The sequence below is a fragment of the Jatropha curcas genome, chromosome 7, assembly GCF_041381405.1.
Source record: "Jatropha curcas cultivar XTBG-Jc1 chromosome 7, XTBG_Jcur_1.0, whole genome shotgun sequence".
Lineage (NCBI taxonomy): Eukaryota > Viridiplantae > Streptophyta > Magnoliopsida > Malpighiales > Euphorbiaceae > Jatropha > Jatropha curcas.
The window spans coordinates 14,385,136-14,456,378 of NC_143157.1; the positions used below are offsets into that span (position 1 = coordinate 14,385,136).

General features: G+C 32.2%; 2 protein-coding genes across 2 annotated transcripts; both read right to left on the minus strand.

Annotated features, from left to right (window-relative positions):
* Positions 1 to 9,464: 9,464 nt before the first annotated feature.
* Positions 9,465 to 10,342, minus strand: LOC105638562 (uncharacterized). Its single transcript, XM_012222385.1, has 2 exons — positions 9,993 to 10,342; positions 9,465 to 9,690 (listed from the first exon to the last, which is right to left on the minus strand). Exons 1-2 carry the CDS (start codon positions 10,340 to 10,342, stop codon positions 9,465 to 9,467), a joined length of 576 nt encoding a protein of 191 aa, XP_012077775.1.
* Positions 10,343 to 34,110: 23,768 nt separating this feature from the next.
* Positions 34,111 to 36,163, minus strand: LOC105638550 (linamarin synthase 2). The gene is made up of 2 exons (XM_089723655.1): positions 35,640 to 36,163; positions 34,111 to 35,275 (listed from the first exon to the last, which is right to left on the minus strand). The coding sequence occupies exons 1-2, from the start codon at positions 36,145 to 36,147 to the stop codon at positions 34,347 to 34,349; spliced, it is 1,437 nt and encodes a 478-aa protein (XP_089579781.1). The 5' UTR covers positions 36,148 to 36,163; the 3' UTR covers positions 34,111 to 34,346.
* Positions 36,164 to 71,243: the final 35,080 nt, after the last annotated feature.

Sequence of the window (71,243 nt, forward strand, 5' to 3'; positions counted from 1 at the left end):
TAATTAAAACATTTTAATTTGTTGATTTATTTGCACGATTGAGAACCTTTTTCTCTATTGCATAAAAAAAACGAATTTCAAATGAATTTCTTCTCTTCTGTTCAAACTTCTAAGTCTGGATAGCAAGTAGCGCTGATCGGCAGGTCTCTTTGATTATGTCGACGGACAGCCAAAGCGTCCTCCCTGTTACCGCAAACCATCCCTAATCCTTTTGGGGGTGGCCCATGAGTATGCGTACTGTTGGACCCACGCGAAACTCTTTGTTTCACATGTGGTTAGGTATATCATTACTCAAGGTTCAAGGGTCCCTTAATAAGCCAATTCTCTATTTGTGTCATAGCCTATAGAACCTATCCTTTAGGGCTGTATGCACCCAATGATGCGAACCATATCATTAAGACGAATTATGACGTGATGTTGTGCGCATTCGTGACATATCATCACATTAAAAAGAACATAAAATATTCTTTTTAGTCATGCACAATTGGACAAAGGAGTCGATCTACCTCACATTCAGCTACCCTGATACACAATACTACCCATTGTACCTTAATCCAGTTACCCTTATCCTTACAGGTACCCACTGTTCGAGTGCCTATCCAAGTTCCAGTCACACCTACAGTGCTACCACCAACCTCACCAGCTTCACCAACCTCACCAGCTACACCAGCTTCACCTACAACTCCAACAACCCCACCTGCATCAATGGCATCAATCTCTGACATCCAAAATCTCATGGAACAACTGGAAGCCAAAATGGAGGCTAGAATGAATGAGGCATTAGCTGCCCAGAGAACTGCCCTAATAGCTGAACTAGGTAGTGGTAATGGAAATGGGGCTTCCGCTGGGGGAAGTGATCCTCCTACCTCCAATCAGGGACCTGCTGTTGGACCGACGTCCTCAAACCCTGCCCTTAACCTGGATGACATGCCCTCCAGAATTGCTTTTGAACTGGAAGCTCAAAAAATGAAAGAAAAGCTGGAATTATTGGAAAGGTCTATTACTGCCCTTAAGACACACAAGGAAGTGGTGGACATGGACTCCTTATCCTTGTTCCCCGAAGCAAGACTACCAACAAAGTTCAAAATGCCCAACATGGACAAGTTTGACGGAACCACTTGTCCCAAAACGCACCTGAAAATGTATGTGGGTGCCCTAAACCCGTTCGGACTGAACAGCGAGCTCCTTGCTCAGTTGTTTCAACAATCACTCACCGGTGCTGCTTTGAGGTGGTTTGTCAGCCTGGATCGGTCTAAAATGAAGACCTGGGAAGACATGTGCAATGCGTTTAACACGCAGTACCACTATAATATAGAAGTGGATGTTACTCGGAGAGAACTGGAAACCACCAAACAAAAGAACAACGAACCCTTTTCCTCGTTCCTTACGAGGTGGAGGGCCAAGGCCGCCCAAATGATCAATCGGCCTTCAGAACAAGAACAGGTAGACATAATCATAAAAAATCTGCTGCCTATCTACCAACAACAACTACAAACTCAGTACCTACCAACGTTTCAGTCGCTCATTGCTACTGCAACTAAGGTAGAGGATTTAATCCAAATGGGTCAACTGAAAGAAGACTCGGGTACCTCAAAGTATAAGAAGCCTAGCCAAGCTGGCAAAGTTCACGAAGTGGCAAGTATCACCCTCACGAATCCTTTACGTGTGGGGAATATGAGAAATGGCAGCCAGTCGAGGAGGACTTACACTGATCTCGGGATGCCAATCCTTTTTGTATTCCGAGAGGCTGTCAAGGCAAATTACATTAAGCCTTTGGAAGCAAGGCCACCACCCAACCCATTGCCGAGGAACTATAGGGCTGATGAATACTGTGAGTACCATCAGGGTAACGGGCACAAGACTGAAGCATGTTGGACGCTTAAGAACCACATCCAAGACCTGGTGGATAACGGTTCAATCATTCCAAGGAATAAGCCAAACATTAGCACTAATCCCTTACCAAATCACGGGATAAATGCTATTGTTTCTGACCAGGAATTGATCGATCCTTTCGAGCTATTCCTAGAAATGAATGAAATCTGTGTCCTGGATCTGAATGACCTAACTGAAGAGGTCGATGCTATGACCAGGAGAAGAGGGAGAAAGACACAGATGCGGCCATACTTTTTGACTTTGAATGGTCACTTCTGCAAACCGGGAGAAACAATTCCTTATCGTGGCTTCCAAGAACCATTTTACTGCCCGACTGTTAAGAAGATGTTGCCTGGGTTAGAAATATTTTCTCATGTCTGGGGCAACAAGCCCGAAACAATAACTGAACTGGAAGTGGAAGACTTCATGTAGCCCAGTCTCTTTGACGAGGTTGCGGTCATTACAGGAAATGATGGGAACCAAGACCTACTGAGCCTGATCAAGCCATACAAAGGGCCTCTCACCAACTGGTACGCCGAGAAGGAGCACGCTGCTGATAAACCCCCTCCCGAGTCAAACCTAGAGTCAAAGTCTGTAATCAAGTCCTGTACTGAGTCTGAGTCTGACCCTAAGTCTGAAACCGAGTTAGAGTTCAGTTCCAGTTCTGAGTCGTCTGTGTCGGATTTAGAAAATCTAGACTTCAAATTTGATGTAATTTTTTAGGACGATTCCGTCCTAATCAATAAGAGCTTGCAAATTATTGGCTACCCCGCGTATCTATCTTTCCAAGCATTCCCAAGCAAAAATAATGAAATAAAAAATGAAAAAGAAAAAATAATAATTGGCAAAGAAGAAAATGAACATACATACATTGCATTTAACTGTGTGAACAGGGAACAAGTCATTGAATGCTTGAAAAAGTTTACTAATTGCTTCATGTGGAAGGCAAGTGACATCACGGGAATTGACCCGGCAATAGCGGTGCACAAGATTCCAGTATACCCTGAGGCTAAACCGGTAAAACAGAAGCTAAGAAGGCTGAAAACAGAATTGTCCTTGAAAATCAAGGAGGAAGTAGCCAAGCAACTAGAGAATAAGTTCATAGAACCCATTGCCTACCCGACGGTTAGCAAATATTGTGCCGGTGCCGAAGAAAGATGGCAAAGTCAGAATGTGTGTGGATTACCGGGATTTGAATAAAGCATGTCCGAAGGACGACTTTCCCCTGCAGCATATTGACTTGTTGGTGGACCGAATGGCTGGACACGAGATGGTCTCCTTGACCGATCTTGCTGTCGGATACAATCAAATAATGATGCATTTGCCAGACAAAGAGAAAACGGCATTCATCACGGAGTGGGGAACCTACTGCTATAGGGTTATGCCTTTTGGGCTCAAAAATGCCGGGGCAACCTATCAAAGAATGGCAACAACCATCTTCCATGACATGATTCACAAAGAAGTAGAAGTGTATGTGGACGATATGGTTGTTAAATTAAAAACAGCTGAAGAACATACAACAGCACTTGAGAAGTTCTTCCTTAGACTTCGAAAGTACAATTTAAAGCTCAACCCGGCAAAATGTCTGTTTGGAGCTACATCCGAAGTATTTCTGGGGCATATGGTCAGTCGGAAGGGCATAGAGATTGACCCTTCAAAAGCCAAAGCCATTTTGGAAATGCCAGCACCGAAGACGGAAAAAGAAGTTCGGGGTTTCTTGGGAAGACTACAGTACATCAGCCGGTTCATCAATCAATTGGCCAATACTTGTGGTCCGATTTTCAAATTACTTAGGAAAGGAGTAGCCATCAAATGGAATGAGGATTGTCAGAAAGCTTTCGACCAAGTCAAGCAATATCTGTTATCCCCGCCAGTTTTACAGCCACCAAGGCTAGGAAAGCCAGATCAGCGAAGCAGATTGGGCTAAGAATTATCATTTGCAACTCTTGGGTATGGATGAAAAACGATTGCAAGCGATCCACCAAACTCAAGTTTACCAGAGAAGAATGGCACGGCATTTTAATAAGAAGGTCAAAGACCGAAAATTGGAAGAAGGTTGTTTGGTCTTGAAGGAAATTAGACAACCAGTCATAGACCCACGTGGGAAGTTCCATCCTCATTGGGATGGGCCCTACATTCTAAAGAAAATACTGTCCGGCAGAGCCGTCATTTTGACTGATTTAGATGGTTTGGAGTTCACGAATCCATGTAATTTAGATCAGGTAAAAAGATATTATGTGTAATTGTAATCATTGCATGATGTAAAAAAGAGCTACATTAGACCTGATTCTCCTCCAAAAAAAAAAAGAAATTATGTATCGGAGATATGTGGGCAACCCTCTTTGGGCGCGGTCTAAACATTAATGAGAAAATCATTTCATAATTCATTCTTCTTTGCCAAAAAAAAAAGAAAAAGAAAAGAAAAAAAAAAGGAGAAAAACCCGCTAAGTCGAAAACCCGAAAGGGCGGCTTAGGCAAAAGTCGGGGCCCGCTAAGTTGAAAACCCGAAAAGGGCGGCTTAGGCAAAAATGGGTAACTCGCTAAGTTGAAAACCCAAAAGGGCAGCTTAGGCAAAAATTAGAGCTTGAATAAATAAACTTGGAAAATGCTTGGAAAGCTTAAAAGTCGAATGACATTCCCAATTAAAGCAATAAAGTCAAACAGTCCGAAGTCAAGCAGAAAGCAAAAGAGTCCAAGAAAAATAAATAAATAATGAAGTCTAAGTCCAAGTCCAAAAAAAAAAAAAAAAAAAAAAAAAAACGAAACATACATCCAAAGCCAAAGAACAAAATCCAAAATCCAAAGTCAAAGTCCCAAATAAAAAGTCAAAAAAGTCAAAATAGTCAAAATAAGGGAAAAAAACAACAAAAGTCCAAAAGCCTATAAGAGTCTAGGTGTCCCATCGCTTCCGTAGGGCAACATCCTCCGAGTCATTCCTAGCTGCTGAACTCTCTCCAACCTCGCCTGTCCGGGGAGCCAACACAATCTCCTCATCAGTCCCAACCTCATTATCAGCATCAGCCTGAGCCCAACCTTCAAGTACACTCAGCAGTGCGTTCCTCCTTGGCCTTTCAACCGGCCAGACAACGGCAATGAACCAGGTCCGATACTCAGGAGAAGTCTGAACACCGACAGGATTAGGTAAAGGCCTAACCATGTGATGGTCTCTAACCTAAGCCCTAAGGACGGCTCGGGTAACACCCGGAGTGATGGCTGAATCAGCTGAAGTGCCATCTACAATTGGGACAGTCTGGTCTATCCCCATCTGCCTCAAAATGCGCGAAGCGCAGTACCAAATACAGTGTGTAAGGCCTAAAAGGTAAACCCGAGTATGGCGGGAGCTAACCTGGATAAAGCGGGTGATGCCATACCAGGAAATGAACCACAGTACCTCGTTTGGACCCAACTCAATCAGCCATGAGGCCCATGCATCAGTAGACGGGTGTGTGATCAATATCCTCCTTGTACGGTCCTGGGCGGGGCTATAGGGCAAGAGAGTAGGAGCAGCAACCACTTGGAGGTGGTCCTTTAACCAAACCTGAGTAATGGATCCTTTCTATTACAAAGGAATGAACCAAAAGAAAGAAGAAAAAAATAAGAAAAAGGAAAAGGGGAAATACCTGGAGAATAGTCGGAGAGACCGTCCAGTCATCGAAGCCTAAAGCAGCTCTGTCAAGGCTCCTGATAGTCTCTGCCAGCACAATGCCGCCGATGCAACCCATATCCTCCATCTGTCGAATCATGGGGCAGAGTCGCAAATCCCCAAAGCCTGGGTCCTTGTTGAATAAGAAACCAGCTAATAAGCAGAAAACCAAGGCCCGCATTCTCAGCCTCATACAGTCTGGGTCGTCTGATTGAACCTCTGAAAATTCATCAATCAGGGGCATCAGAATTGCTTTTTGGTCACCAACAATCATGGCCCTAGCTTGTGGCTGGTTGAACTGAAACAGGCTTTCAAACGACCGAACATACCCAATTTTGACCTCATGCTTGACTAAAGGGGCATTGGGATCGCACCCTATAATAGCGCAGATTTCCTCAAAAAGAGGGCACATCTCCTCCATCATGGCCCCGAACCAAAAAACGTGGGCCTCCGGGTCCTAAAGTCTGATGCAGGTCCGCAGAAAATCCCAGTCAATTACCACTCTCCTAAGGGTAACAATAGGAGAAAGACCGTACCTCCCTAAGTTGATCTTTTCGACTATGGAGGGACTCTTAGTCCAGCTGTGCATGCTGTGGTTATAAAAAGGGTTCATCTTTGAAAAAAAAAATCGGAAAAAATGAGAAAAGAAATCAAGGAAAAAGTCGGAAATTGAAAATTAAAAGGAGAAATTCTGTTCTTTCTTAATTGAAGTGAATAAACATGCATACATATAAGTTGTTTAGTACTAACCAAATGCAGGTACAAATAAAGTACAGTACAGAAAATACAGGCAAAGAAAAGTACAGACAACAACAGAAAAGCCTAGCAACCATGGCATCAGCGACGGGGCCTCCTCCTCCTCTGATCATCAAAGGCCCAGAAGTGCACATTTTGGCCCCTGAGGCCCAAAAATTGCCAATTTGGCCCCAAAGGCCCAAAAAATCCCCAATTTGGCCACAAAGGCCCAAAAATTCACATTTTGGCCCCTAAGGCCCAAAAATTCCCAATTTGGCCACAGAGGCCCAGAAATTCTCAATTCGGCCCTTAAGGCCCAAAAATTCTCGATTCGGCCCCAAAGGCCCAAAAGTTCACATCTTGGCCCCTAAGGCCTAAAAGTTCACATCTTGGCTCCTAAGGCCCAAAAATTCCCAATTTGGCCCCAAAAGCCCAAAAATTCCCAATTAGGCCACAAAGGCCCAAAAGTACACATTTTGGCCCCTAAGGCCCAAAAATTTCCAATTTGGCCCCAAAGTCCCAAAAATCCCCAATTTGGCCACAAATGCCCAAAAATTCACATTTTGGCCCCTGAGGCCCAGAAATTCCCAATTTGGCCACAGAGGCCCAGAAATTCTCAATTTGACCCCTGAGGCCCAAAAATTCTAAATTCGGCCCCAAAGGCCCAAAAATCCCCAATTTGGCCACAAAGGCCCAGAAGTTCACATTTTGGCCCCAAAGGCCCAAAAATTCTCAATTTGGCCCTAAAGGCCCAAAATGTCCAATTTGGCCACAAAGGCCCAAAAGTTCACATCTTGGCCCCTAAGGCCCAAAAATTCCCATTTTGGCCCCTAAGGCCCAAAAGTTCACATTTTGGCCCCTAAGGCCCAAAAATTCCCAATTTGGCCCCAAAGGCCCAAAAATGCCCAATTTGGCCACAAAGGCCCAAAAGTTCACATTTTGGCCCCTAAGGCCCAAAAACAACAATCGAAGAAAATGAAAAAAATCAAGGAAATAGCCAAAAGGCGGGTCTTCTGGACGCGTCCGATTTTTGCCTTCAAAATTTATTTTTCAGACAACCACCGACTCCCACAAATCATTTTTATGGTTGCCGGTGGGGGGCAACTGTGAATACTCAAATTTTGAGGCTCAAAAAAGCATGTTTCCCCGGGCTGCAAACAGTCCGGCCGGACCGGAGGACGTTTGGAAAGTTCACCGAAAGTATGCCAATATGCTACTTGAAACGTCCGAAAAATTACGAGGGTCGCAGAACTGGTCCCGGAATATTTTTTGGAGGTACGGAACTCCCGAAAAAGCTTTTGGAACGAAAGGCTAGCAAGTTCGCTGGCCACGGCGGCGGCGGCGGCCCTCCAGGGTGGCTATAGCAGCTGGAAACGGCGGCGCCCTCCAGCCCAGGTTTTCCCTATAAATACTGCCCCGGTTCGCCATTTTTACACACTCAGGCTGTGTTGACGGACGCTCTCTTCTCCCCTACGCTCCTTGTAGTTCTTTTACTGCTTTTCTGCATTTAGTGTAGGCTTTTATTACTCTGCTGTTGTGATACTTGGTCATTTAATTGAATTAATTCTAATTAATATTCCCCAAACGAGGAGCTTAATTTGAAATTTTCAAGCTGAAGCTAAGAAGCGGCCGACGACTGACTCAGGTAAATAAACGAAACCCTGCCTATTTAATTTCGGCATTTTGTGCATATTCTCTTCTACTCCAATTCTGAATTAAACTGCTGCATAAATGCATTCACATCATCAATTTGGCAAATAAACTCCCTCAATTAAATATGATTAAGCTTAAATGCCCGGTTAATTAATAATCGGGGTGTTAAAGCCTAAATCCGATAATATTGGCTAAAGTATCTGGTCAATTAATGACTACGGTATAATCGCCTTTATTTCGAATAGTCCGGCTTAAGTCCAATTAATTAATAATTGTGGCTAAATAGCCTTAATTAACCACGTTTTTTTTGGCAATAAATTGCCTATATTGCAATTCAATTGATCACTATTGGCAAACAAATTGCCTATAAATAAGATTAACCATTTTTAGCGATAAATCGCTTAAATCGAAGCTTTGGCAAAATGCCTTGAATTAATCAATCTTTTGGCTAAAAGCCTTAAATCAATCATTTTGGCTACAATCTCCCAATCAACACTTTTGTCAAACAAATTGCCTAAGTCAACCCATTTTGGCTAAAACCCTTAAATCAACACTTTTGGCAACAAACGCCTAATCAAATCAATCAATTCTTTGGCAAAATGCCTGAACAAAATGCATGAAGCATACACACACTCATGCATTAAGCATACCCATTCAAAGCCCTTTAAAAAAGGCCTATCGAACTACGTCAGCTTTGATCTCTCATTCAAACGAGAGTACGTAGGCACGTTCGGGATTTAACCCCGAGTGGCAAGTCGAAATCATCAAAATCACTTAAACATTTCATTGGTCCAATTACATCATTTACCCTGCAAAGCATTCATTCATTGGTTAGTTAATCAGCATGACATAGTCTCGGGATGCACCTCGGGTTCGTAGATTGTGCCTTAAGCATTGGGATAATTAATCTAGTAATTAGGTTAATTAAAATTGGAGTCAACTTAGGGTTTTTTCCTAGTTTACCCTAAAATAATTAAACAAGGTGGCGACTCACACATTCACGTGCATTTCTGCCCTTAGTCATATTCATTATATGCCTATTTTTGGGGGGAGGGGTTCACAGTGGTATCTTATGGTCCTGGTAGCGTTGTGGTGGCAGCCCTTTTGGTTCGGCTAAGACTACTCTGAATTCTTCCAAAAGATCTTGTATTTGAGGGTGCAGTTCAGGGATCTTTAAACAAGATGGTGCGTTTCCAGTAATTTGCAGCAACAATCCCCTTTTAAAGAGCTTGACCAGCTGCTCCATATTTTCGGCTGACGCAATTTGGTTTTCTGGGATTTGGGAGCCCTGAAAAATTACTTTCTTTCCATTCTGAAAAAATACCATCGGAAGTTTCGAAAAATCCCAAATAATTGGACCAAGTGTACGTAGCCAATGAGTCCCCAAAACCAGATCATAACCCTCCAATGGTAAAATGTACAAATCAACAGTTACCGTAATTCCTTGAATGAGTATCTTAGTTTGAGCACATTTACCTGGGCTTATTAATTCTTCTCCGGATGCTACCTGTACCTTCAATTTTTTTTCATTCGCCGGTTCAATCCCTGATTTTCTTGCAAATCATTCACTCACAAAATTATGGGTGCTACTCGAATCAACCAGAATGGTTCCTTTTGATTTCGCCACCTTTCCACTGAGTCGTATTGTCTCTGGTCCTTCGAACCCAGCGATTGCATGTAAAGAAATGGCTGGTACTTCATCTGTGGGATCTTGCTCCTCAATCTCCATTTCTGTATCATCATCACTGTCTTCAAGTACAGGTTGAATGGCGAAGAGCTTTTTACACCTGTGGCCGGGCCCAAGCTTCTCGTTACACTTGAAACATAACCCCAATTTCTTCCTTTCGTTGAGCTCCTCCTAGGTCAGTCACTTGATGTTTCCTGTCGGTCGTTGATTGGAAACTGGTGTGATTGCAGGGCGAGGTACCTGAGTTGATCATACTAGTGTGGGGAACCCCTTCCCTTGAGCCGAGTTCCTTGCCTCATAAAGCCTTGCTAGTGCAATAGCCTCTGTTAAAGTCTTGAGCCGGTTAGCTTGTACATCTGTTCTGATTGTGGAATCAGCCCACTAATGAAACAGCTCACTTGCCTTATTTGTGATAACTGTCCCACCTTAGCCAGTAACTTCTTAAATTGGACCTGGTACGATTGAACAGAACCTTGTTGCTGTAGTTTGGATAATTCTCCAAAAAAATCAATTAGTTGATTTAGCCCATATCTTAAGTAGAAGCCTTCTTTGAATTCTGCCCATGTGACAGAAGGGTTTTCTTGTTTCAACAATTGGTACCATAGCTGGGCGTCTCCTATCATGTGGAAAGAGGCTATTTCCACTCGATCTTCATCAGGTGTTCGGTGAAACTGAAAAAACTGCTCTGCCTGACAAATCCAACTGGTGGCATCCTCTTTTTCATCGAACCGCAGAAAGTCCAATTTAACCATCTTTGGAGCATAGGAGGAAGTAGCCCTGAGATGTTTGATCTGTTTCTGGACTCCGGGGTTTGCACTTCAGAATCGTTGCCCTTCCCTTGGGAGGATTGGGAAGTCAGTCGATCCATCCGTACATTCAGTTGGGAGAAGAGCTCTTCCAAATGTTTTGCAATTCCCTCTTGGCCCCTAGAAAGGGACTGAACGGTTTATTCCAGTTGCTCCACTCTCTGGTCCATGCCAGAGCTCTAATACCACTTTGGTACGAACTGCTGGTTCTTGCGAGGACCTATTATGAAGGAAAGAACAGATAGTTTAAGAGAAGAAAAAAAGAATTTGATTTGGTTAAATGGAGGAAACCAAGGCCTCAATGTTAAGAACGTTTTGTGTTTTAATCTCATGCCTTGAGTTGTTTTATTCATTAACTTATATAGCAATAAAAGAATAACAGATTAGCTATTAACAAGGAAACTAACTTTGCTATTCCAAAGCAGCTAAATAGCAACAACAAATCAAAACAGAAAATATGCTAGACTTATTCAAAGCAATAAAAGAGCCACGTAACAATTCCCCTCCCCTTAAACTAGAGCCTTTGGAAAATCTAGTGGGACAAAGGGTAGATCTAGGTGTTGATCTATTGCCTTATACTATTGGTTTGTCTCTTACCTTTGAAAAGAGATAACATAGTTGAGGATCTCAAGATGAGTCTTGAGGAGTGGATGTACGCGAGTTAGTGCCGAACCATTATAAATCACTGTGTTGATCTTTTTATTTTCTGAAGTTCTACTTGATAATATTTTACTCACACTTCTATTTATACTTTAGAAATGCTAAATTTATTAATAGTTTTGATGTTCTAAAACTGAAATAAGCTTTATATTTTCTGAACATTAGAACTCTGGACTTCTTCTAAGTGAATATACCAAGTTCTAAACGGTTCTTCTACTTTCAGTATATTTCACTGTTTGGGTTTCTAATCAATTTCTAAACTAGATCAAAACTTTGTGAAGTAGTTTAGATTTCGATAACTGTCTCTCACACAGTGTTTTATGTTCTTCTAAACTTTATGAGAAAGTTCTAATCACAATAGCTTTCTGTCATAAAGCAGTTTTGATATTAAATAAGACATTGTGAAGTAGATCTAATTGATAGCTACACTTCGCAAAGTCTTTCTATTTTCTCTAAATAGAACATTGTGAGGTAGTTCTAATCTATAACTTATTTTCACAAGTTCATTAATTTTCCGCTGCAAAATAGAATTCTGAGTTTTGTTTTAAAAGTTAAATTTTTATTTTTAGAAAACCCAATTCACCCTCCTTCTTCGGTTGTGCCATACATATACGGGACCCACATGTTGATCTATGTTCTTATAAAGTTGGTTTGTCTCTTACCCTTGAAAAAAGATAACATAGTGGAGGATCTCAAGATGAGTCTTGGGGAGTGGATGTAGGCGAGTTAGTACCAATCCACTATAAATCTCTTTATTTATCTTCTTTTATTTTCTGAAGTTCTGCTTGATCATATTCTATTTACAACTATTAATCTTTTCAGTTCTAAACGTGAATAAGCTTTATCTCTGTGGAACATTAGAATTCTGGATTTCTGTATTGTGATTATACTAAGTTTTAATCTGCCCTTCAACATTCAGTATAAATCACAATATGAGTGATAATCAGTTTTCTAATTTTGCTTAAGCTTTATAGAGTAGTTCTAAACGCAATAATTATTCTTCAAAGGGTCTTTCTAAATTTGCTTAAGCTTTGTGAAGCAATTCTAAATGCAATAACTATTCTTCATAGAGTCTTTCTAAATTTGCAATAAGCTTTATGAGGAAGTGCTAAACTTGATCACTAACTCTCACAAAGGCTTTCTAATTTCGCTACAACAAAATTTTGATCTTGTGTTTTGAAAGTCAAATTTTTAGAAAACCCAATTTTGCCCCCTCTTGGGTTATGCCATAAATAAACAAAACCACACAATCCAATCTAAAAATAAAAATAATAAATATAAAAAAATATAGTTATTTGTTATAAATAAATAACAATTTTTAAACTTAAAAAAAGTTTTTTAAATGATCTAATAAAAAAAATGAAAATTCAAAACTGAAATATAGATATAGATTTTTACTGTAAATGTATATTAATTTCTAAAATATAATTATTAGATATATGATAACAAAATTTAAATAATAAGTGTTAGCTTAAGGTCAATTTTATCCTAAAATTTTGATGGTTATGCAAAAGGAATAAATTTAATATTTTTATTGTGCTAAAGTTACTGTATGCAAAAATTATTATTGAGAAGCTTTGAAGATCGTATAATCTAAGACTTTTATTTGAAGATCATAAAGATCAATGAAGATATTTTGTTTGGTTAGTATTTTAAGGAGTCCTAGGAAATTAATGTAGGATAGATAGAAAATTTCTTTATAAACACAAAATATCTTTTATTTTTCTTAAAATTATTTTGAAATATTCTCATTAAATGCTTGAAAAGGAAAAGCCCAAATCATTGCTTCTTTTTTTTTTACGCATACCTAAATGGAAAAGATTTTGGAAAACATATTTTCGGTAACTATTGAATTAGTTTCCACAAAAGTTATTTGTGCATTGACTTTTGATTTTAAAATATAAAAGATAGTTATTGCTTATTAAAAGACAAATCTTATCATTTTTTACTGGATTTTCATTCCTCTTATAAAAACATTTTTCTCTCTTTCAAAATAGTTGGCAAGAGTAAGAGTCCATCATTAAAAATTTTAGATATCTCAAAGTTCTCTCTTCAACCCTTTTTATTTCTTTTCTTCTCTATTCTTCAAGAAATATTTTTAAGAGAAAAGAAATCTAATAACAACTTTTTCTAAAGAACAGTTCTGAACTTTATCTCTGTTTTAAATATCTGTTTTCTGTTTCTTTTTGTGTTTATAATTGCATTTCTCCCTATCTATATAGATTGTTGTAATCTAGTGTAGACTAGAGGTTTTTTAAACAAAAAACATGGTGTAATAGCTTAGGTAAAAAGCTATGGTGAAAAAGGTTATCAAGCGATTTTCTCCTTATGTGAGATTCTAATGTTTTGATTTGAGTTTTCTGTTCTCTGCAAAACAGAAAGGGTAGAGGTTGACCAGAACCTTCAGAAATCTAGTAACACAAATGTTAGATCTAGGTGTTGATCTATTTCCTTGTAAAGTTGGTTTGTCTCTTACTCTTGAAAAGAGATAACATAGTGGAGGATCTCAAGACCAGTCTTGGGAAATGGATGTAGGCAAGTTCGTGCTGAACCATTATAAATCTATGTGATTATCTTCTTTTACTTTCTGAAGTGTTGCTTGATTATATTCTGTTTACACTTATGTTAATCATTTCAAAAATGCAAAGTTATTAATGAATTTTTGTTTCTAAACGTGAATAAGCTTTATCTTTGTGGAACCTTAGAACTCTAGATTTCTGTATTGTGTTTTTACCTAGTTCTAATCTATCCTTTTATATTTAGTAGAAATCACAATCAGAGTTTTAATCAGTTTTCTAATCTTGCACAAGCTTTGTGAAGTAGTTTCTAAACATAATAACTATTCTTCACGGAGTCTTTCTAATCTTGCAAAAGTCTTGTGAGGAAGTTCTAAGCTTGATAATTGACTCTAACAAACGCTTTCTATTTCTGCTGCAACAGAATTCTGATCTTGTGTTTTAAAAGTTAATTTTTTTTAAAATCCAATTCACTCCCTCTTGGGTTATGCCATACATAACGGGACCCATAATAAGAATATTATTTTAATATAGGTGAAAATGTTCAAAGAAATTTCTCTTGGCAAAATAATAATTATAACAACAACAACAACAACAACAATAATAAATAAATAAATAAATAAAGATTATACTTACATTTTTCTACCCAGTTTTAGTGAAACTCTTTCAAAATTCAAATACTCAAATCATGAAATATCCTAACTCAATAATTGTAGAATAAAAAAAATATAATTATAATAATTATTATATGAATTAAAAATTATAAATAAATAAAATTTACATATATATGAATATGAGGCGATGAATAAAAAATTTAAAATTTTCTATGATCTGCTAAAAATATAATAAATTTTAAAAAATACATAAATGGATTAACAGTTAGTTTTGCTTTCCTTCACATCTCCATCAACATGATATTTCTCATACCTGCATTTATACACATACGACACATATGATTGTGACTGATAATAAAGAAAATATTACTCAAGAAATAAAGATTAAGGAGAAGAGAAGTCACAGGATGCATAAAAAAAAAAAAGGAAATCAAAAATTGCATAGAAAAAATAAAAATTTGAAAAGGAAAAAAAAAAAAGGAATGAAGAGATCAAAGAATTCATATTATCACAGTCGAAGAAAAGACAATGATATATCTGGATTAAAGTTGCAAAACAATGAACTACATATATATAAATAAGGAACTCAATCAAAACTCAGAGAATTGAAAAGCAACAAAAAAAAAAAAACATTATGAAGAAAATCATTGGAAATATATATATATATATATATATATATATATATATATATATATATATATATATATATATATATTTAAAGCATCAGTTTCAACTATATCAATTAGTAAACAGATAATCGTTAAAAGGCTGACTTGGATGATGCTAAACAATTTGTAAATAATATAACCCATAGAGAGTTAATCTCTAAGGCTCCAGATTTAGGAATAATTAATCAACCTCCATATATATCCCAATTTCATTATAATGCTAACACATTATATGAATGGAATATCGATGGATTATCTGAATATAAAATTTTAAGTATTTTGCAACAAATGACTATGGCTGCAAATGCTTATAAAACTCAGTCACCCATATCTGATAAAGTAGTCGCTGAAATCCTTATTGCAGGATTTACAGGACAATTAAAAGGTTGGTGGGATTACCATCTCACTGAAAAGACCAATTAGATATCTTAAATTCAGTTCAAGTAACTGATCAGGATGAACCTCTATATGATGAACATGGTGAGCCAATTCAGGATGCCGTTGCAACCTTAATACTCACTATTTCATTACATTTTATAGGAGATCCTACCCACATAAAAAATAAAAATGCTGAACTTTTAAGCAATTTAAAATATAAACAACTAAGTGATTTTCAATCATATAAAACCACTTTCCTTACTAGGTTAATGTTAAGGGAAGATTCAAATCAAGCATTTTGGAAAGAAAAATTCTTAGCTGGTTTACCTTATTTCTTAGGGGGAAAGAGTTAGGAATTATATAAAACAACATGGAAATCCAATTCCATATAATAAATTAACTTATGGTCAATTAATTAGTATAATCCAAAAAGAAGGATTGCAAATTTGTCAAGACTTAAAACTTCAGAGAAATTTAAAATATGAATTAAAAAAGACTAAACAAGAATTAGGAAGTTTTTGTAAACAATTTGATTATAGTATAACCTCTACACAGCAATGTAGTGGCCAATGTTTTAAACCTTCAAGTTCTAAAAAACATTATAAAAAACATTATAAGTCTAAACCAAGTAAAGATAAATATTATCAAAAAGAAAAACCCAAACATTATAAAAAATCTAAAGGTAGAAAACCATATAAAACTTTTACTAAAACCTCATATAAGGATTTAACTTGTTTTAAATGTGGTAAAAAAGGGCATACGTCAAAATTTTGTAAATTTAATAAAAAATTAAATGAGTTACAGTTAGATGAAGAAATTGTAAATAAAATTCATGAATTGTATCTTAATTCTGGTACATCCAAATCTGAGGTACAAGAAAGTGACTATCAAATTGATGAACTTGGTTCAACAACCAGTTCTTCAGATAAATCAATAAATATGTTAACTAAAGATCAAAGTACACTATTAGAAGTAGTAAATGGTATAACTGATAATGATCTTAAAAGTCAACTTCTTAAAAAACTAATTAAAAGTTTTGAAGACGATAAAGAAGAAAAAACTATAGCTCCTAAAATCCAGACTAAGACTTATGATCTAACTACTATATTAAATAGAAATAAAACTGTAAACACCGATATTTCGCTTAAAGATTTGTATAAAGAAATTAAAATCTTAAAACATGAAGTAAAAGATTTAAAGAATCAAGCACAACTAAATGCAACAAAAATAAAACATTTAGAGACTCAATTAATAGCTAGTTCCTCTTCGGAAGAACTAGATGATGAAATAAAAGATGAAATAAATGAATTAAATGAAGAAGAAGAAATGAATCCAAATTTCCTCTTTCTTTTACAAGAAATAACATCTAGGAAATACTTAGTAAAAATAACTTTACACATATCAAATGATTTCACTATAAATGGTATAGCCTTGTTTGACACATGTGCAGACTTAAATTGCATAAAATCTGACATAGTACCAAGAAGGTATTGGTCAGAGATCCATGAAAAATTAACTACAGCTAATAAATCTAAATTAGACATTGTAGGTAAAATTGATGCAAATATAGTAAATAATGAGTTAGAGATTAAAACCATATTTTACTTTCGCCACAAATCAATTATATGGTAATATTAGGAACACCATTTATAAACTTAATAACCCCATATTCGGTAAAAGAAGATTGCATTAAATTTAAAATAAAAGGTAGTAAGGCTAGGTTAGAATTCACTGAAAAACCTAAAAGGAAGAATTTAAATTTACTTAAAGCTCATTCCATTAAAACCTTAGAAATTAATTCTTTGATAAATTCTAAGGAAGAAGACTTAATAAATTTAAGAAATAATGTCTATTTAAGAAAAATTAAAGACCAATTAAACAATAAAGAAATTCAAAATAGAATTAAAAATTTAAACGAATTTATGGAAAATAAACTATGTATGGATCATCCAAATGCGTTTTGGACCCGTAAACAGCATATAGTAGATTTACCATATGAAAAGGACTTTGATGAAAAGTCCATTACAACTAAAGCTCGGCCCATTCAAATGAGCCCTGAACTTATCGAGCATTGTAAAAAAGAAATTAAAGGTTTAGAAAATTAAAAATTAATTAGCAAATCTAGAAGTCCCTAGTCTTGTGCAGCTTTTTATGTCAATAAAAATGCTGAGATAGAACGAGGAGTACCTAGATTAGTAATTAATTATAAACTATTAAATACAGCTTTAAAATGGATAAGATATCCGATTCCTAATAAAAAAGACCTTTTAAAGAAATTATATAATGCAAATATCTTTAGTAAATTTGATATGAAATCTAGCTATTGGCAAATCCAGATTCATCCTAAAGATAGATATAAAACGGCATTCACAGTTCCTTTTGGGCAATATGAATGGAATGTGATGCCCTTTGGACTTAAAAATGCACCATCAGAATTTCAGAGAATCATGAATGATATATTCAATCCTTGTTCTCCATTCTGTATAGTGTATATTGATGATGTTCTAATTTTTAGTCAAACATTAGAAGATCATTTTAAACATTTAAAAACATTTTGTATGGTAATTGAAAAGAATGGGTTAGCCCTTAGTAAAACTAAAATGGACTTGTTTAAAACTAAAGTTAGGTTTTTGGGTCATTATATAGAACAGGGTATTATCCAGCCCATAGAAAGAGCCATGGTCTTTGGGTCCAAATTCCCTGATGAATTAACTAATAAAACCCAACTCCAACGCTTTCTTGGATGTTTAAATTATGTCATAGATTTTTACCCAAACCTAAATTGTATGATAAAACCCTTACATGATAGGCTTAAGAAAAATGCTGGCTCATGGACAGCCCAGCATACACAGTTAGTAAAAAAGATAAAAGCATTGGTAAAAGAAATTCCATATCTTTATATCCCTAATCCAACAGCATTTAAAATAGTTGAAAATCACGTTCTTCTGTTTTAATCACATAATCAGTATTCCATAAAGGAAATTTACTAACCTTATATATTTGTTCTTTATCGACTTTAGGTATTTCCCATTCATCAATTGCTTTACTAAAATCTTGTAATATTAATTCATTACGATTTATGATCCTTTTGATTTCTGATGAATCAGAATCATCTGATTTAACACTATTTACAGATCTACATAATAAAGTATCCATCTTAATATATCAATTAGGTAGCGACCACTGCCTGGTTACACCCTTCCGATGCCCAACAATATCTCAACAAAGGGTCTTACTCACGGGTCCAGTAGGCATATCCAATCCAATATATTAATTAAGTGAAGGACCGATCTCTTTTGAGGTCTATCCAGATATGACTGTTTCTTTAAATGATTTAAATATTTTAGAAAGTATAGTTTTAGAAATTAAAACTCATAATTATAAAATGAAACAAGGATCAATTCCTATAGCTTTAATATATAAAATTCATTATAAAGCAATGAATTCAGCTTTGAGTACAAAATATAAATTACAACCTAAACTTGGAGAAACAAGATTTCTTCAAACTGATTTGTCTAAAACTAATACTGTGATACCTAAAACCATCCAATGGAAGGATATAACCCTACCAGAGGAATGGATTTTGGAAGGGATTGTCCCTCCTCCAGAACCAGAAAAAGTAAAACCAAATGTCAATTTACAAAAAATTGAACAATTTGAAGATGGTAAAGTGACATTAAAATTTAATAGAAGTCAAAGTTCTAGGTATACAGGATCTTCATCTTCTGTTATGACAGATGATGATAAACCAAAGATACCTTCAGTAATTTATGCACGATATAAAGAAGCTGAACCTAAACCCATAATTCAAACATTAGTAAAACCTAGGTATTCTACTTCAGATTTACCTACATCTAGTCAATCTTTTAAAATGAAAGGAGTTGATTATAGTAATGCAGTTCCACAGGCAGTTTATAACCCTATTGACAACTACTTAAATCAACAATCTAATTTGGTAAACACTTCACCTGAATCACCAACAGCTTCAGCTATAACTGAAAATGTTAGTGAAATAAATCGTGAATTAAATGTTTTAACTAAAGAAGATATTAATCAAGATCTAATACAAGAAATTACTAAAACTAAAAATCTAATGACGTTTAATAAAATCTTAAAAACCCATGTTTTTGAAGTATTAAAAGAAGAATATATAAACTACCAAATTCAAACCCAAACTAAAATTAAGTTTTTAGACTGGTTTTCATTAATTAAAACCAATACTACTAAAAGTGTAAATCCTATAACAATTCGTGATAAACGGCATGAATGGATAGTAAATGACAGGACAATTCAAAGTGATTTTCCTCCTAAAACTATTAGTAAATTAAAATATCAAGATAATGAAATTGTATGTGCACCATATAAAATAGCTAGAGAAAACGATACTGATAAAAAATTAATTGAGCAAAATAATTTTAGTAATGCTAGTTTAATTTGTTTAAATACACAATTAAAAAGAATAGAGAATTTATTAGACAGTAAACCTTTAGTCAATGAACAAGTAAAGGGTAAAGAAATTGTAAAGTCTCATATGTTTAAACCATACCAAATTTCTAAATCTAGCCAAAAGGAATTAAATTCAAAAATTTTAGGTGTATTAAAAAATCAACTTAGTCAAATTGAGTTAAGTTCCGAATCTACACAACATGTAGCTCAGGATACATCTCAAGCTTCTCATCATATAAATCTTATAGAAGAAACTTCAAAATAAAGACATTCATTGAAAGTATATCATGTATGGTATTGGATATGCCTACTGGACCCGTGAGTAAGACCCTTTGTTGAGATATTGTTGGGCATCGGAAGGGTGTAACCAGGTAGTGGTCGCTACCTAATTGATATATTAAGATGGATCCTTTATTATGTAGATCTGTAAATAGTGTTAAATCAGATGATTCTGATTTTAAGTTGGGTAGTGGAGTTTTTGAATGATCCCCACCATTTTATCTTGTGATGTTTTACAATTATTGGTATTTGAGTACCAGGAACATACTGATAGTCAAAAAACCATTGGTATACCCAAGGGGTGAAGAAAGTCATACTATAATACATCAAAGATGGTATATGGGCTTCTTCAGGGGTTGGTTTATAATTGGTTTTAAAATAATGGTATAAAGAAAGAATTTCTGGGGTTATAATATCTTCAGAAATACCTCTTGATTGCCACCACTTTTTAAACCAATTAGGAATTTTTAAATCTTTACGAATAGTTTGGTCAAAATAAATTAACCAAGAATGAGTATGAAATAACTGTTTTATGTTGAGTATCAAACGTATGTTTGATTTTTACAGAACCAGTATCTACTAAAATACCATGATAGTATTCCTGAGGTTTTGAAGGGTCCGTGGGGACAAAATACCAATACTCAGGATAATATTTTTGAATAACTTGCCAAGGATTGATATCAGTATATCCATCCTCAATTTCAATTTCATAATCATATACATTTTTAATAAACCATTTATGTATACTAGAAGTGAATGATAATTGACTTTTTGGCAAAGTCACAGCCTTCAACGGATTTGATAACTCTTTACCGTCTACCGTTTGAGACGGAGTAGCCGTACCATGAGCGGATACGATCGCTTGAGGTTGAGAATTCATACCTGGATCCTCTGTGGAAGAGGATGCTATAATTTGAAGCGCCTTTACAATTTCTGGAGATTTACTAAGTTCTTCAATCCATTGTTGAAGGTTTTTAGTGGGGTTTTGTTTACTGGTAAGGGCTTTACTAAGGTCTTCAGAATGCTCAGAGAGAGCTTTAGTGGGAGAATCAGAATCATTTAAGGGTTTCTTCCCCTTATCCTTCTTCTTTCCCATCGTTCTGTAAGAATTCTCGAGTTAGAAAGTCTGGAATATTATTATTGTTTCCTTTAATAAATGCAATATCAAATTCAAATATACTAAGAATCGCTTGCCATCGAGCAAAAATTTGCTTAGAAGCAAGGTTTTTAACATCTTTTTGCAAAACATCTTTTGCAGATTTACAATCAATCCGAAGTAAAAATTTTTGATTTAACAAGTCAGATTGAAATTTATTTATACAAATTACTATACTTAAAATTTCTTTTTTAATAGTAGAGTAATTTAATTGAGTTTGGTTCCAATGACCAGATGTATACTGGATGATACGTTCTTTACCATTAACTATTTGTTTTAAAATACCACCATATCCAACATTTGAAGCATCAGTTTCAACTATAACCCATCTCTAGGTATATATTATTGAAACTGAGATTTACATGTAATAAATCATTTATGGCATATTTTTAATTGTTTTTCTTTTATTTTATACTAGTGGATGATTTGATGCATAGAGTTTAATCTGGACATAGAAGATTAAATCATTTTTTTATATGAGATACAAAGTCTTATTCACAACCTAAGGTGGAGTTGATAAACCATCAGTATGATTTTAGCACAGGATTATATGTAATTTATCTTGATTATGAGAATGGTTAAATTTCAACTTCTCGTGCTGGTGCATATTGTATGTATTGAATGTGGACCAAGTAGAAAATAAGTATTTTTATACTGAATAATAAAATAAATTCTTAAGTTCATTAATAATTATATTTATCACCCTTAATCATGATTTAGTTGTTATAAGCAATGTATGTTGTCTATTATTTTGATTCATTAAAATAACGAGTTTCATTTTGGAGCAATAACCTCAGTGAGTTGGACAATAACAATATATATTTGTGAAATATCAATTCATTGATAGAATCTGTGTCTCGGTATAGGGATTGCGATACCCTTTGAGAAATTTATAAGTTTTCATTGTGTAAAACCACCCTGCAGGTGGATTTTGAATCCGACACATGAAATAAATTAAGCGGAATTCTTAAAAAGTTAAATTATCAATTAAATAAAATAGTTGGTAATATAATTTAATTGATAGATACTATAATCTTAACATGGGGATTTGTATATTTTAATGTTAGGATTAATCTGGAGTTTAATTATGAATTTTAGTGGAATAATTTATAATTTACTATAATAATATTTTACAAATTGTACAGAAACATTATTCTAATAAGGCAGCCTTATTAATTTTATTCCTATAAGTCTCTGTTGTGTCTATGTTATTTAGAGCTGATTAAGAGGTTAATTAAATATAATATTAATATTGCAAAACGATATACATATATATAATTTAATTAATATTTATTTTATTAGAAAAAAATATATAAGAGAAGCTTTAACTATACTCGTGCATTAGTTTTTATTATATCAGTTTTTCCCTCTCAATAGCCGTCTGCTCACACAGACAGTTCTACAAGAATAACCTAGGTCACACAATAGAAGCCCACAGAGAAAACGATTGTGGTTTTGGTATAGCAAGAGCTGTCGGTGCAGCAGCTATTGGTGGTGTGAAAGCAGCAATCAAAATTAGTGTTGATTTCATTCGTTCTAGAGGTATTTATGATTCTATACCTTCGATTTATGTTTTCTATACCTCTATATGATTTTTTTTATGTTATGCATATGCGATCTTGTGGCTTCCGTTGTATGTTTTTTTTTTTTTTTCAATCAATATCTACATACTTGATTTTTGTGTTTTGATGGAGAAAAAGAAAAAAATTCTAATGAAGAAGAACAAGAACAAGAAAAAGAGAAAACAGCTAGAGTATTTATTCATTTATGATATGAATCCACTACATATGTAATCATTAACTAATAGAATGTAAATTGAGATTTTTATTCTTTGGCAAATTTAGATGTATTTATCCGTGTAGGAATGTATACAAAGTTGTTATTTATGGCTTACTATGAGCTTTGTAGACTTAAATTTAATCAAATCTTAGTATTAGTTCGATCCATGGGTTCTAGTTATGACACACTCACCCTTGTTTCATTTTATTTTTTAGGAAATAGTTTCTTTTTTAGGGTACATTTCGCACCCGGTATTCGAACACCATGTTACCACGGGCCACGATTAATCCAAGCTCAAGAAGTTGTAGGACCTGAAGGGCAGAATATTTCCCTACCAAGTATTTAACGATGTTGCATTCCTAGGAAGCAGTTTCTTTCCTCCAGTTGAATACTGCCCTATTCACCTTCTTCACTGAGCATGATGTAATATCTAACTATAAGGACTATTATATTCCTTATGATGCGTGCTTATTAAATCTATTTGTTAGTAATTCCGCAATTATAATATATGTTATTCGGAGTAAAATTATAATAGAATTGTGTTAAATTGTATCTTCCATGAATGCTTGATAATGAGTCGCCAAGTCCATAACTATAATAACATGCTTGCAGGGGCGGAGCCAGCTCCCTTCATAAGGAGGGTCACTGATGTTCTCCTTTAAGTATACTAGTCTTTTTTATGACGTGCATTGCACATTGACTATGCTCGTTATATACTCATTTTTTGTACTTTGTTAATGTTTTTTATCTATGTAATATTAAAGCATAAGTTTTTATATTGAAATAAATAAAAGTGGCTAATTTATATGACACTTTGACATACAAACTACTTGTAATGCTACTTCTTTAATCCTAACTTAATCCTTTAATCTTAATTTATAAATGTGAATTCTTAAAACCCTATTAGGTGCAGAAAAAGAAAAAAAAGCCATCACTTATCTCCAACCCCCTCTTCTTAACTCCAAGTCAATATCTATATACAACTATAATAAAAAATAATAATAAATGATTTTTTACTGCTAGGTAAAAGAAAAAACATGAGAAAATGATTTGAATTAATAATTGTAATCACTTTGTCTGTAATGGCAGTATTACTTACCCAGTACATTAGAGAAAGAAATTTATGGACATACACATAAATTCTTGAAACCCAAAAAGTGACCCAAAACATAAATATATAGTTCTAGTTTTTTCTAGTTTCCTAAACACTATTTTATTTTAAGTTAAACAGATTTAGGATATAAGAGAAAAAATTATCAAAAAAATTAAAAATATTTAATCATCAAGAGGTCTTATATTTATTGCAAGAGAGATATAAATATCTTACTAATTTAAAATGATAGTAGTTACAAATTATTCAGTAATGAAAAAGAAAATAAAAATTATTATTAAGAATAAACTCTTTTCAAAACTCATCTAATAGAAAACATTTTAATGTATATAGATATATAAATATATGAAAAAAAATATTATATATATTTTTTAAATTAAAATTTTTAAATATTTTCCATCCCAAATTTAATTATGTAAATTCTATTTAAAAATTTATTTTAAAAAAAATATATATCCAATCAAATCATACAAACATAAAGAAAAAATATTAATAAAAATATTTTTTTTCTTTTATCTCTCTCCTACATAAAATATTATGTATATTCTATTAGAAAATTTATTTTTTTAAAAATATATCTAATAAAATCATACAAAATATAAAGAAAAAAGATCTCTCTCCCGAATAAACTTATTTAAATATGATCAAAATAGAATCAAATATTTAATGAATAAAATATAAAAGATTTTCAAATGTCCCATTATTATATATATTTATTAAAAAATAAATTTAGAAAAAGTAAAACTTAAAATTTTGAAATACTTAATTATCTATATGTATTTATTTAAAAAATTATTTTTATAAACATATTCAATCAACTAATAAAATATAATTTTTCTAATTGGCTATGACTAATGTTATTTTAGGATATTTCAAATTTTATTAAGGAGCTATCAAAAATCTCATTATTTTTCCATATTCCGACATTTATATATAGTTTAAATGGATACATTATGTCAAAATAATACTAAACGTAAAAAAAAATTAATTATAAAAATATTTCAAAAATCGCAATAACTAAAAAAAATAAATTAAGAATATCTATCAATTTTAAGGGATGCCAAACAATATTCGAATTCAATAAAAAAATTAAGGGAAGAAAAGAATATCCAATTCTAATAAATGAGAATGAAAATCTAATAAAGAGGAACACTACGTTCTTTTAGATCATGGAAATCATTCATGATAGATTCTATACAAAATTTCACAGTAATTTTTTTGTCAATATAAATCAGCAATGAGTCAGATAGAAAACCGTCTTCCATTTTACTATGCAATCTTTTTTTGATTAATTTCATAGCAAAAAATGATCGCCTTATTGTTGCTGTGGCAGCTAGAAGAGTAAGCACAAGGGTTATCAATCTATATACAAGAGGATATACTTGTGATTTTCTTGTTTTCACTAATCATCGATTATATGTGTTATTTTTATATTATTTTTAATATAGTTTTTATTAGGATTTTCGTATTTTTAATTACTTTAATCAGTTTTTATTTAGTTTTATTTTTGTTTTTATTCAAAGCTTCCTTGAATCATAATTCACTTTATCTTAAGGAAATTTGTAGGGTTTTGGCACAGAAAAGAGCACAATAAAGCAAAACACTCATGCTCTAGCACGCCCTGCCCGTGCACATCGGCACACCCGTGCTGGATTCAGGAAAAAATCAAGTGGAGACTCAGACTCTAGCATGCCTAAGTCGTGCTATATGGCACGCTTGTGCCAAATGAGGACATCAACCCAAAGGCGTGCTTGCCTAAGCACGGCCCGTGCTGCATTTCATCATGGAGACTCAGAGCCTAGCACGCCCTAATCGTGCTATGTGGCACGCCCGTGCCACAGATTCTTCTCTTGACGTGCCCCTAAGCACGGTCCGTGCTGAACCTTCCTTAGAACTCAGGCTCTGGCACGCCCGGACCGTGCCGCACAGCACGCCCGTGCTAAGAATCAAGTGCTGTTTTGAGTCGAGAACGCCAGCCAGTCCCTATCACTTACATGGGCCCACCTAAGATACTTTCCTGACATACAAATCAAGTTCTAATCCTAGTGAATTAAAAGTGTTGGATTTATTCTTAATCTTGTCAATTTTAGTTGTTGAACATTTTTAACTTTTAGATTAGCGAATTAAAAGTTTCAATTAAAACAGTTATATATATTAAATACTTCAATTTTTATGAATCCAACAGCCGCAGTCGGCCCACAGCAATAAAGCGGCGACCAAGAGAGAAAAAAAAAAGAGAGGGAGAGGGTCTATCTAGAGAGGAAGAAGAGGACCAAAGTTTATAATCCTTCGTTTTTTTCCAGTCGCAAACTGCTTGACGTGGCATTTTTTTTATTGCAATTTGCGATCGAGTTTGCCAAAAAAAAGAAGCGATCATGGGTCGGTCGCACCCTTCGTGGTGGGAAATCTTACATCTGAAATTTGCAACTGACTTTCTCGTTGTCGTCGTACACTAGCAAAGACGATCACAATGTATCGCACATCGATCGCTAATTTCTTCCCTCCAAATATTTTTTGCAGAAAAAATTATTAGTTGTTGTTTGTCGCAAATCGGTTGGTAATTTGCGACCGTTTCTTGTCTGTCGCAAAATGGCGAATTTTTTATAGTGATTTATTTAACGCATTTTCAATTATTAGATATACTTTGAATAAGTGTGATACTTTATGTATCTTTTGATACTAATTATTGCATAGTGATTTTCATAGTAAAATACTCTCTCCGTCCTATTTTATTTGCTTGTTATTCTTTTTTGGATATTCTATAATGTTTATAAGGTTTTTAAATTTATCTATGTAACCAATTGTTTTTCCTATAATATCATTTATAATTGTTCATTAAATGAATAACTTTTATTAATATCTTAATAAATTAAGGGTAAAAAAGAGCAAAATAACTTTTATTGACTAAATTCTTAATATGCGTGTTTTATCAAACTATGCAAACTAAATGGGACGGAAGTAATATTTTGTCAAACCATGCAAATAAAATACTTATAAGTTTAAGGATTCAACATGTATAATTTTATAAGTTGAAGGTTTTAATAGGTCAATGCACAAGTTGAGAATATCAATTAATTTTTTTATTTAGTGAAAAAAAAAAGTTTACATGTGAACTTATGTTTTTGAATAATGAGTAAATTATAATTGAAGGATAAAGATTGATTGGTCAATGATTGGAACTTCAATTGGAAACCGTTTTGTTAGTTAACAACATCAAACTGTCACTAATCCTTCACATGAAGAGTAACGTGTTTTCCACCTGAAATTATGTTAGCATCAAATTATTTCTGCTAATTATATATATATATATATATATATATATATATATATATATATATATATATATATATATATATATATATATATATATGTATATGTATACACACACACACACAAAAGAACCTCAACAAAGACATCAAGCAATGGAGATGATAGGAACCTTCCTCCTTTTGTCTCTCCGGCCAATACTCTCTTTCTCAGCCCCAGTCCAAGAAATTTGCTGGTCTAGACGTTTACTAGTTAATAAAAGTTCAAGCGAAAGCATAAATGGGCAATTTCTAATACCCCATAACATTGAAAGAGCAAAGCTTGGACTCCCTCCTCTCAAATGGAGCAACAAGATTGCGAAATTTGCGTCGACTTGGCCGCGCAAAAGAGGGAAAGACTGCGCTTTCATCCATTCCAATAGTCATTACGGTGAAAATCTGTTTTGGGGAAGCAGAAAGGACCGGAAACCGGGCGACACGGTGGCCGCATGGGCAGCGGAGAAATGTTACTATAATCATATGACAAATACTTGTACTGAAAATAAAGATTGCTTGCATTATACTCAGATGGTTTGGAAGCAAAGCTTGGAGCTTGGTTGTGCAAGGGTTATATGTGCAAGTGGAGACACTTTTTTTACTTGTAATTATCACCCTCACGGTAATGTCATTGGAGAAAAGCCCTTTTGAACCTGTAAGCTCCAAGTTTAGTTAAATAATTGGTACTAAATTTTATGTATATGTATATTAATTAATTAATATTCTCAATGTTTGCTACATGTGCTAACATATAAATATGCTAATCGTTGTAGTTAATATTAGTTTATTGAGATTTGCATTTTTACTTATCTAAAAGATTCACCAACAGATACTTACAGGTTGTAGCTCAGTTAACAATATAGGCTGGGCATGTGAGAAGAACTTTCAGATTCGATTCCAACTAAATGCACCTACAAAGAGAAGCGAAGAGTCTTAATTGTGATTAAGCTTCGAGCTGGATTAGCTGATTCCTGGTAATAGGTTCGAATACCGGTGGTTTTACAAAAAAAAAAAAAAAAAAAAAATCACCAACTGATTGTCGGGATGAGCATTTAGTCAGTTGAATTCAAATCTTATGAACTAATAAAAACTGAATAAATCAAAATTTTTTCTTAAGGTAAAATCAAATTGAACCGATTAATGTAGAAAATTAAATTCAACGAAACTGAACCGATTCAAGATTACTATTTCCTCGTCCCTATTCATGCTTGGGCTTTGGCGCACTGAATGGTCGGATGGTGTTTTTACCAGCCAACTAGCATCCATGGTTAAAATACTGGCCTTGTCGAGCTCAGCCACTGCCTAGCCCTATATATGTTGATTTTTTTTTTTTTTTGTAAAATGTATTTTAATTTTGTATGGTCAAACTTAAAAAATATTTACTCTGTGGTTTAAAATTAATTATTTAATTAATTACTTAATTTATAAAAAAAATAAAATAATTCAAAAATAACATTTTCATTTTAAAAATGCAATAATACATTATTATCATCGAATGAATCATGTTTTTATTTAAATTAATTCCAAATATATTTTAATTAAAAATTCAAGATATTTGAAATAACCCAATTTCTAAAATTCAAAAGTTTTCAATTTAATTACCAAGAATCTAAAAATATTATTTTATAATAACTAAAATTTTAAACTTTATAAAAAATAAATCAAGGAAATCAAGTAACCGACCATAAACCAAGAAGGAAACTATAGATCCGATCAAAATCATTTCAAACCACTGAAAGTTTAGAAATTTCTGTCAAATCAAACCAAAAACTCATTTAAGCTTGTCAATTGGACCAAACCGCACCAAAACAACTCTTCTCCCCATTTCACGGTCTCGCTCTCCTCTCTCCCGATCACAACATGCAATTCTTTCTTCCCTCCCTGATCAACTTTCCAGCCACTGCTCGATGAGAGCAAGGTGGCAATCAACTCACTTCGTGCCGCCAGTCATGTTTCTGGCCTTTCTTCATGCCGAATGAACCTCCAGTAGCGCGAATTGAAGCTGCGTCCTTTGACAGCTTCCTCTTCTCCGGCGACTTCAATGCTTTTCCGGTGACATAATCTAATTTGGTAAGCTTAAAAATCACCCTCTAAGGAACTCTAAATTTTTTTACATATAGAAAAAAATTTTCGGAATCCTATAGAAAAAGTGCAAGAGTTTCCCTTAAAAATTGAACTTAACTAAAACTTTGAATATAAAACACTCCAAATTCAACCTCAATCATCCAACAAACTCCAATAATAACTCAATGCAAAATCAACTTCTATAGATTCATAGTCATTCATTTCCTCATTATCACCATAATAAACATCAAATTTAAGGCATTAATGTATATATAACAAGTCTCATAAATCCAATCCATACATAATTAACTTAGGAGAAATTTCTACATCCAGATATTACATAAATCCATATTTATCTCTTTATACATATGCCTAAATAAAATATACTTCAAGCATACTTAAGTTACATATACCCAAATAACATATTCTGCAATGGTATTAATTATACATGCCATAAATCTTAAATACATAACACTAATTATATAACTACAAAAAAGATCTCTTCTGCTCTAATGCTACTCCTCTGGTCTTCGAGCAACAACCATGGTCTACAACCTGCGTGTGATAAAAATCAACGCGTTAAGTATAAAATTCAGTGGTGCTCATAAATCACAGACCTTCAAATGTTGGGATGGCAACTTACATTTAAAGCATGAATCTTTATAAAAAGTTTCATAATCATAAAACCATTTGGATATCAAACATGCATAAGTATTCATAGCACATAATATCATATTAAACTCACAAATTAATAACATTTATAATTATCATCATATCATATCATATTCATTACCTTTGATATTTATTCTACCTATAAGCATGCTAATCATTTTAAATCTAAATTTCACATCAACATACTATATAGTTTCATTTATTAACATAATCACATATTCTCAAATTAAGATTATGTAATATAATCTCATTAAACCTAAGCCACCTAAACCATAGATTTCAAGCATGAAAATCATAAATATAAATTGTAGCTCACAAGCACACATATCATGAATATTATCTTATTAATTTAATTTGCTTTAAATATTTTACTTATGGGCTCATATACACTTAGGAGAAAAATAAAGCAGATAAGATTTCAGAAATAGAATTAGAATGGTTATGTAAGCCAACAAAATCAGAGGGGCTTTAAAAGCCTAACAAAAACAGATAGAGCACGTCCGCTCATACAGGAGGCACCCACGTGCCTAGCATATGATCATAGCTAATATCAGAATGACATCAAGTGCCGAGCATGCTCATATAACAGAATAATCGAATCACACATCAAATTCACACCAAGTATATTAGAGCCCAAATCTTTTTTTTTTTCTTTTTTTTTTTCAATCTTAGATTTCTCATAGAACTTGTTATTCTTTTAGCATACTTTCATAGTTTCTTAGTTTAAATAATATTTTTTAAAAAAAAATTTAATTGCATTGTAATTAACAAATATAGTCTAATAATAAAGTATTTAATCATATTTTAAAAAATTGAGAACATAATAAATTAATAGAATTTAAGTTCCATTTTCGATAGTTGAATTAAGGTTTTCGATTTACCTCATAAAAAGCAATATAATATGAGAACATATGATTAAGAACATAAAAAACTATTAATTACAAAAATCATTGGACAGTAATATTATAATATCAAATAGAGAGTATATATACATATACATATTTTCTCAAATTAAAATGCATAAAAAATTTAACTAAAAGGATTGTAGACACCAAAATTTTATTAAGTTAATTTAATTATTAACTTAATTATTTAATTAGCCAATTAAATTATTGGTTCGTTAAATAAAATAATTTATTTTAATAACCAATCAAAATATTTAAATGGTTATTAAAATAAAATTATTGGATAAATATCATTTACTGCATAAATAAATGATGTAGTAAAATCCAATAAAAATTTGTCAAGCGGACCAATTAAATTGAATCTTGGCGAATAAGTCAGGCGTCTAAATAAGTTAACAGATGCAGCAACAGCCTATGAGAGCTTGCCAAGTGGACCAATCAAATTATATACTTGGCAAGGGGACTTCCTCAAATCTCTATAAATAGGAATCCTCTCTTCGTATACGGGGAACACACATCGGATATATAGAGAGAAAGACAGAAAAGAAGCCTCAAACCTCTGTCAAACTCAAAACTACAAAACTCTCTGTCAAGTCCAAAGAATCAAAGCTCTTTCCACTCCAAGTCAAAATCAAGTCTCTTCGACCCTTGAATTGTCCAAAGTTTGTTCTATATCAATTCAACCTCAAGTCCCTTCAACTGTTAAATCGTATTCAAGATTAAGTCGTTTCGATTATTAAATCGTGTCCGTGACAATAAAGAGAAGAATCAGAGGATAATCTTGTTTGTAATATGAGATTTTACACTAGAGATTGTATCCACTTACTTTATAAATACGATTTGTATTTTTATATTTTTGTTTCTTAATTTCAGGAAAAAATTTTACGCTTACAAGGATATTCAAAAGTATGAATAGAATCTATTTTTTTCCGATTAAAATGCATTAAAAATAGAACTAAAAAGGATCTTCTTATTTTCTCCAATTAAAATGATATATTAGGAATTCCAAATTAAACTAGAGCTACTTTAGAAAATCTCATAATTTTTTCCTCTAGTCCCACATGTATGTAGATTATAGATTATAAATTTATTTTATTATCTATTAAGTTAAAGAGAGCAAAATAATGTATATAATTAATATATGAAGTATGTTATGCATTTGGCTCTAACATTTAATTTAAATCCTAAATTGAATAAAATTAAAAATATATATAGTGAATAAAATAATTTTTAATTTTCATGTATAGCCTTATTATATAACATTAAAATAATTAAAATTTTATTTAGCATAATATTTAAAATAAAATTCAATTAGTCACAAATGAGGTTATTTTAGAACATTTTAAAATTCATTAAGAGCATTATCGGAAATTCCATTATTCCTTTCTCATTCCCACTTTCACATATACTATAGATAGATAGATTTACATCTATTTGAGGAGTGGTTTCTTCCAATGATGAAGGAAAGCGTCAAGGGTGGTATGTCCCCCTAACCATTCTTTTTAAAATAATCATTTATAAAAATATTAAAATTTATTATTTTACCTTTTAAAATAGTAAATTTTTTCAATTTCGCTCTCCTTAACTCTTGAATTTACTCTTGAATTTTTTTTATGCCCATTAACTTTAATTTCTGACTCATGTCGTCTTATAATAAAATATATATTCTCTTTCAATTAGATGCACTTTTGCTTTTTTGCCCATTAACTTTTCTGTTTTTAAACTATATATGTGTTGGAACCTATTGAATATCCCATATTGCACTAAGTTCAACTTCCAATCACATCCCAACAAAAATTTCATATAAAAGTGAAAACATATAACTTTCATTAAAGATGTGAAAGTCATTCATCCATCTTATCATTTTGCATTGGAAGAAAACCTCTAAATTTCTTGAATGTCTAAACTAAAGAAATATTGTTTATCACCAGATGAACAAAATATAACACTCCCTCCATACCAAAATATTTGTCCATATTTTCATTTTTAGATATCTCAAAATATATGTCCAATTGACTTGAGAGATATTTACTTTTCCTTTTACGCCCATCTTTATAATTAATTTTAAATTCTAAAAATAACCATTTTGTTTTAAAGGAGAACAATTTTAGAAAAATAAGAATATTTTGCATGACGTGACACTATAATTATTGTGCTTCTTAAACTTTATGCAAAAGTTAGCCGTACAAACGATATGGGAGAGGAGTATCTATTTTGCTATAACAATATTAATAGCTAAACCTTATCCCAAATTAGCAAGGGTTGGCTATATAAATCATTTATTTCCATTTCACTCTCTTTTTAATTAAGTCCACGCTAACATTTACGTCTACTTTTACCCTAGAACCATCATCAATGTGATATATTTTGAGGAAAACAATAAATAGCTTAAAATTTTACTTCTTCCGTCCTAAAAAGATAATTCATTTTTCCTGTTTAGTTTGTTTCAAAATATAGTCTACTTTCCCTTTTTGCATTATAGTTAATCCTTAAATTGTTTACTATACCCTTATTAAAAATTTTACCTTATTTTCAATAACCCTCATTAATTTCTTAGTTATTATTCTAATATAATAATTACTCATGTGTTATTTAAGATGGACATAATAGGAAAATTATATGAATAAAATTATCCTTTAATCATATTTCTTAATATGTGTAAAAATAGAAAGTGAACTATCTTTTTGGGACAGTGGGAGTAATAAATATTTTTTTCCCTTTTTGCCTCATTTCTTCTCATCAAAATTAAGGATGGAAGTTGGGCGAGTACCCTAAAAATTGCACTACCCACACCCAAACCGGCTTATAAATTTGAATATCCACACCCATTTCAAATTCGTTTAAAATTCCTTCTGTAATACCTATATCTAACCCATTTGAAATTTTAATACTCGCTCCCGTTTTATACCCATTTAATTAATACTTGAATTTGCTTGTAATGGATTGTGATTGGTAAGATACCACGAAAATCCACTCACCTTATATTGATGTTCGTCAAACCTAGGAAGATGGAGATGAAAATAAACAATAGAGTAGAAAATGAAAAGCATTAGTGAAATACAATTCTAAAATTCTAGTTGATTAATATTTTGAAGTAATTAATTTTTTTGGTGATATTAGAGTTTTTAATTTATAAAAGTTTTAGCACAATATTAAGCCCAATATGCATTTAAATTTTCACTTAAATTTATTATATTAAATATTTTTAAATTATATAATGGATCTTGGTAGATAGAAGGTACCAACAGCTTTAAATCTTGGTGGATAGAAGCCCAAATCTACTGTGAATAATTAATTTGATATTCATACTTATTCCAAACCCATTTAATTAATATTCAAACTTGTTTTAAATGGGTTTTTGTGGGTTGAGTACCCAAGAAAACCCACCCCGCTTATATCACTAATCAAAATGTAGAAAATCCTTCATGAATCTCTCAAAATCACTGTATGAAGAACCACCAGCATCAATAGCTTTCTCTGCTTTCCTCTTCCATTCCAAAGCCTTTTGTTTCATTTTCTTGCCGTTATCATTTTCCATCATTTCCTTAAGCAAAGCCTCAATTTCATAACTCTTCACATCTCCATTCACTTCCAAGCCAATTCCCCAACTAGTACAAGCAAATCTACAATTTGTTTGTTGCTCCGCAAAAAATGGCCAACAAATCACAGGCACGCCTCCGCAAACACTTTCCATCGAAGAATTCCACCCACAATGAGTTAAAAAAACAGCAATAGATGGGTGCGAAAGTACTTGATCTTGTGGACACCAAGTTGCTAAATATCCTCTGTCTGCAATCTCTTCAAGAAAGTCTTCATGTAATATTGCAGAATTTCCCATGACAACATCAGGTCTGATAATCCACAAAAATGGGTATTTACTATTTGCTAGTCCCCATGCAAATTCTTTTAAGTGTTGCTCCGTCATTACAGTCACAGAACCATAATTCACGTAAACAACTGAATTGGGCTCTCTTTTATTTAGCCATTCAAGACAGTTTGAGTCTTCTTTCCATAGACTTGGCCTTAACGACTTGAGTTCGGTCTCCGGCAAGCGCCTTTCGAGCAAGGTAAGTGGGCCTATTGAGTAAATGTGAGGAAACTTGGCTGAAATTGCAGCTAACACTTCATGTTCAAACTCTTCAAAAGTGTTGAAGATAATTGCAGAAGCTTTTAAGCAGTTTTCTGATTCTGATTTCAGGTAATCAAATAAGATGTCTTCAATATTTGTGGTTCTAACAAAACTTGGTATATCTTTAATGCGGATATTACTCATGCCTGGGATCCAATCTATTGGAGTATCAAGTGTGCCATCTGTAAGAAAGCTTTCATCTGAAAAGAAAAAATAAAAGAAAAGAAAAATGTTTATGTTATTATCAGGCAATCCTTCACTAATTTGAAGAGTTCATTTTGATTTTTGTTTTGGAAAACATCCATTTTCCTAAAATTTTGGGTGTTAATCCTTATATCGTTTAATGAAATTTATAAATTCGGATATTTATTTTCAAAAATAAATTAAATAATCCCTTTATTTTATTATCATTGAACTAAGTTTTCTTTTTGGCCTTTAAAACTAATTTAACATATTTCTCAGTTCTTTACTACATAATAAGAACAAAAAAACATTGCATGAAATACAAAGAAAAGTGGAAGAAGGGAAATAATAAATGGACAGAATAATAATAATAAAAAGTACCTTTAAATGGAATAATCCCTCTCTTAATAAATTCACCATATTGCAAATATCCCATAAGGCCACAGGCCGAGGCTGTCCAGAACTGAACCGCAGGTATGCCTAACATTTCTCCTGCTTTAATACAAAAACTCATGATACCATCTGAAATTATGCAGCTAACTTTAGGCACTTGAGAAGAAGAATTGAGCTTAGACAATAGCTCCAAAAAAGGAACCAGGCAATTCTTTCGGATCGAATCGCACAAAGCCGCAGGATCTTGAGTAGCATCTTTATCAGAAGGTGGCAATCCTTCAGGTATTGTTTCGAAGCGAAAATCAGGCAAGCCTTTCACAGCTTCCTGTCCTTTGGATCGAACTAGTCGGTTGTGATTGAACTCAGTGTTAACAAAGGTTATGTAGAAACCTTTTGAGTGTAAAAGCTTGGCCAATTGCATAAACGAGTTTATATGACCTTGTGCAGGGAATGGGACTAGGATTACATGAGGCTTAATAGCTCTTTCTGAATCCATCTTTAGGTACAAAGAACTGTGGCTAGTTAGTGATTTATAAGATGTTAATAACAATCCCAATTAGCTTTGGATTGAAAATATGAGGTCATCGTCATGACTTATATGTAACATACAATTTCAATTTGGTTACTACTACAGCTACCCTTTGACTCTATCTGCAAATTCTCGTTATATACTCTTAATTTTTTTATTTATATAATATTGAAGTATAAATTCTTATTTAGATTAAAATAAATATAATGAATATATTTTTTAACATGTACAATGTAACATCTAATTGTAGAGAAAATAATATTTTTGCTTTATTTAATAAAAAAATATAACTTTGTTATTAATTAATTATGTAAAATAACTAAAATTTTGTATTTACCATACTGCAAAATATTTTATAATTTCGCGATACTATAACATCAATCTAATAAATCAAGACTTGCTCTATGTAACCACAATATAAAATATAAATTTAATCTTCCCATTAATTATTTTTGTCAGGTGAAATTAAATTGAAATTTTCAATATTAATAATGCAAAAGTGATCTCGGAAAAATACAACTTAACTTTATTGCTTACTGAACTAGTCATATATATACAATTTGATAAGAAGTCAATTTATAAGCAACTGTTTAATATTAAATATAAAATAAACTCTATACAGGTAATTACTTTGACAAGTATGTAATATTTTGAACTCCATGTATTTTACATAAAATTTAAAAACAAATTATTTAAAGTTTTCAGCTCCATATAAGGATTAATGTGCAAATAACAATATTGGTAATAAAATATCCTTTCTCAAGTTTATATATATATAAATGACAGTAAATTGAAAATTTTCAAAGTCCTATATATTTATTTTTAAAAAATTATAAAAAATTAAAATCTCAAAGGTCTAATTATCTTTATATCTATTTAAAAATTATTTTAAATCATAGAAAAATGAAATTCAATAAATTTCAAAAATGTAGAATAAAATATTGAATAAGAGAACTCTTGAATTTTCTTTTTATTTCATCTTTAATATATAAAAGCTGAAAATAAAAATGATAGCAAATACGCCTAAATAGCCATTTTTCATTACTTCAAACTTTAATAGTCTATTTTAAAAAATTCAGAACATAATAAATTAAAAGAATTTAAGTTTCATTTTCAATATTTGAATTAAAGTTTTCAATTCATTTCCTACAAATCAATATCACGTGAGAACCTATAATTAAAAACATCAAAATCTGTTAATTATGAAAATCATTGGATAATAATACTGCAAGATAAAATAGAGAATATAAATATATGTATTTTCTCGACTTAAAATACTAAAATATAAGTAAAAAGGTATTCAAAAGGAAAAATGGAATCTATTTTCTCAACTTAAAGGACATAAAAAAAATATAATTAAAAGGATCTTCAAAAGTATAAATTGTCACGACCCGTTTCCATGGCCAAACCGACACTAGGGCCCACGTAAGCTTAAGGCTCTCCGAGGCCCGTACTAAGCCTGACTACCAAATTCAACTAAATTAATGTGAATCTCAAACATTAAGCCCATATTTATATTATACTTTGGCCCAATATAACATCTTATACCTTACATAGTTCGAGCCCAATTTGTAATAGACTACATTCATGTCATGAACTTCCCATTAATACATAAACTTAGGAAGATAAATAAAACATTTATGGGTACATAAATTATCATACTTATCTTATCACATGACTAGCAAAACATACGATCTACAACTGCGGAGTTTTTTAGCAGATGAAATTAAAAGATTCTTTTCTAGCTCTACCGTGAAGGGAACGGAGCTTAACTGGGACAAGAGAAATCTATTTCCTGAAAAGGTTAAACAATTAGATGTAAGTTTAAAATGAATAGTAATTATTGCACAACACATGCATTCACACGAATGTGTAAATATATCAATCTAATCATCCGACTAGTTATATGCTCACGCAGTCAGTCACACAAATGACATACCACCAACACTCACAATTATTAGCATCTTCACATAATCACATCACGTGGAAATTAGTCAGTGGCGTCACCGAAAACCCCGTCCTCACACATGGCTTGCCCTCTCATACGTGTGCACCAGGGAGACGATCCCCCATATCTGGCCGACCGGTCTAATCTGTGCTTGACCAGCCCTCTCATTGTTTTTCTATTCTCTCTTTTCTTTTCCATACCAACAGGAGGCAACCCGGTCGTCTCCGTCAAATTTAGATCCGCCGGCGCACACAACAAGAGGCCACCTTGTGGGCCACCATAAAATCAAGATTATCAGGTGCGCCCAATAAGAAGTTGTATTATCCATATCATATCATCAGATGCACACGGGGCCGATCTCCCATACGGCCAACGGTCTAGTGGACCGCCCTCACAAACCCATAGTGACTCCCTTCATCCCAACTCCACACAAACATGGCAAAACATTTTCACATCACAGCTAACCAAGCATTGAAATCAATTAAATATCATGATGCCATAGCACACTTAGATACCCATGTTCAAATGCAAATAAATAAATAAATAATATTAACAATAAATAACAATGATAAAATAAATAATAATACTGAACAATAATAATGAAAATAATTAATTAATTAAATAATTAAATGAATGATAATGATAATAAATAAATAATTAGAGCACTTTATTTATTATTATGTATCAAGTCATAGAATTAATCTAAATAAACTTATTAATTATATGTAGCCTAGGTTCTACCAAAATTTCGGCATCATTTCCCCTAAAAATTGGATTATCCACCTGTTTAGATATCAAAAATTTCATTCAATATTAACTCAATCCACACAGCCCATCCGTCGGGCAATCGATCAAATCAAATACCCATCTGCCTTCAATAATATATCACCAATCAACCATAATTTACAAATTAAAATACCTTCAACTATTCTAGGAATATTATCAATAATTCTTTGCTTAAGGTATAAACAATATCATTAAACATTTATCAAAGTTCTAGACTAAGTATTAAGAACCGACATTTCAATTAAATTACAATTTAATAAATACTTCTACTAGATAACCCAGCTCGAAACTTAAACATATAACTAAAGCTTCATAAATTTCTCCGTCTTGACTAAAAATACCACTTCTAGATATAACTAAAGAGTTTTACAATTGAATCGTTAATTTAGCAAGAATATTGCTATCAAGCAGTAACCAACACTAACCCACATAAGAGTATTGAAAATATAAATATATATACATACATCTGTTGTAACACCCCTTCCCGGTCCACCCGTTAACCCGAATGAACCGAGTCGAGACGTTACAAACTGGTTGACTAAATGTTCTGACATGCTGATGTCATAATAGTTACTGACTATTTTATAATACAGAAGTTGTTTACATTAATAATGTAATGAATATATACATAACATGATACTAGTTTACAAAATGACCTGGGCCCAACTGTGTGCCCTGTACATGCCATGAAAGGAATATAAAAAGATACACATCAAAATGAGAAGCTACCCTGAAGACTGTGCCTTCTACAGGTGAACTGTTGCAGTTGTAAGCTGACGCTCTCTAGACCAGTCTTAAAAACCTGCGAGTTAAACAGGTAACTCGCTGAGCTATACAAGCCCAGTGGATATCTCAACATAGAAAGAAGTAATTAAGCACATACACGTATAGCAAGAACCATGTAAACACAGATGGCACAAACAATCACCCGTATGATGATAATGTCATTTTACCTTGATGATCTTTCTTTCTATATATGATACTGTATGAGTCATGTAATGTTATGTCAAGATAGCGGTATGGCTCCATAAGGTTATAGTGAAACCGTAGTGATAAGTGTAAACTGTATGAATACTGTATGCTTGGCTGCTATGGCCTGTATAATCATATCCACTCAACGGCCTGTAGCCGGAGTTCCAAACTGTATGGGGCGCAGATCTGCTATTCTATGTCGCGACATAGCCTTATCTACATGGTTTCTACCTAACCTCAATGGAGCTTATTATGTACATGTCAATAATATAACACCATAACACATAAATGGTTGCATAACTTCATAGTTCATCATGTTGATTTGATTTCACATCATATGAATGCTTGTATGTTGTTTTAATCCATGTTCTTATGTTGTATTTTTGTTGTAAAATGATTGGATGCATGCATGTTGAGCAAAGGAATGTAATTACATAGCAAATGAAAGGCAAAAGAGTGTCACAGCATAAGTCGCGAGCGCGCCTTGCAACATCGCGAGCGCGAGAATCGCGACTGAGAGTCAGAGGGTTTCTGGCTCAAGTCGCGACCGCGTATGTGAAAGTCGCGAGCGCGACTTGTGCATCCTGAGAGTCAGTGTGTTTCTGGCTGAAGTCGCGACCGCGCAACACAAGTCGCGAGCGCGAGATGAAGTCGCGAGCGCGCTTGTGTGATTCGCGAGCGCGAGATGCGCACACTGAGAGTCAGAGAGCTTCTGGCCAAAGTCGCGACCACGCATGTGATCCTCGCGAGCGCGAGTTGTGCAATTGAGAGTCAGAGAGCTACCTGACTCAAGTCGCGAGCGCGCAATGGGAAGTCGCGAGCGCGACGTGCTTTCCAACATGCGCGAGCGCGCGACGTGATTCTGTGCAGTCTGTATTCTTTTGGCCATAACTCTCAATAGCTACCTCCAAATTGAGTGATTCAAAAACGCGTGTAAAGCTAACACAGAAAGGAACAAATAACTCTTCTATGACAATTCCTAATTCCATCATTAAATGGGTTCAAAATCAAGATGAAGTTGCTGGTAACATTTCCAGCAAACTCTGTTTCCACTTCATATATTCATCCCCTGTTTTCACATCATATCCAATCTTCTCACTCAACAATAAGCAACATATCATCTCACTAGCAACACACCACACAATTTACATGCAAAGAAACTAGTAAACAACATGAGATATCAAACCTTGACGTCAAAAAGCTTGAACTCTGTTTCAGCTTCTCTTCTCTGCAACTTTTGAACTTTCTTCTCCTATACACAAGAATTCTCATAACTCATCTCCAATATCACTAAATGAAATAGGAAATAACATCACACTTCAAGGAATTTTACTTACTTGAAGTTGACTTAATGCTTCACTATGTTGACAATTGAAAGAAAATGGGCGGGACAAGTAAGAAGAGAAGGAGAAACGTGAAAATGGGAAAGTGAGTTGATAAGAACGGGTAGTCTCTAGATGAAATGACTTGGCTGTATAACCTCTCTAATTGGCACCTCAAGTGTACAAAGGCTACAACTTAATACCCAAGCTGTATATTTTAATGCAAACAAGTCCTAACCTTTATTTGCAAATAAGTCCACTTCTAATCTCTTTCTACCCCAACCAGGTTTGGTTCAATCCAACTCAACTCAACTCACTAGGATGTTACATCTGTTTCCATACCAATTATTTAAAATGGTACGAAGTACCCAAAATAGCTACTGCCCCCAAGAAAAATATATTTTCCTTAAACTTAAAGCTCATATCGCATTAAGAACTTGGTTTATGACTTCGCATACTCATCCGAATATAGGAATCATTTGTATACCGATTTCAAGAGCAAAAATTCAAAATTGCTATTCACGTTCACCTAAGCAGTAGCTAGGTATATAAATTTCTACAATAGCTCCAAGTATTAGCAAATAATAATTGTTGTCATAATCATGCTATACTCATTCTTAAACTAAGATTACCTTAATCACACTAACATATTCACCAAAATATGTTTTAAATAAAGTTAGCAAGAAATTAATTTAAATTTTCTAAAATATTTATATGAACAGTGTATCTAAGCCTTTATTCTACAGTAATTCAATTAGCACATCAAATCGTATAACTATACTCAATGAATTCATGAAAAATATATTGAAAAAGGGTCAACAATCACTTTACCTGGGTATGGAATCAAAGTCCGATTCTGCCGTCGTCAACTTGGCCGGAGAAGGGAGCCATGGCGTGCGATGAAGAGCTGACGACGAGAAGAGAGCCGACTTCACCGGCTGGTGGCTAAGGGTGGCCATATTACGGTTTTGGGAACCGGAACCGTCGGTTAGAACCAGTTCCCAACCGTAACCGTAACTGGTTCGAACCGGAACCGGTCCGAACCGGAATTGGAACCGGAGATTTTCAGTTCGATTTCGGTTCCAGATTTGTGGAACCGCAAACCGGTAGTTCCACAAAATCGGTCGGAACCGGATTGGAACCGCCGGTTCGAACCGGCGGTTCTAGCCGTTAGAAACTGTCATTTTTTTTTTTTAATTTTATTGTGAAATCTCTAAACCCCAAGAGGATACGTAGGTAACTTAATTTTTTTTTTAAAAAAAAAATCAATTTCAAGCCCTTTTTTTAAAAAAAATTATATCCAAACTTTTTTAAACAAAAAATAAATTCAGTTGAAGAATTTTTTTAAAAAAAATAATTAAGTTGAAGTCTTTAAAAAAATAAATTTAATTGAACCATTTTTTAATTTTTTACATGTATTTTTTTTACAAATAACTTTCACAAATTTATTAAATTTTGAAAACCGGTCTTCAAAATTTAAAATTTAAAATTATGCAATTTGCCGGAAAACCGATCGGAACCGTCAGTTTTGACACCGTACTAGAATCAGAACCTAAATTTTCGGTTCGATTCCGATTTCAGTTTTTTTTGAAATTGAAACCGCCGGTTCCGGAACCGTCGATTCTGGAACCGTGGCCACCCCTACTGGTGGCTGGTCTTGCCAGAAAGTGCAAAGAAAATGGGTAATGAGACTGTCCCGATCGCAACCACAGTCGCAGTTTCCCCCGGTTGCTGCGTCAGCCCAAACAGGAAGAGAGAGAGAATGGCGAGAAAGAGAGCTAGAGCTTCACCATCGACTAGAGAGTGCCCGTAGTTGGTTGCTTGCACTGGAGTCGCCGGAGATCGAGGAACTGGAGACCAGATTTCTCGATTGAGCGAAATCGCAGCTCTCTTGTGATAGCTACGCTAGCTGCGCTAGCCGGAAATAGTAGAGGAGATGGAGAGAGCGACGGCAGCGGTAGGAGGCGGTGGCATTGGCTATGAACGAAAAAGAAAGGGGAGGGGAGGCTGTGGTGGGCACTCAAGAGGAAAGGAAGAAGAGAAGAAGAGAAAAGAAAGAAAGTGGTCGGTTCTAGATCATTCCGGTTCGATTCGAATTGGTTTAGTCTGATTCAATGATTCGGCTCGATTTTTGCTTGGTTTGTAGGTTTTTCAATTGGTTTTCAGATTATTCGTGTGGTATTCGAAAAATCAATTTGATTTCTGGGTCTGGTTTGATTTATTTTTAATTATTTTACTTAAGTTCCGTAAATTTTCTTCATTTACTCAATAATAATAAAAATATTAATAGTAACGATATTTGATTTTAACTGCTTCATATTATTTCTCAAAAATTTTTAACTGTTCTCAAATCGAAAATTCCGACAATATATTTGGGCTTGGGCCCAACTCGCAAAACTTTGGACCCAAATTAAAATTTTTTGGTGTTTATAGCCCATATAGTCGAAAATCGAGATTTTTGATTTAATAAAATTCGAAAGTTTCGAAAATAAAAATTCAGGGTATTTCATAAATGAACATATTTTCTCCACATAGACTGCATTAAATATCTAACTAAAAGGATATTATTAGGAATTTTAAACTAAACTAAAGCTAGTAATAGGAAATCATATTATTCCCGCATTTATATATAGTTTAGAAATTATAGATATATAGATATCTCAGAGTGCTATAATATATACACCTTTTCTGTTTATAGAAGAAAATCATCTAATCAATTTTACAGGAATTGAATATGAATATAATATGATATAGTGACAATCAATATTTAGAAAAAAAGAAAAAAAATTAAAATGTTGCCTTTATAAATAAAAATATTGAAAAACTTAGACATAGATAAATAGATAGTAAAATAAAAAAATTTAAAACTTTTAAAGTGATATATATATATATATATATATATATATATATATATATATATATTGGTGTAAACCACTGATATCCGACTCTATTACCAGGGACCGCCTAATCCGGCTCGGGACTTAGTAATAGTTAAGGCTCTTCGCGCTCTCCATGTAAGTGTGTTTAGTGGGTATGTATGTGTGTGTGTGTATGTGTGTGTGTGTGTATATATATATATATATATATAACGTGTGAAACGATATTTTTTTATAGATATTTTTTTTGCATTTTAAAGTTTATTTTAAAATTAGGATAATAATCTGTTTTTCTGAAAAAATTATGTCACGACCCGATTCCATGGGCCGGACCGGCACTAGGGCCCAGGTAAGCTTAAGGCCCCCGAGACCCGTAGTAAGCCTGAAACACTAAAAATTTATTATCTCAATATAATTTTAAACATTCAGCCCATATTATTATGAAAGATAAACCTCAATATTTTATTATTTCTCGGCCCAAGTTTATCTTCTACAGCATTCTATAGTTCGAGCCCCATTTACAATATAACACATTTTTAATATGGGCTTACAGAATTATTTTGTCTATGTTAATTTACAGCTAAATATATGTAAATTCTACAACTGCGGAGTCACTAACTGTTTGTTATACATAGCTTCTTATACATATAATTACATAGCAAAACAATTATGGCACTGGGAAAACTTCTTAATAATCCTGCGGCGAAGAAAACATAGCTTAACCCGAATTAAAGAGAAACTACTTCCTGAAAAATTTAAGCAAGACATGTGAGTTTTCTAAGGAGTAATAATTATTACACAACACACGCAGTCATACAAATGTGTACACATATTAATCTAGTCATCCGACTAGTTATATGCTCACGCAGCCAGTCACACAAATGGCATATCATCAGCACTCACAATCATAAACATCTTCATATAATCACATCACGTGGAAATTAGTCAGTGGCGCCACCTGAAACCCCAACGAGCCGTCCTCACGCATGGCTCGCCCTCTCATACATGTGCACCAGGGAGCCGATCCCCCATACGGCCAACTGGTCTAATCCTCACTGACCAGTCCTCTCATTATTTTTCCATTCTCTCGTTTCTTTTCCATACCAACAGGAGGCAACCCGGTGGTCTCCATCCAATCTAGATCATCAAGTGCTCACAACAGGAGGCCACCCTGCGGGCTACAATCAAATCTAGATTATCAGGTGCGCAACAACAAGAAGCCATCCTGTGAATTTCCATATAATTTATATCATCAGGTGCACAAGGGGGGCCGATCTCCCATTTTCCCGGCCGACGGTCAAATATCAAATCATAATCGGATCCATATCACAGACCGTCCTCACAAACCCATGGTGGTCCACTTCATCCTAATTCCACACAAACAAGGCACAACATATTCACAGCACAGGTAATCAAACAATGCAATCAAATGCAGACATATTGATCAGTTGAGCATCATAATGCAATGCACAATTAGGCATTCATTCTTAATTACAATTAAATAATTAAATAAATAATATTAACAACAACAAAGATAAAATAAATAATAATAATAATAATAATAATAATAATAATAATAATAAACAATGATAATCAAAATGAATAAATAATTGAATAATTAAATAAATAATAATGATAATCATAAAATAATTAGAGCACTATATTTATTATGTATTAAGTTATAGAATTAATCTAAATAAATTTATTAATTATGTTATTACTTAAAACTAGTCTAATTTCTATTGAAATTTCGGCAGCACCTCCCCTAAAAATTGGACTATCCACCTGTTTAGATAACACAGTATTATTATATATTTATCAATCAATGCACACAGCCCATCCGTCGGGCAATCAATCAACTTAATTCCCATCCTCCTTCAATAGCAACGTCATAGCTAACAAACCATTGAAATCGTCTGTCCATTGTACATTACTTGTATATATATATATATATATATATATATATACATACATACGCCCCTCTAATACAACACAAAAACTCAGATGATTGATGCCAACTTGCAGAAATAAAAGTTTTCTATGTCCAAATCATGGATTAAACATTAACTAACTATTCCTATCGAAATCAAATTTATAACTTCAATGTACTATACTAGTTTACAATTTTCCAGAAATAAATAAATTGAAATAATTGCTGCCAAATTAAAAGTTTAGGCTTCATGGTTAAATTTTCACGCTTTACTCACTAGCTAACTCACTACCCTACAAGAACTTAATTTACAACTTCAAATACCCATCCCTAACATTATAATTCAAAGAACCAATGCTAATTTAAATTAAATTTTAATGTATACACCTACTAAGTAACTCAACTCAACTTTAAACATATACCAACTAAAGCTTCATAAATTTCTTCACCATGACATAAAGATATAATTTCTAGTCTATGGCAAGGTCTAAAATCGAATCATTTATTTAGCAAGAATATAGCTATCAAGCAATAACCAATAATAACCAACATTAATATTTAAAATAGTTCGTATGTTAGTTTATCTAAAATGACAACAATTATTTAAAATAGTTGTTGCCCAACAACCAATCTCTTGTTTCTCCTTTTCATCTCCTCCATCTTTCTTCTTCTTGCTGTTTGATTTATTTTCAAAAGTTTTTACCTTTATAGGGTCAGGACCCAAACCCATCTCTAATATGAATCAAAAAGCTCAAAAACTAATCAAGACAGAGAAAACCCATTTCAAGACATCTTAGTTGAATCATTTGAACCCATCAAAAAGAAAAAAAAACAATGGATCACAAGTAAACACCAGTAATACCCAGTTTGTGAAGTTTAGTCAAAAGGAGCTTTGAGATAGAGAAGGTGGTGCTTGAGAAAGAGGGAAAGTGTTCAAGAACGAGCAGTGCAGGCAGTTTGAAACAGAGAAAAAGGGCAGATCGGGCAAGAGAGACGGGGAGATTGGTCATAACAGTAACATTGGCATATTCTCGGACAAGAAATCATATGAAAAAAAAATATATATAAATGGATATATTTATTACTAGTTTAGAGAAAAACATTTGGGTCCTTGTATCTTATAAATGGATATGAACCTTGTATCTTATTATATTTGCAGGAGTTTTCACTAATACATCATTTGTTAATTCTACGAGACCAATGAACCAGATAAAATTGTGGGCATGATATTGGATAGCGTTTCTATATAAGAATTCGATTTATAGCTTCCATATATAATTTTTATATCAAAAATCTCCAAGCTAATTCTCATGAACAGCAGTTAGGGATTCAATTCTCCATAAGAATTGGTTTATGAGCAAATCCTTTAATTTAAATTTGAAAGGGATCACATATCATCGAGAGGAAGGTTGAAAAATCCCTCACCTTGTCGCCAAAAACATGCCAGAAATCATAGATTTCAAGGTAAGAGGATCGGCAGCGTCATCCCTGTCCAAGTGCTGCTTCTTTCGTCGCTAGCTTTGCTGAACCCGCCGAGAGAGAAGGAGAGAAAGAGACGAGAGCTTCGTCATCGACGAGGCGAAGCTGGACTTGACTGAAGAGAGCTGCAGTCGTCGGAAGATCGGAGAAGTGAGTTGCGACGCTACTTCCCGATCGAGTCTCCTGTGATAACTGCGTTCGCCAGAAACGAAATGAGGGAGAGAAGGAATGCCGGAACTGCTGCGGCGAGGAGGCGACGACGAGGAGGCGCTGGTCTCAGGCGGTCGGAAAAATGAGAGGAGGAGAAGGGGAGGGTGGGTCGCGCGCTTGGTGCTGGCGCAAGAAGAAGGGAAAAAAAAGAAAAAGAAAAGAAAGAAAAGAAAAGAAAGAAAAAAAAAATCTTGGGGCTTCTAGACCATTCCGGTTCGATTCAAACCGGTTTGGTCTAATTTCAATGATTCGGCTCGACTTGCTTGGTTTTCGAGTTTTCGAATTGGTTTGCGGGTCCAGTTTAGCAATAATAAAATACTAGCTGGTATAATTTCATTGGTTGAAATAAAAAATTTAGTTTTTAAATGAAAATTCTACGAAATTAAATTTTCGGGTCGTTTCAATCTTCCCCCCTTATAAAAATTCGTCCTCGAATTTTAGAGATGAGCAAGAAATAGGAATGCAACTAGAAAAGAAAGCATGTAAGGATATTTAACAAACAAATTATCATTTGATTGGCATCCACGAATAAATGAATGAAAGGTTTCATTATAACTCAAAATGTATTCGTTCAACCATCTATTACATTTATTGTCACTTGATTAAAACTCACAGGAAACTTAAGTCTATTACTATGACCTCGAATTTCTATTGCCAACAATCCTATACTCCAAATTTAGTAGCAACTCAACTTCTGTACCCGAAATTGCCTACCTGACCATTCCAACATTCGTGTTTCTATCTTGACTGCGAACTACCTACTTACCTATAGCATTGTTATCATTATCATTACCACCCCTTTATCTTATCCCACCGGCCCTGTGATATAAATAGACAATTTTTCAAAAATAATTTTTCTATATAAATAATCAATTTTCAATTTATTTATCATAACACAATTTGAATTCAAAATAAGAATGGGGTTTTAAATTTAAATATCAATATCAAGTAAATAAAACAATAAAAAGAAATTCTAAAGAAATTCAGTAGCCGAACTGAATACTAAAATACCGATTTCTAATCACCCAAAATTCATCAACCCACCATACAATTAGAAAACCTACTTATTCTCTATACTATCCTGTTCACTGATAGGAATAGAGTTCACATGAAAAGTAGTGTACTGGGTGATCAGGCCAATCCACTACCATCAGGTATTACTCTATTCCCTAGCTTAAGGGTTGATAATTGCTTTAGCCCCTACAGGTATTGTGATGAGTTCATCCTACTATCCATTACTTTCACTCTAATCCTCAATTAGTTCTTCTATAGTTTATGGATCTTCACAATAGGTGTGGGTTTTCCCACCCCATAGGGTCTAGTGCGTCCACCATCCCTGGAGAGGGAAATCACAAAGTTTCCTTCCTTATGTTGGTTACGGCCGATCCCAACATAAAGAAATTTCCTATACTCCGCAGTTGTGTCTTAAAACCCTAACCTAAGCTCTGATACCAACTTTGTCACGACCCGATTCCATGGGCCGGACCGGCACTAGGGCCCAGGTAAGCTTAAGGCCCCCGAGACCCGTAGTAAGCCTGAAACACTAAAAATTTATTATCTCAATATAATTTTAAACATTCAGCCCATATTATTATGAAAGATAAACCTCAATATTTTATTATTTCTCGGCCCAAGTTTATCTTCTACAGCATTCTATAGTTCGAGCCCCATTTACAATATAACACATTTTTAATATGGGCTTACAGAATTATTTTGTCTATGTTAATTTACAGCTAAATATATGTAAATTCTACAACTGCGGAGTCACTAACTGTTTGTTATACATAGCTTCTTATACATATAATTACATAGCAAAACAATTATGGCACTGGGAAAACTTCTTAATAATCCTGCGGCGAAGAAAACATAGCTTAACCCGAATTAAAGAGAAACTACTTCCTGAAAAATTTAAGCAAGACATGTGAGTTTTCTAAGGAGTAATAATTATTACACAACACACGCAGTCATACAAATGTGTACACATATTAATCTAGTCATCCGACTAGTTATATGCTCACGCAGCCAGTCACACAAATGGCATATCATCAGCACTCACAATCATAAACATCTTCATATAATCACATCACGTGGAAATTAGTCAGTGGCGCCACCTGAAACCCCAACGAGCCGTCCTCACGCATGGCTCGCCCTCTCATACATGTGCACCAGGGAGCCGATCCCCCATACGGCCAACTGGTCTAATCCTCACTGACCAGTCCTCTCATTATTTTTCCATTCTCTCGTTTCTTTTCCATACCAACAGGAGGCAACCCGGTGGTCTCCATCCAATCTAGATCATCAAGTGCTCACAACAGGAGGCCACCCTGCGGGCTACAATCAAATCTAGATTATCAGGTGCGCAACAACAAGAAGCCATCCTGTGAATTTCCATATAATTTATATCATCAGGTGCACAAGGGGGGCCGATCTCCCATTTTCCCGGCCGACGGTCAAATATCAAATCATAATCGGATCCATATCACAGACCGTCCTCACAAACCCATGGTGGTCCACTTCATCCTAATTCCACACAAACAAGGCACAACATATTCACAGCACAGGTAATCAAACAATGCAATCAAATGCAGACATATTGATCAGTTGAGCATCATAATGCAATGCACAATTAGGCATTCATTCTTAATTACAATTAAATAATTAAATAAATAATATTAACAACAACAAAGATAAAATAAATAATAATAATAATAATAATAATAATAATAATAATAATAATAAACAATGATAATCAAAATGAATAAATAATTGAATAATTAAATAAATAATAATGATAATCATAAAATAATTAGAGCACTATATTTATTATGTATTAAGTTATAGAATTAATCTAAATAAATTTATTAATTATGTTATTACTTAAAACTAGTCTAATTTCTATTGAAATTTCGGCAGCACCTCCCCTAAAAATTGGACTATCCACCTGTTTAGATAACACAGTATTATTATATATTTATCAATCAATGCACACAGCCCATCCGTCGGGCAATCAATCAACTTAATTCCCATCCTCCTTCAATAGCAACGTCATAGCTAACAAACCATTGAAATCGTCTGTCCATTGTACATTACTTGTATATATATATATATATATATATATATATATACATACATACGCCCCTCTAATACAACACAAAAACTCAGATGATTGATGCCAACTTGCAGAAATAAAAGTTTTCTATGTCCAAATCATGGATTAAACATTAACTAACTATTCCTATCGAAATCAAATTTATAACTTCAATGTACTATACTAGTTTACAATTTTCCAGAAATAAATAAATTGAAATAATTGCTGCCAAATTAAAAGTTTAGGCTTCATGGTTAAATTTTCACGCTTTACTCACTAGCTAACTCACTACCCTACAAGAACTTAATTTACAACTTCAAATACCCATCCCTAACATTATAATTCAAAGAACCAATGCTAATTTAAATTAAATTTTAATGTATACACCTACTAAGTAACTCAACTCAACTTTAAACATATACCAACTAAAGCTTCATAAATTTCTTCACCATGACATAAAGATATAATTTCTAGTCTATGGCAAGGTCTAAAATCGAATCATTTATTTAGCAAGAATATAGCTATCAAGCAATAACCAATAATAACCAACATTAATATTTAAAATAGTTCGTATGTTAGTTTATCTAAAATGACAACAATTATTTAAAATAGTTGTTGCCCAACAACCAATCTCTTGTTTCTCCTTTTCATCTCCTCCATCTTTCTTCTTCTTGCTGTTTGATTTATTTTCAAAAGTTTTTACCTTTATAGGGTCAGGACCCAAACCCATCTCTAATATGAATCAAAAAGCTCAAAAACTAATCAAGACAGAGAAAACCCATTTCAAGACATCTTAGTTGAATCATTTGAACCCATCAAAAAGAAAAAAAAACAATGGATCACAAGTAAACACCAGTAATACCCAGTTTGTGAAGTTTAGTCAAAAGGAGCTTTGAGATAGAGAAGGTGGTGCTTGAGAAAGAGGGAAAGTGTTCAAGAACGAGCAGTGCAGGCAGTTTGAAACAGAGAAAAAGGGCAGATCGGGCAAGAGAGACGGGGAGATTGGTCATAACAGTAACATTGGCATATTCTCGGACAAGAAATCATATGAAAAAAAAATATATATAAATGGATATATTTATTACTAGTTTAGAGAAAAACATTTGGGTCCTTGTATCTTATAAATGGATATGAACCTTGTATCTTATTATATTTGCAGGAGTTTTCACTAATACATCATTTGTTAATTCTACGAGACCAATGAACCAGATAAAATTGTGGGCATGATATTGGATAGCGTTTCTATATAAGAATTCGATTTATAGCTTCCATATATAATTTTTATATCAAAAATCTCCAAGCTAATTCTCATGAACAGCAGTTAGGGATTCAATTCTCCATAAGAATTGGTTTATGAGCAAATCCTTTAATTTAAATTTGAAAGGGATCACATATCATCGAGAGGAAGGTTGAAAAATCCCTCACCTTGTCGCCAAAAACATGCCAGAAATCATAGATTTCAAGGTAAGAGGATCGGCAGCGTCATCCCTGTCCAAGTGCTGCTTCTTTCGTCGCTAGCTTTGCTGAACCCGCCGAGAGAGAAGGAGAGAAAGAGACGAGAGCTTCGTCATCGACGAGGCGAAGCTGGACTTGACTGAAGAGAGCTGCAGTCGTCGGAAGATCGGAGAAGTGAGTTGCGACGCTACTTCCCGATCGAGTCTCCTGTGATAACTGCGTTCGCCAGAAACGAAATGAGGGAGAGAAGGAATGCCGGAACTGCTGCGGCGAGGAGGCGACGACGAGGAGGCGCTGGTCTCAGGCGGTCGGAAAAATGAGAGGAGGAGAAGGGGAGGGTGGGTCGCGCGCTTGGTGCTGGCGCAAGAAGAAGGGAAAAAAAAGAAAAAGAAAAGAAAGAAAAGAAAAGAAAGAAAAAAAAAATCTTGGGGCTTCTAGACCATTCCGGTTCGATTCAAACCGGTTTGGTCTAATTTCAATGATTCGGCTCGACTTGCTTGGTTTTCGAGTTTTCGAATTGGTTTGCGGGTCCAGTTTAGCAATAATAAAATACTAGCTGGTATAATTTCATTGGTTGAAATAAAAAATTTAGTTTTTAAATGAAAATTCTACGAAATTAAATTTTCGGGTCGTTTCAATTAATTTCCTAATTAATTAATCAGTGAAATTCGGTTAGCATAATATGTTTAAAAAATAATATTAAAATAATATAATAAACTTTTTAATCAATTAATAAAATTATTAAAAAATATAATTGATTAATAATTTAATATTCTAATTTATCAATTATTAAAAAATAAATTATTTAACAAATTCAAATTATTACCATCAATTATCAAAAAAGGATATCAAAAAAGGAGGGCTGCGCTTTGTGCGGTTGCTTTATTATTTTGTTATTATAAATTATATAAGATGGTAATTTTTTATTGTACATGTAAAAGTAAATATTTATAAAAAAATAAATCCAACCACTTGAAAGAAATAAAAAAAAAGCAAATAAAAATTATTAAAGATGTATATATAAACTAAAATAAGGTAAATACATACAATACATTATAGAATGAATTCAATAATAAATGGAAAATTTAATAAGAATTACTTAAGTTGTTTTTATAGAATTACAAATTTGAAAGACATATAGAAAAATTTCATCTATAAATAAAGATATATAAATGTAAAAGTAGATAATTATTATACATAAATGGACACAAAAAATTAAACAATTTTTTGGCTCAAAGGTCAATTTTATCTTGAGATTTTGATGATTATGCAAAACAAATAAATTTAATATTTCTTGTATGTGCTAGAGTTATTTATGCAGATTTTTAATATGAAAATTGCTAAAAAAAGGTAAGTTCCTACAATCCGAGATTCTTTGAAGACCATGAAAATTATTGAAGATTTATCTAGTGGTTAGTATCTTAGGATATATTGTAGGATAGAGAGAATATTCTTTTATAAGCACAAAGATATTTTTATCTCTCTTAAAAATCATTTTCAAAAAATTACCTTAAAAAGAAAAGTCAAATCTTTGCTTTTTTAATTCCACTTACCTAAATGAAAAAGATTTTGGCTTAGTTATTTTTGGCAATAAATAATCGAGTATTAGCAAAAGATTCACATATCTTTTTATTTTTGAAAAGTCAAAGGTATTCTTTAAAGCAAAGGATCAATGTCTTTTAAATTGAGAATTTTATTCCTCTTATAAAAATGTTGCTTCTTCTTTTGAGAATGTGGTTTTTGCAAGCGTAAGCGTCCATTGATTAAAAGTTTCAGATCTTTCAAAGCTCTCTCTTCAACCCCCATTTATTTCTTTTCATCTATTTGCTTCAATAGATATTTTTCAAGAGAAGAAAATTTGATAACAACATTGTTTGAAGAACAGTTTTGAACTTTATTTCTGTTTTCAAAATTTGTTTTATGTTCTTCCTGTGCTTATAATTGTGTTTTCTCTCTGTCTATATAGATTCTTATAATCTGTTGTAGGCTACAGGCTTTTAATTGAAAAACTTTTGTGTAATAGCTTAGGTGAAAAGCTATGGTGTAAAAGGTTATCAAGCGACCTTCTCCTTGTGTGAGATTCTAATATCTTGATATGAGTTTCTGTTCTCTGCAAAAACAGAAAGGGTTGAGGTTGACTAGAACCTTTAGAAATCTAGTGGGACAAAGGTTAGATCTAGTTGTTGATCTATTTTCTTGTAAAGTTGGTTTGTCTCTTACCCTTGAAAAGAGATAACATAGTAGAGGATCTCAAGATGAGTCTTGGGGAGTGGATGTAGGCGAGTTAGTGTCGAACCACTATAAATCTCTGTGCTTATCTTCTTTTATTTTCTGAAGTTCTGCTTGATCATATTCTATTTACACAACTGTTAATCTTTTCAGTTCTAAACGTGAATAAGTTTTATCTCTGTGGAATATTAGAACTCTGGATTTCTGTATTGTGAATATACCAAGTTCTAATCTGCCCTTCGACATTCAGTATAAATCACAATATGAGTGATAATTAGTTTTCTAATTTTGCTTAAGCTTTATGGAGTAGTTCTAAATGCAATAACTATTTCTTCAAAGGGTCTTTCTAAATTTGCTTAAGCTTTGTAAAGCAGTTCTAAACGCAATAACTATTCTTCACAGAGTCTTTTTAAACTTGCAATAAGATTTGTGAGGAAGTTCTAAACTTGATAACTAACTCTCACAAAAACTTTCTAATTTCGCTACAACAAAATTTTGATTTGTGTTTTGAAAGTCAAATTTTTAGAAAACCAAATCCACCCCCCTCTTAGGTTGTGCCATACATAAACGAGACCCACACAATCCAATCTAAAAATAAAAATAATAACTACAAATATAAATGTAGTTATTTGTTATAAATAAATAATAATTTCTAAACTTAAAAAAAAAGTATTTTAAATGATCTAATAAAAAAAATAAAAATTCAAAACTGAAATATAGATATAGATTTTTATTGTAAATGTATATTAACTTTTAAAATATAATTATTAGATATATGATAACAAAATTTAAATAATAAGTGTTAGCTTAAGGTCAATTTTATCTTAAAATTTTGATGATTATGCAAAACGAATAAATTTAATATTTTTGTTGTGCTAAAGTTACCATATGCAGAAATTATTATTGAGAAGATTTGAAGATCCTATAATCTAAGACTTTTATTTGACAATCATGAAGATCAATGAAGATATTTTGTTTGGTTAGTATTTTAAGGAGTCTTAGGAAATTAATGTAGGATAGAGAGAAAATTTCTTTATAAGCACAAAATATCTTTTATCTTTCTTAAAATTATTTTCGAAATATTCTCAATAAATGCTTGGAAAGGAAAAGCCCAAATCATTGCTTTTTTTCATCTATGCATACCTAAGTGGAAAAGATTTTGGAAAAAATATTTTCGGTAACTATTGAATTAGTTTCCACAAAAGTTATTCGTACAATGAATTTTGATTTTAAAATATCAGAGATAGTTATTGCTTATTTAAAGACAAATCTTATCGTTTTTACTGGATTTTCATTCCTCTTATAAAAACATTTTTCTCTCTTTCAAAATAGTTGGCAATAGTAAGAGTCCATCGTTAAAAGTTTTAGATCTCTCAAAGCTCTCTCTCCAACCCCCTTTATTTCTTTTCTTCTCTATTCTTCAAGAAATATTTTTAAGATAAAAGAAATTTAATAACAACTTTTTCTAAATAACAGTTCTGAACTTTATCTTTGTTTTCTGTTCTTCTTGTGCTTATAATTGCGTTTCTCTCTATCTTTATAGATTATTGAAATCTAGTGTAGACTGGAGGTTTTTTAAACAAAAAACATTATGTAATAAAAGCTATGGTGAAAAGGTTATCAAGCGACCTTCTCCTTATGTGAAATTCTAATGTCTTGATCTGAGTTTTCTGTTCTCTGCAAAACAGAAAGGGTAGAGGTTGACCAGAACCTTTAGAAATCTAGTAGGACAAAGGCTAGATCTAGGTGTTGATCTATATCCTTGTAAAGTTGGTTTGTTTCTTACCCTTGAAAAGAGATAACATAGTGGAAGATCTTAAGACGAGTCTTGAGAAATGGATATAGGCAAGTTGGTGCTGAACCATTATAAATGTCTGTGATTATCTTCTTTTACTTTCTGAAGTGTTGCTTGATTATTTTCAATTTACACTTATGTTAATCGTTTCTAAAATGCAAAGTGATTCATAAATTTCTGTTTCTAAACGTGAATAAGCTTTATCTTCGTGGAACCTTAGAACTCTGGATTTCTATATTGTGTTTTTACCAAGTTCTAATCTGTCCTTTTATATTTAGTAGAAATCACTATCTGAGTTTTAATCAGTTTTCTAATCTTGTACAAGATTTGTGAAGTAGTTTCTAAATATAATAACTATTCTTCACAGAGTCTTTCTAATCTTGCAAAAGTCTTGTGAGGAAGTTCTAAGCTTGATAACTGACTCTCACAAACGCTTTCTATTTCTGCTGTAACAGAATTCTGATCTTGTGTTTTAAAAATTAATTTTTTTTTAAAACCCAATTCACCTCCTCTTGGGTTATGCCATAAATAACGGGACTCACAATAAGAATATTATTTTAATATAGGTGAAAATGTTCAAAGAGATTTCTCTTGTCAAAATAATAATAATAATAAATAAATAAATAAAGATTATACTTGCATTTTTCTACCCAGTTTTAGTGAAACTCTTTCAAAACTCAAATACTCAAATCATGAAATATCCTAACTCAATAATTGTAGAATAAAAAAAATATATAATTATAACTATTATTATATGAATTAAAAATTATAAATAAATAAAATTTACATATATATGAATATGAGGCAATGAATAAAAAATTTAAATTTTCTATGATCTGCTAAAAATATAATAAATTTTAAAAAAAAATACATAAATGGATTAACAGTTACTTTTTCTTTCCTCCACATCTCCATCAACATGATATTTCTCATACCTGCATTTATACACATAAGACACATATGATTGTGACTGATAATAAAGAAATAAAGATTAAGGAGAAGAGAAGTCACAGGATGCATAGAAAAAAAAAAGGAAACCAAAAATTGTACAGAAAAAATAAAAATTTGAAAAGGAAAAAAAAAAAAAAGAAAGAAGAGATTAAAGAATTCATATTACCGCAGTCGAAGAAAAGACAATGGTATATCTAGATTGAAGCTATAAAAAAAAACATTATAGAGAAAATCATTATATATATATATATATATATATATATATATATATATATATATATATATATATATATATATATATATATATATATATATATATTCAAAACTGAAATACTCAAATCATGAAATATATTGACTCAATATTGTAGAATAAAAACATATATATTATTATAATAATAATTATATGAATTAAAAAATTATAAATAACTAAAGTTTACATATATATGAATATGAGGCAATGAATAAAAATTTATAGTTTTCTACAATTTGCTAAAAATATAATAAATTTAAAAAAGATACATAAATGGATTAATAGTTGGTTTTTCTTTCCTCATCTTCATCAACATGATATTTCTCATATATGCACTTACAGACATACGAGACATACAACTGGTGACAGATAACAAAGAAAATATTACTAAAGAAAAAAAGATTTAAAGAGAAGGTAAGTCACAGGATGCACGGAAAAAAAAAAAAAAAGAGACCATAAAAATTGCACAAAAGAATAAAAATCTGAAAAGGAATAAAAACGAAAAAGAGATCAAAGAATTAATATTACCTCAGTTGAACAAAAGGCAATGGTAAATCTGGATTGAAGTTACAAAACAAAAAATCACACATATATACAAATAAAGAAACAAACAAAGAATTCAATCAAAACTCAGAGAATTGAAAAATAACAAGAAATTAAGAAAAAAACCATTATGGAGAAAATCATTGGAAATGATTAATATGGAGGTATATATATATATATATATATATAAGAAAAAAAATTTAAAATTTTTAAAAGTTTTAATTTTAAAATTCAAATGTTTTAAAGTATTAATTATTTAAAATTTTAGATATATGTATATGTTAGATTAGATATAGGAAAATAAATATTTAAAAATTAATTTTTAGTTTTCTATCAAAATGACTTTTTGTTTTCCCTGCACGAAGATAGAAGGGGTTTTACCTTTTAGCTTAAGAGTATCATCGACTTTGTACAACAGCCAAAAGGGCTAAATTCAGACGGAAGGACCAATGATTGAGACAGAACCAAATGTCCAGGAATATATACCTAATATACTAAAATACGAGGATGAGATACTTAATTTTATAAAACCCCAGGGACTTTTTAATTTCCCTAAAATGAAAAAACCAAACCAAGTAAACGACTCAAACAAAGCAATAAAATACCATAATGTTCTTCTTTCAACCAACAATAAATTGAAGAAGTTAAAGTAAAAAAATTGAGTTAAGCTTTCAATAATAGAAAGAAATTTACAAATTTAAAAAAAAAAAGAAAAATAAAATAGTGAACAAAAAGAGAATCTTGAACTTTCTTTTTATATATGACGATATATAAATATTTGAATTTTCAATCAGCAAAAAAAATTATAATAATAAAAAAGCTGAAACCACTAATTTCATATCAACCCAATTCTTTAAATTTTAAATCAAAAAAAAAAAAAAAAAAACTACATAGGTAGTCTTTTTCATGATAAATTCGATATAGTCATACAAACAATAAATTGAATTTAAAGATCTCAAATATTAGTGGCTTGAAAATATTCGACTCATCATCTTATCTTATTGTTTTTAAACTGTATAAGACTATTCTCGAACGTTAATAGGTTATTTATCATGAGAAGAAAAATAAAATTTGTACCTAATAATGTACTCAAAAATTAAAAATCATTATCAGACAAACCAAAAATAACATGTATTTTTGAAATACATGGTTTTTTTAACATTTTTCAAATTATTAAAATTTTAAACATACTATATTTGATTTGAAGTTTAGACTACATAAAAATAAAAGTTTTATATTTCTAAATTATGAAAATTTAAAGTTTTAGACATTGTATTATTTTTCTATCACATATTTGATTTCTACTAAAAAAAATAGCATATTTGATTTGAATTTAAAAACTAATAAATATATATATATATATATATATATATATATATATATATATATATATATATCTTATGAAAATCTAAAAAATATAATTGAAATATTTAAATTTTTATATTGCCATAATTAAATGAATTTAAAATCATAAAAATGAAAAGACAATTAATTATTGAAAAGTAAATGATGGGAAAGAAAAAGTGGATAAAAAAAAAGATGCTCAAAAAAATTCACAAAAAAGATAAATCACAATACTTAAATATTAGGGGTTTTACTTTCTTAAGAAAGTGCCACATCAGCATATAGAAAAATAAACTATTTTTCCTTTTTATATATATAATATATAATATATAATATAATGATATAGATACTAATTGAAAGTGACCAATTTATTTGGAATTGGTATTATATCAACACGTTAAATAGCCTCCAATCTATTAATAACAAAAACAACAAAGACAAAGGTAAAGCAAAACCGACAATGAGTCAATGACAAAGACAAAGACGCAACGGGTTCTCAGCTTTTCATAATTTTTATGAGGAGGATGCAGATGTCAAGATTTCATTTACTGGTAATGATTGAACAAACATTATGAATTTCAGTAGCTTAATTCTTAGATAAGAGTAGCTGGTTTTGAAACAAAACTAAGCTCAAACCTGATAGAGTTTATACTATTAACTATGATTTCCTAATAGTATAACTTTTTGAGTAATTATTTATTATTGAAACTGAGATTTACATTTAATAAATCATTTATAGCATATTTTTAATTGTTTTTCTTTTATCTTATACTAGTAGAGGATTTGATGCATAAAGTTTATTTTGTACATAGAAGATTAAATCATTTTTTTATATGAGATATAAAGTCTTATTCACAACCTAAGGTGGAGTTGACAAACCATCAGTATGATTTTAGCACAGGATTACATGTAATTTATCTTGATTATGAGAATGGTTAAATTTCAACTTCTTGTGCTGGTGCATATTGTATATATTAAATGTGGACCAAATAGAAAATAAGTATTTTGATACTGAATAAATAAAATAAATTCTTTAGTTCATTAATAATTATATTTATCACTCTTAATCATGATTTAGTTGTTATAAGCAATGTATTTTGTCTATTATATTGATTCATTAAAATAACGAGTTTCATTTTGGAGCAATAACTCAGTGAGTTGGACAATAATAATATATATTTGTGAAATATCAATTCATTGATAGAATTCGTGTCTCGGTATAGGGATTGATGATGTCCTTTGAGAAATTTATAAGTTTTCATTGGGTAAAACCCTGCAAATAGATTTTGAATCCGTCACATGAAATAAATTAAGCGGAATTCTTAAAAAGTTAAATTATCAATTAAATAAAATAGTTGGTAATATAATTTAATTAACAGATACTATAATCTTAACACGGGGATTTGTATATTTTAATGTTAGGATTAATCTAGAGTTTAATTATGAATTTTAGTGGAATAATTTATAATTTATAATTTATTATAATAATGTTTTACAGATTGTACAGAAACATTATTATAATAAGACATCCTTATTAATTCTATTCCTATAGGTATCTATTATGTCTGTGTTATTTAGAGCCGATTGAGAGGTTAATTAAATATAATACTAATATTGCAAAACGTGATATATATATATATATATATATATATATATATATAATTTTATTAATATTTATTTTATTAGGAAAAAAGTATATAAGAGAAGCTTAAACTAAACTCGTGCATTAGTTTTTATTATATCAGTTTTTTCCTCTCAATAGCCGTATGCTCACACAGACAGTTCTAAAAGAAATAACTTAGGTTACACAACAGAAGCCCACAGAGAAAACGATTATAGTTTTGGTATAGCAGGAGCTATCGGTGCAGCAGCTATTGCTGTGAAAGCAGCAATCAAAATCAGTGTTGATTTCATTTGTTCTAGAGGTATTTATGATTCTATACCTTCGATTTATGTTTTCTATACCTCTATGTGATTTGTTTGTATGTTATGCATATGCGATCTTGTCGCTTTCGTTGTATGTTTTTTTTTCCATCAATATCAACATACTTGATTTTTGTGTTTTGATAGAGAAAAAGAAAAAAATTCTAATGAAGAAGAACAAGAACAAGAAAAAGAAAAAACAACTAGAGTATTTATTCATTTATGATATGAATCCACTACATATGTAATCATTAACTAATAGAATGTAAATTGAGATTTTTATTCTTTGGCAAATTTAGATGTATTTATCCGAGTAGGAATGTATACAAAGTTTTTATTTATGGCTTACTATGAGCTTTGGTAGACTTAAATTTAATCAAATCTTAGTATTGGTTCGATCCATGGGTTCTAGTTGTGACACACTCACCCTTGTCTTACTTTATTTTTTAGGAAACAGTTTCTTTTTTTGGGTACATTTCGCACCCGGTATTCGAACACCATGTTACCACGGGCGACGACTAATCCAAGCTCAAGAAGTTGTAGGACCTAAAGGGTAGCATATTTCCCTACCAAGTATTTAACGATGTTTAATTCCTAGGAAGCAGTTTCTTTCCTCCAGTTGAATACTGCTCTATTCACCTTCTTCACGAAGCATGATGTAATATCTAACTGTAAGGACTTATATTCCTTATGATGTGTGCTTATTAAATCTATTTGTTAGTAATTCCGCAATTATAATATATGTTATTGGGAGTAAAATTATAATAGAATTCTGTTAAATTGTATCTTCCATGAATGCTTGATAATGAGTCACCAAGTCCATAACTGTAATAACATGCTTGTAGGGGCGGAGCCAGCTCCCTTAATAAAGAGGGGGCAATGATGTTCTCCCTTAAGTATACTAGTCTTTTTTTATGACGTACATTGCACGTTGACTATACTCGTAATATACTCATTTTGTTGTACTTTGTTAATGTTTTTTATCTATATAATATTAAAGCATAAGTTTTTATATTGAAATAATAAAAGTGGCTAATTTATATGACATGACATACAAATTACTTGTGATGCTACTTCTTTAATTCTAGATCTAATCCTTTAATCTCTAATTTATAAATGTGAATTCTTAAAACCCTAATAGGTGTAGAAAAAGAAAAACAAGCCATCACTTATCTCCAACCCCCTCTTCTTAACTCCAAATCAATATTTATATACAACTATAATGAAAAATAATATTAAATTATTTTTTACTACTAGGTAAAAGAAAAAAAATGAGAAAATGATTTGAATTAATAATTGTAATCACTTTGTCTACAATGGTAGTATTACTTACCCAGTACATCAGAGAAAGAAATTTATGCACATACACACAAATTCTTGAAACCCAAAAAGTGACCCAAAACATAAATATATAGTTCTAGTTTTTTCCAGTTTCCTAAACACTATTTTCTTTTAAGTCAAACAGATTTAGGATATAAGAGAAAAAATTATCAAAAAAATTAAAAATATTTAATCATCAAGAGGTCATATATTTATTGCAAGAGAGATATAAATCTCTTACTAAATTAAAATGATAGTAGTTACAAATTATTTAGTAATGAAAAAGAAAATAAAAATTATTATTAAGAATAAACTCTTTTCAAAACTCATCTAATAAAAAACATTTTAATGTATATAGATATATATATATATATAAAAAAATATTATATATATTTTTTAAATTAAAATTTTTAAATATTTTCCATCCCAAATTTAATTATGTAAATTCTATGTAAAAATTTATTTTTTAAAAAATATATCCAATCAAATCATACAAACATAAAGAAAAAATATTAATAAAAATAGTTTTTTTTCTTTTATCTCTCTCCTATATAAAATATTTTGTATATTCTATTTGAAAATTTATATTTTAAAAATATATCCAATTAAATCATACAAAACATAAAGAAAAAAGATCTCTCTCTCGAGTAAACTAATTTAAATATGACCAAAATAGAATCAAATATTTAATGAATAAAATATAAAAGATTTTCAAATGTCTCATTATTAAATATATTTATTAAAAAATAAATTTAGAAAAAGTAAAACTTAAAATTTTGAAATACTTAATTATCTATATGTATTTATTTAAAAAATTATTTTCATAAACATATTCAATCAACTAATAAAATATATTTCTTTTAATTGACTATGACTAATGTTATTTTAGGATATTTCAAATTTTATTAAGGGGGCTATCGAAAATCTCATTATTTTTTCCGATTCCGACATTTATATATAGTTTAAATGGAAACATTATGTCAAAATAATGCTAAACTGTCATGACCCATCTCCGAGGGCTGGACCGGCACTAGGACTTGAGTGGGCTTAAGGCGCCCGAAGCCCGTAGGAAGCCTATATTAGTTAAACTCATGTTCTATTCATAAATGTGGCTTTAGGCCCAATAATTTATTTCATCAATATATCAAAAATACAATCCATAATATTAATATATGTGCTCTTATTATACCAATTACAGCCCATTTGGAATACAATTGCGGAACTCTATAATTTACAATCTTTTACATTTACATCGTTATTACAATCATTAACAGTCTTCTATAAATATTATCTCAACACAGTTGAATTCCATAGGACTTTTCTTTCTTCCTATTACCTGAAAAAAAATAGTAGGCAAGGGTGAGCGCCAAACTCAATGAGTAGGGTTAGATAACCCTCTCATCCCTCGCAATCACACATATGTTATCATAAATCATTTTAGTCCTCTGACTAGTTATATGATCATGCAGTTTGTCATACAAATGGCAATACAACAATAATTACAATTATTATCATCTTCATACAATCACATCACATGGAAATTAGTTAGTGGCGTCACCGAAACCCCCGACGAGCCGTACTCTCACATGGCCCATCCTCTCAAACGTGTGTACCCGGGGAGCCAATCCCCCATACCTGGCCGACCGGTCTAATCCTCACATGACCAGTCCTCTCTTTTCTTTTCCATACCAACAGGAGGCAACCTGGTTGTCTTCGTCAAATCTAGATCCGCTGACGCACACAACAGGAGGCCACGCTGTGGGCTACCATAAAATCCAGGTTATCAGGTGTGCCCAATAAAAAGCCACCCTGTGGTTTCTATATAATCCATGGTATCATGAGCACACGGGGGCGTCGATCTCCCATTTTCCTGACTGACGGTCCAATTTTATAATTTCATCATAATTAGGATCCATGCTTTATCGATCGTCGTCACAAACCCATGGTGACCCACTTCATCCCAATTCCACACAAACAGGCACAGCAATATCACAACACAAGTAATCAAACAATTTTTAATATCAACAAATAATGCAGCACAATATGGCAATTCAACAAAATAATGCATGATAACATATAGCTGTGAATGCGTGAATGCAGGCGGATGATGCGAATTATCTAACACTACTCACAGTTCTTTATTGTCCTTTAAAGGACTATCTCTACTACTGCACGCTTCCAGTTCTTGTCTTCACGTTCCGGAACTCTATAAGCATCTAAATAAAAAGGAAATTCTATATAAGAGTTCTAATTCGAGAAATGTATTTCACATTCATTTATTAGTTTTTTGGTTATTAGTCGCTTAACTAACTTATCAAACTGAACTATATATATAATTTTCCTTTATTTATTTATTTAGTCTAATTTAAGCGTTCTGCCGAAAATTCGGCAGCATTTCCTCTATAAACTGTACTACTCAATTTTACATATTCCACATGTCAACACACAGCCCATCCATCGAGCAATTCACATTAACGGATCTCGTCCGCCATTATCATCGTTATTCGTTCATTCAATTCACACAGCCCATTCATCGAGCACATTCTCAATCAAGCTAAATTCCCAAGATATAATTAATTTTTTTATAAATATTTACTTGTTTACACCATATATTAAAGTTCTTCCTAATACTATATTTATTAAAGTTCCTAAAATTAATTTTTATACTTATTAGTTAGGAATTCTTATTTCAATATCTACCTCATATTTATAATTAATGTTCATGAAGTATATTTTACAATATTCAATTTAATTCACTTAAATACTCAATTAAATTCATTAATTAATTAATTTGGAATTTATGCAAAATTTGCAAATTGAGTCTTAGGGTGTACAGATTGAAAATTGGACTATGTTTTCGGAATCCACGTGAAGAGGAGGTCATTCTGCCTCTTGGAGCCTTGCCAGACCGCCGTCGCCGCCCTACACGGTGGCCGGAAAAGTCCAAACCACCTAGAAATTTGCAAGAATTCCACCACCCGACTCGAAATTTCATGAGGAGTCATTTCTAGTGTTAGTTTAGTAAGACTGGTCCTCCAGTCGGCCGAAACGTACTCGACAGCCACCCCTCACCGCTGTTCACATTGGCTCCTCAAAACGTGACTGAAATCTTGATTTTCTTAGGGAGAACTACTTGCAGCGGCATGCAGAATCGATCTGAGCTCCCCTTGGTGGTTGGAGTTGTCGGATTTAAGGGAAATCGACGGCGACTTGACTGCCACAATGAACGGGGCCTTCTCGCCTTGATTCCTTTCTAACGGGGCCACCATGGCCTGTCCTGAAGTCATTTTCGTGCTTGCCTCATCAAATTGATCCCGTTGGTGTGTTTGCTTGCCAGTTTTAATGGCGAAAATCGGAGGATGAACGGGAAAGGAGAGGGAGGCGCTACAAAGGAGAAGAAGAAAAGAAAAGAAAAAGAAAAAGAAAGAAAAGGAAGCCGGTTCTAGAGCCTTTTGGGCCAATCCGATTCGATTCGACCGGTTTGGCTCAAATCAGCGACTCGACTCGATTTTTATTTAGTTTACTGGTTTTTCACTCGATTTTCGAAAAATCAAAACTCATCTATGGGTCCAGTTTAGTAATAATAAATTATTTTTTTCCGTTGAAGTCATTGGTTAGGTTTTATGATTAAATTTTTAAATGAATAATTTTTGAAAATAATTTTTCGGGTCATTTCATAAACCTAAAAAAAATTAATTATAAAAATATTTCAAAAGTCGCAATAACTAAAAAAAATAAATTAAGAATATCTATCAATTTTAAGGGAAGCAAAACAATATTCAAATTCAATAAAAAAAATTAAGGAAAGAAAAGAATATCCAATTCTAATAAAAAATGAGAATGAAAATCAAATAAAGAGGAACACTACGTTCTTTTAGATCATGGAAATCATTCATGATAGATTCTATACAAAATTTCACATTAATTTTTTTGTCAATATAAATCAGCAATGAGTCAAATAGAAAACCATCTTCCACTTTACTATGCTATCTTGTTTTAATTAATTTCATAGCAAAAAATGATTGCCTTATTGTTACTGTGGCAGCTAGAACAATAAGCACAAGGGTTATCAATCTATATATAAGAGGACATACTTGTGATTTTCTTATTTTCACTAATCACCGATGATAAATGTTATTTTTATAATATTTTTAATATAGTTTTTATTAGGATTTCAGTATTTTTAATTACTTTAATTAGTTTTTATTTAGTTTTATTTTTTTTTTCAAAGCTTCCTTGAATCATAATTCACTTGATCTTAAGGAAATTTGTAGGGTTTTGGCATAGAAAAGAGCACAATAAAGCAAAACACTCAGGCTCTAGCACGCCCTGCCTGTGCACATCAGCACACCCGTGCTGGATTCAAGAAAAATCAAGTGGAGACTCAGACTCTAGCACGCCTAAGCCGTGCTATATGGCACGCCCATGCCAAATGAGGACATCAACCCAAAGGTGTGCTTGCCTAAGCACGGCCAGTGCTGCATTTCATCATGGAGACTCATAGCCTAGCACGCCCTAACCGTGCTATGTGGCACGCCCGTGCCACAGATTCTTCTTTAGACGTGCCCTTGAGCACGGCCCGTGTTGAACCTTCCTTAGAACTCAGGCTCCGACACGCCTGGACCGTGCCGCACAGCACGTTCGTGCTAAGAATAAAGTGCTGTTTTGAGTCGAGAATGCCAGCCAATCCCTATCACTTACATGGGCCCGCCTAAGATACTTTTCTGATGTACAAATCAAGTTCTAATCCTATTTAGGCGCATAGAAGAGTTCTAATTGAGAAGAAATCCAAAGCCTAAACAGTTTCCTACTTCCAAAAAGATTTCTTACTTAATGAGAACTCTATTTCCTAAACAAGGTTGGATTTTCTCCCAGGAAATCTACATAAAGAGAGGAGCCATTCATTGTAGAGATATCTCCAGTTTTGATAATTTTTGTTCTATTGTTCTTCTCTCTCTCCAAGACTTCAAGTGTTCAAGATTTGTGCCAAGATTCAAGGAAGCCATCCAAAATTAATTGTTGATTAGTTTTTATCTCTAAACTCTTAATCTTGTTTTATTCTTTCATTATTCTGATTGATTATGTAATTTTTATAAAGTATTATTGAGTTTTACTTAATTACTATGTCGAACTAAACGCTTATACTAGGGATTTGATGTAGCTGAATTTCTTTTCCAATTTATAATATTAGATTTGTTTTTCTTTGTTCAAAGTATAACTTATTACCAAACTTAATGCTTCCAGGTAGAGTTTCTCCCCTGGATTGATTTATTTCATTAATCACTACCAGGAGAAGGGTTCTTGATATGAAAAAAAGGTAATAAATTACATGAGAATAGTAACTTGATGCAGAAGCTATATGGTTTGACTCATAGGGGTTTTCATAAGTTAATGACCTTAGGTTATGAATTCACAAAACAAACCATAAAACTTAATGATTTAATTCATATTTGATTGGACTTTTGGAAGATAGGTAATTAGACCGGGTTAAAATAACTAACAATACATCGGGAGAGCTTGTTAGTGATTTTTAGGGTTCTTTCCCCTACTTGAACAATTCAAATTGATTAACGAACTAATAAAATAAATTAGATAGAATTAAGTGAAGTCAAAATCCCTAGTAGCCTTTAATCCTTGATCTCTTTTAATCAAATATTGTTGCTTGATTTCTTTTTATTCTCTTTTATTTGTTGAATTTATGCTCTAAAAATAATTCCCCTTATTGCCGTTTAAATAATAGTAGGTTAACATAATTTTGATACTTGGTATACAATCCTTGTGGATACGATACTCTACTCATTCTATATTACTTGTTGCGATTTCGTACACTTGCGAAAATCACTGTCAACTGACTTAACTCATATATAGTTAATAATTTATGAAAATACAAATGTTAATAAATATGTGAATAATATTGAAGTTGAATATCTGGCTGTGATATCTCATAATCATCAAAGTCTTGTGGATAATATTTTTTCACCAATTGACAAATATCATCAACTCTAAAAGATCTACCTCCATCACGTGGATCTAGAGCTAAACTTAAAATAAGCAACTCCATTGATTCCTCGCAGAATCTATTATTTAACTCTTGAAGTTGAGAATCTATAGTAGCATAAAAGATATTCACTCAATAATGATATTCTATTGTAATATCATCTTGTTGGTGGCGTGCATGACCTCTTCTTGCAACATAACGAACACTATTAGAAAAAATGTTATTAAAGACGGATAAATTTTTATCTCTAACGTATAATAGACTGTATCTAAATTGGTATTAAAGACGGAAATCCAAATTCGTTGCTAATAACCTTGTATCTAAATTTTAGTGACGACTACAAATTTGGGTCTAAATTTAGATTTAACCTTATCCATCTCTAACATGTATATTCTATTTCTAAAATTATTAAAATTTTTTTTGTTTTGTTTCAAAATTTAACAACAGAGATGATATATTTGTCTCTAATTGGTATTGAAATATATTAGAAACGTATTTATGGTCTCTAAATTTGTTTCTAACTATTAATTAGAGAAGAAAATTTTTTTGTATCTAGATATTTTTATCAAGTAATAATAATTATTTAGTAGCAAAATTTTTGTTTCCAAATAGTTACTAAAATATATTAGAAACGAATTTGTGGTCTCAAAATGTCTTTCTAAACCGTAAATCAGAAGCGAAACTTTTGTATCCAAATTGTTACTAAAAAATATATTAGAAAGGAATTTAAAGTCTCTAAATTTATTTCTAACTATAAATTAGAGATGAAACTTTTGTATCTTGATATTCTTATCAAGTAATGATAATAATTTAGTTAGAAAATTTTTGTTTCCAAATAGTTAATAAAATAGATTAGAAATGAATTTAGAGTCTCTAAATTTGTTTCTAACTGTAAATTAGAGTCGAAATAGAGATGAAACTTTTGTATCTTGATATTCTTATCAAGTAATGATAATAATTTAGTTAGAAAATTTTTGTTTCCAAATAGTTAATAAAATAGATTAGAAATGAATTTAGAGTCTCTAAATTTGTTTCTAACTGTAAATTAGAGTCGAAACTTGTGTATCTAATTTTTTTGTCAAGTAATGATAATTATTTAGTAATTTTTTATTTTCAAATTGTTATTAAAATATATTAGACATATATTTAGGGTCTCTAAATTTATTTCTAATCATAAATTAGAGACGAAACTTTCGCATGTAAATTTTCTCATTGAATAAAGGTGATTATTTTTATTTAATCGAGCGATAACCTATGATCAATTAGCATATAAACTAAAGTTATTATCAAATGCTAAGAATCATATTAACTACAAGAGTAGTTAAATATTCATCAATTATAAATGTCATTTCGCAAATTCAAAACCACTAAAATATCACAAAAACCAAAACTATAATTCCAATTAAAGTTCTAAACATTCATGTCTCCAAAACATTGCTGAAAATCTAATGCTACTCAAGTCAAGAATAAGAAATGGAAATCACATTCATGTCTCCAAAACATTGCAAAAAAAAAAAAAAAAAATGCTACTTAAGCATGAATAAGAAATTGAAATCTATTCCATTTCACCGCGAATGGAATCCAATAGCTGTTGTTGAAATGCCTCGTTCTCCAAACTAGCTAAGAATTGTTTTTGGACTTGATTTTTTATGTTCTCACCCAACTTTTCTTCAACCTCGGCACGTACTTGTTCGCGCATTTCAGCAATCTTTTTTTCTAGCTCTTGGCCTAGCTAATCCTGATCATAGAGAGCCTGATGGGGTGAACTTTGTGATCCAATATAATGAGGGCTTAAACTACCAACAAGAAAAGATTCAGATCCTAATCCATAGATTCATCCTTTCTTTGGACCACCAACCACTTCTATCCAAACAAAAAGTTCAAGTTCATCCATAGGTTGTGATGCTTGTTGATTATTGGAATCAGCCCCTCCATTTGTTACTTCAGCCACTTTTTCATTCAACTTTTCTCTAAAAGATTTCTAAAAGAAAAATAAAAAAAATTCTCATTAGAACATGGAATGTAAATTGTTCAAGCAATAAAATCATTTTTATAAGAATTTCCATTTCAAAAACTATGCAAGCAATAGACTCATATAAAATTTTCTAGGCCAACCATTCATCTAGATTTAACTAGACTAGAGATGAATCTATGATCTATCAAATTCTCAAATAAACAGATGATAAACAAGGAAGGAAATTCCATTTATGTCAACCAATGATCCATCTTTATCAATTTCCCAACTTAAAAAAACGTGAAAAACCAAATTCCAAAATTAAAAACAGAGAAAATTTTATCCAAACCCATCCATTCCTTAACATTATATTATATATATACTAAAAGCAAAACTGAAAGCATTGTTCACGTAACAATGATACACCATAAAAACCATGACTTTTTTATGATTACATATATTAGCAAAAACAGTGACATAGAACTTTGACAAGTTCATATTAATAAAGATTTTCACAATCCATATTATTAGTGTAATTGTTGGCTCAATGGTCAATTTTATCTTGAGATTTTGATGATTATACAAAATAAATATATTTAATATTTTTTTGTATGTGCTAATATAAATTTACGTAGAATTTTTAAATATGGAAATTGCTAAAGAAGGCAAGCCCCCTACAAATCCAAGATT

What these genes read in the sequence shown, in the direction of transcription:
- LOC105638562 (XM_012222385.1), bottom strand. Translation starts at nt 10,342, where the DNA reads ATGGTTAAATTGGACTTTCTGCGGTTCGATGAAAAAGAGGATGCCACC. An exon ending in GGACAGTTATCACAAATAAG is followed by an intron (nt 9,691 to 9,992) that starts GCAAGTGAGCTG and finishes GCCCGGCCACAG; the next exon opens with GTGTAAAAAGCTCTTCGCCA.
- LOC105638550 (XM_089723655.1), bottom strand. Translation starts at nt 36,147, where the DNA reads ATGGATTCAGAAAGAGCTATTAAGCCTCATGTAATCCTAGTCCCATTC. An exon ending in AGGGATTATTCCATTTAAAG is followed by an intron (nt 35,276 to 35,639) that starts GTACTTTTTATT and finishes TTTTCTTTTCAG; the next exon opens with ATGAAAGCTTTCTTACAGAT.